The sequence below is a fragment of the Mytilus trossulus genome, chromosome 10 (genome assembly GCF_036588685.1).
Source record: "Mytilus trossulus isolate FHL-02 chromosome 10, PNRI_Mtr1.1.1.hap1, whole genome shotgun sequence".
NCBI classification, from domain to species: domain Eukaryota; kingdom Metazoa; phylum Mollusca; class Bivalvia; order Mytilida; family Mytilidae; genus Mytilus; species Mytilus trossulus.
Genome location: NC_086382.1, coordinates 76851167 through 76922389, shown reverse-complemented (window position 1 = coordinate 76922389; position 71223 = coordinate 76851167). Strand labels below are relative to the sequence as shown.

At 33.8% G+C, this 71223-nt stretch overlaps 1 protein-coding gene across 3 annotated transcripts; it reads left to right on the top strand.

Moving 5' to 3' along the window:
* Nucleotides 1-17381: 17381 nt before the first annotated feature.
* Nucleotides 17382-53203, top strand: LOC134688589 (dual specificity protein kinase TTK-like). Of its 3 annotated transcripts, none has more exons than XR_010101831.1 (19): nucleotides 17382-17517; nucleotides 20423-20502; nucleotides 20844-20995; nucleotides 23902-23975; nucleotides 25063-25172; nucleotides 25904-26041; nucleotides 26968-27037; nucleotides 29164-29322; nucleotides 30128-30267; nucleotides 32081-33158; nucleotides 33543-33621; nucleotides 38170-38253; nucleotides 38572-38726; nucleotides 42638-42807; nucleotides 44156-44352; nucleotides 49489-49665; nucleotides 50991-51075; nucleotides 51516-51695; nucleotides 52647-53203. XR_010101831.1 is itself a non-coding variant. In XM_063549397.1 (19 exons), exons 1-19 carry the CDS (start codon nucleotides 17459-17461, stop codon nucleotides 52695-52697), a joined length of 3165 nt encoding a protein of 1054 aa, XP_063405467.1. In that variant the 5' UTR covers nucleotides 17382-17458; the 3' UTR covers nucleotides 52698-53203. The 3 variants fall into 3 exon arrangements, 2 of the variants coding, with proteins under 2 accessions (XP_063405467.1, XP_063405468.1); XM_063549397.1 differs by having other exon boundaries at nucleotides 51589-51695; XM_063549398.1 differs by having other exon boundaries at nucleotides 17425-17528; nucleotides 51589-51695.
* Nucleotides 53204-71223: the final 18020 nt, after the last annotated feature.

Below are 71223 nucleotides of genomic sequence, written 5' to 3'. Positions count from 1 at the left end.
ATCTTTTACTGTAGAATAAAACCCCTCAATAAGTCAAACATTGCAATAATTTACTATCTTTTACTGTAGAATAAAACCCCTCAATAAGTCAAGCATTGCAATAATTTACTATCTTTTACTGTAGAATAAAACCCCTCAATAAGTCAAGCATTGCAATAATTTACTATCTTTTACTGTAGAATAAAACCCCTCAATAAGTCAAGCATTGCAATAATTTACTATCTTTTACTGAATAAAACCCCTCAATAAGTCAAGCATTGCAATAATTTACTATCTTTTACTGTAGAATAAAACCCCTCAATAAGTCAAGCATTGCAATAATTTACTATCTTTTACTGTAGAATAAAACCCCTCAATAAGTCAAGCATTGCAATAATTTACTATCTTTTACTGTAGAATAAAACCCCTCAATAAGTCAAGCATTGCAATAATTTACTATCTTTTACTGTAGAATAAAACCCCTCAATAAGTCAAGCATTGCAATAATTTACTATCTTTTACTGTAGAATAAAACCCCTCAATAAGTCAAGCATTGCAATAATTTACTATCTTTTACTGAATAAAACCCCTCAATAAGTCAAGCATTGCAATAATTTACTATCTTTTACTGTATAAAACCCCTCAATAAGTCAAGCATTGCAATAATTTACTATCTTTTACTGAATAAAACCCCTCAATAAGTCAAGCATTGCAATAATTTACTATCTTTTACTGTAGAATAAAACCCCTCAATAAGTCAAGCATTGCAATAATTTACTATCTTTTACTGTAGAATAAAACCCCTCAATAAGTCAAGCATTGCAATAATTTACTATCTTTTACTGTAGAATAAAACCCCTCAATAAGTCAAGCATTGCAATAATTTACTATCTTTTACTGTAGAATAAAACCCCTCAATAAGTCAAACATTGCAATAATTTACTATCTTTTACTGTAGAATAAAACCCCTCAATAAGTCAAGCATTGCAATAATTTACTATCTTTTACTGTAGAATAAAACCCCTCAATAAGTCAAGCATTGCAATAATTTACTATCTTTTACTGTAGAATAAAACCCCTCAATAAGTCAAGCATTGCAATAATTTACTATCTTTTACTGTAGAATAAAACCCCTCAATAAGTCAAGCATTGCAATAATTTACTATCTTTTACTGAATAAAACCCCTCAATAAGTCAAGCATTGCAATAATTTACTATCTTTTACTGTAGAATAAAACCCCTCAATAAGTCAAGCATTGCAATAATTTACTATCTTTTACTGTAGAATAAAACCCCTCAATAAGTCAAGCATTGCAATAATTTACTATCTTTTACTGTAGAATAAAACCCCTCAATAAGTCAAGCATTGCAATAATTTACTATCTTTTACTGTAGAATAAAACCCCTCAATAAGTCAAACATTGCAATAATTTACTATCTTTTACTGTAGAATAAAACCCCTCAATAAGTCAAGCATTGCAATAATTTACTATCTTTTACTGTATAATAAAACCCCTCAATAAGTCAAGCATTGCAATAATTTACTATCTTTTACTGAATAAAACCCCTCAATAAGTCAAGCATTGCAATAATTTACTATCTTTTACTGTAGAATAAAACCCCTCAATAAGTCAAGCATTGCAATAATTTACTATCTTTTACTGTAGAATAAAACCCCTCAATAAGTCAAGCATTGCAATAATTTACTATCTTTTACTGTAGAATAAAACCCCTCAATAAGTCAAGCATTGCAATAATTTACTATCTTTTACTGTAGAATAAAACCCCTCAATAAGTCAAGCATTGCAATAATTTACTATCTTTTACTGTAGAATAAAACCCCTCAATAAGTCAAGCATTGCAATAATTTACTATCTTTTACTGTAGAATAAAACCCCTCAATAAGTCAAGCATTGCAATAATTTACTATCTTTTACTGTAGAATAAAACCCCTCAATAAGTCAAGCATTGCAATAATTTACTATCTTTTACTGAATAAAACCCCTCAATAAGTCAAGTATTGCAATAATTTACTATCTTTTACTGTAGAATAAAACCCCTCAATAAGTCAAGCATTGCAATAATTTACTATCTTTTACTGTAGAATAAAACCCCTCAATAAGTCAAGCATTGCAATAATTTACTATCTTTTACTGTAGAATAAAACCCCTCAATAAGTCAAGCATTGCAATAATTTACTATCTTTTACTGTAGAATAAAACCCCTCAATAAGTCAAGCATTGCAATAATTTACTATCTTTTACTGAATAAAACCCCTCAATAAGTCAAGCATTGCAATAATTTACTATCTTTTACTGTAGAATAAAACCCCTCAATAAGTCAAGCATTGCAATAATTTACTATCTTTTACTGTAGAATAAAACCCCTCAATAAGTCAAGCATTGCAATAATTTACTATCTTTTACTGTAGAATAAAACCCCTCAATAAGTCAAGCATTGCAATAATTTACTATCTTTTACTGAATAAAACCCCTCAATAAGTCAAGCATTGCAATAATTTACTATCTTTTACTGTAGAATAAAACCCCTCAATAAGTCAAGCATTGCAATAATTTACTATCTTTTACTGTAGAATAAAACCCCTCAATAAGTCAAGCATTGCAATAATTTACTATCTTTTACTGAATAAAACCCCTCAATAAGTCAAGCATTGCAATAATTTACTATCTTTTACTGTATAATAAAACCCCTCAATAAGTCAAGCATTGCAATAATTTACTATCTTTTACTGAATAAAACCCCTCAATAAGTCAAGCATTGCAATAATTTACTATCTTTTACTGTAGAATAAAACCCCTCAATAAGTCAAGCATTGCAATAATTTACTATCTTTTACTGTAGAATAAAACCCCTCAATAAGTCAAGCATTGCAATAATTTACTATCTTTTACTGTAGAATAAAACCCCTCAATAAGTCAAGCATTGCAATAATTTACTATCTTTTACTGTAGAATAAAACCCCTCAATAAGTCAAGCATTGCAATAATTTACTATCTTTTACTGTAGAATAAAACCCCTCAATAAGTCAAGCATTGCAATAATTTACTATCTTTTACTGTAGAATAAAACCCCTCAATAAGTCAAGCATTGCAATAATTTACTATCTTTTACTGTAGAATAAAACCCCTCAATAAGTCAAACATTGCAATAATTTACTATCTTTTACTGTAGAATAAAACCCCTCAATAAGTCAAGCATTGCAATAATTTACTATCTTTTACTGTAGAATAAAACCCCTCAATAAGTCAAGCATTGCAATAATTTACTATCTTTTACTGAATAAAACCCCTCAATAAGTCAAGCATTGCAATAATTTACTATCTTTTACTGTAGAATAAAACCCCTCAATAAGTCAAGCATTGCAATAATTTACTATCTTTTACTGAATAAAACCCCTCAATAAGTCAAGCATTGCAATAATTTACTATCTTTTACTGAATAAAACCCCTCAATAAGTCAAGCATTGCAATAATTTACTATCTTTTACTGTAGAATAAAACCCCTCAATAAGTCAAACATTGCAATAATTTACTATCTTTTACTGAATAAAACCCCTCAATAAGTCAAGCATTGCAATAATTTACTATCTTTTACTGAATAAAACCCCTCAATAAGTCAAGCATTGCAATAATTTACTATCTTTTACTGAATAAAACCCCTCAATAAGTCAAGCATTGCAATAATTTACTATCTTTTACTGTAGAATAAAACCCCTCAATAAGTCAAGCATTGCAATAATTTACTATCTTTTACTGTAGAATAAAACCCCTCAATAAGTCAAGCATTGCAATAATTTACTATCTTTTACTGAATAAAACCCCTCAATAAGTCAAACATTGCAATAATTTACTATCTTTTACTGTAGAATAAAACCCCTCAATAAGTCAAGCATTGCAATAATTTACTATCTTTTACTGTAGAATAAAACCCCTCAATAAGTCAAGCATTGCAATAATTTACTATCTTTTACTGTAGAATAAAACCCCTCAATAAGTCAAGCATTGCAATAATTTACTATCTTTTACTGTAGAATAAAACCCCTCAATAAGTCAAGCATTGCAATAATTTACTATCTTTTACTGAATAAAACCCCTCAATAAGTCAAGCATTGCAATAATTTACTATCTTTTACTGAATAAAACCCCTCAATAAGTCAAGCATTGCAATAATTTACTATCTTTTACTGTAGAATAAAACCCCTCAATAAGTCAAGCATTGCAATAATTTACTATCTTTTACTGAATAAAACCCCTCAATAAGTCAAGCATTGCAATAATTTACTATCTTTTACTGTAGAATAAAACCCCTCAATAAGTCAAGCATTGCAATAATTTACTATCTTTTACTGAATAAAACCCCTCAATAAGTCAAACATTGCAATAATTTACTATCTTTTACTGTAGAATAAAACCCCTCAATAAGTCAAGCATTGCAATAATTTACTATCTTTTACTGTAGAATAAAACCCCTCAATAAGTCAAGCATTGCAATAATTTACTATCTTTTACTGTAGAATAAAACCCCTCAATAAGTCAAGCATTGCAATAATTTACTATCTTTTACTGTAGAATAAAACCCCTCAATAAGTCAAGCATTGCAATAATTTACTATCTTTTACTGTAGAATAAAACCCCTCAATAAGTCAAGCATTGCAATAATTTACTATCTTTTACTGAATAAAACCCCTCAATAAGTCAAGCATTGCAATAATTTACTATCTTTTACTGAATAAAACCCCTCAATAAGTCAAGCATTGCAATAATTTACTATCTTTTACTGTAGAATAAAACCCCTCAATAAGTCAAGCATTGCAATAATTTACTATCTTTTACTGAATAAAACCCCTCAATAAGTCAAGCATTGCAATAATTTACTATCTTTTACTGTAGAATAAAACCCCTCAATAAGTCAAGCATTGCAATAATTTACTATCTTTTACTGTAGAATAAAACCCCTCAATAAGTCAAGCATTGCAATAATTTACTATCTTTTACTGAATAAAACCCCTCAATAAGTCAAGCATTGCAATAATTTACTATCTTTTACTGTAGAATAAAACCCCTCAATAAGTCAAGCATTGCAATAATTTACTATCTTTTACTGTAGAATAAAACCCCTCAATAAGTCAAGCATTGCAATAATTTACTATCTTTTACTGAATAAAACCCCTCAATAAGTCAAGCATTGCAATAATTTACTATCTTTTACTGTAGAATAAAACCCCTCAATAAGTCAAGCATTGCAATAATTTACTATCTTTTACTGTAGAATAAAACCCCTCAATAAGTCAAGCATTGCAATAATTTACTATCTTTTACTGTAGAATAAAACCCCTCAATAAGTCAAGCATTGCAATAATTTACTATCTTTTACTGTAGAATAAAACCCCTCAATAAGTCAAGCATTGCAATAATTTACTATCTTTTACTGAATAAAACCCCTCAATAAGTCAAGCATTGCAATAATTTACTATCTTTTACTGTAGAATAAAACCCCTCAATAAGTCAAGCATTGCAATAATTTACTATCTTTTACTGTAGAATAAAACCCCTCAATAAGTCAAGCATTGCAATAATTTACTATCTTTTACTGTAGAATAAAACCCCTCAATAAGTCAAGCATTGCAATAATTTACTATCTTTTACTGAATAAAACCCCTCAATAAGTCAAGCATTGCAATAATTTACTATCTTTTACTGTAGAATAAAACCCCTCAATAAGTCAAGCATTGCAATAATTTACTATCTTTTACTGTAGAATAAAACCCCTCAATAAGTCAAGCATTGCAATAATTTACTATCTTTTACTGTAGAATAAAACCCCTCAATAAGTCAAGCATTGCAATAATTTACTATCTTTTACTGTAGAATAAAACCCCTCAATAAGTCAAGCATTGCAATAATTTACTATCTTTTACTGAATAAAACCCCTCAATAAGTCAAGCATTGCAATAATTTACTATCTTTTACTGAATAAAACCCCTCAATAAGTCAAGCATTGCAATAATTTACTATCTTTTACTGTAGAATAAAACCCCTCAATAAGTCAAGCATTGCAATAATTTACTATCTTTTACTGAATAAAACCCCTCAATAAGTCAAGCATTGCAATAATTTACTATCTTTTACTGAATAAAACCCCTCAATAAGTCAAGCATTGCAATAATTTACTATCTTTTACTGTAGAATAAAACCCCTCAATAAGTCAAGCATTGCAATAATTTACTATCTTTTACTGTAGAATAAAACCCCTCAATAAGTCAAGCATTGCAATAATTTACTATCTTTTACTGTAGAATAAAACCCCTCAATAAGTCAAGCATTGCAATAATTTACTATCTTTTACTGAATAAAACCCCTCAATAAGTCAAGCATTGCAATAATTTACTATCTTTTACTGTAGAATAAAACCCCTCAATAAGTCAAGCATTGCAATAATTTACTATCTTTTACTGTAGAATAAAACCCCTCAATAAGTCAAGCATTGCAATAATTTACTATCTTTTACTGTAGAATAAAACCCCTCAATAAGTCAAGCATTGCAATAATTTACTATCTTTTACTGTAGAATAAAACCCCTCAATAAGTCAAGCATTGCAATAATTTACTATCTTTTACTGTAGAATAAAACCCCTCAATAAGTCAAGCATTGCAATAATTTACTATCTTTTACTGAATAAAACCCCTCAATAAGTCAAGCATTGCAATAATTTACTATCTTTTACTGTAGAATAAAACCCCTCAATAAGTCAAACATTGCAATAATTTACTATCTTTTACTGTAGAATAAAACCCCTCAATAAGTCAAGCATTGCAATAATTTACTATCTTTTACTGTAGAATAAAACCCCTCAATAAGTCAAACATTGCAATAATTTACTATCTTTTACTGTAGAATAAAACCCCTCAATAAGTCAAGCATTGCAATAATTTACTATCTTTTACTGAATAAAACCCCTCAATAAGTCAAGCATTGCAATAATTTACTATCTTTTACTGTAGAATAAAACCCCTCAATAAGTCAAGCATTGCAATAATTTACTATCTTTTACTGTAGAATAAAACCCCTCAATAAGTCAAGCATTGCAATAATTTACTATCTTTTACTGTAGAATAAAACCCCTCAATAAGTCAAGCATTGCAATAATTTACTATCTTTTACTGTAGAATAAAACCCCTCAATAAGTCAAGCATTGCAATAATTTACTATCTTTTACTGTAGAATAAAACCCCTCAATAAGTCAAGCATTGCAATAATTTACTATCTTTTACTGTAGAATAAAACCCCTCAATAAGTCAAGCATTGCAATAATTTACTATCTTTTACTGTAGAATAAAACCCCTCAATAAGTCAAGCATTGCAATAATTTACTATCTTTTACTGAATAAAACCCCTCAATAAGTCAAGCATTGCAATAATTTACTATCTTTTACTGTAGAATAAAACCCCTCAATAAGTCAAGCATTGCAATAATTTACTATCTTTTACTGTAGAATAAAACCCCTCAATAAGTCAAGCATTGCAATAATTTACTATCTTTTACTGTAGAATAAAACCCCTCAATAAGTCAAGCATTGCAATAATTTACTATCTTTTACTGTAGAATAAAACCCCTCAATAAGTCAAGCATTGCAATAATTTACTATCTTTTACTGTATAATAAAACCCCTCAATAAGTCAAGCATTGCAATAATTTACTATCTTTTACTGAATAAAACCCCTCAATAAGTCAAGCATTGCAATAATTTACTATCTTTTACTGTAGAATAAAACCCCTCAATAAGTCAAGCATTGCAATAATTTACTATCTTTTACTGTAGAATAAAACCCCTCAATAAGTCAAGCATTGCAATAATTTACTATCTTTTACTGTAGAATAAAACCCCTCAATAAGTCAAGCATTGCAATAATTTACTATCTTTTACTGTAGAATAAAACCCCTCAATAAGTCAAGCATTGCAATAATTTACTATCTTTTACTGTAGAATAAAACCCCTCAATAAGTCAAGCATTGCAATAATTTACTATCTTTTACTGTAGAATAAAACCCCTCAATAAGTCAAGCATTGCAATAATTTACTATCTTTTACTGTATAATAAAACCCCTCAATAAGTCAAGCATTGCAATAATTTACTATCTTTTACTGAATAAAACCCCTCAATAAGTCAAGCATTGCAATAATTTACTATCTTTTACTGTAGAATAAAACCCCTCAATAAGTCAAGCATTGCAATAATTTACTATCTTTTACTGAATAAAACCCCTCAATAAGTCAAGCATTGCAATAATTTACTATCTTTTACTGAATAAAACCCCTCAATAAGTCAAGCATTGCAATAATTTACTATCTTTTACTGTAGAATAAAACCCCTCAATAAGTCAAGCATTGCAATAATTTACTATCTTTTACTGAATAAAACCCCTCAATAAGTCAAGCATTGCAATAATTTACTATCTTTTACTGTAGAATAAAACCCCTCAATAAGTCAAGCATTGCAATAATTTACTATCTTTTACTGAATAAAACCCCTCAATAAGTCAAACATTGCAATAATTTACTATCTTTTACTGTAGAATAAAACCCCTCAATAAGTCAAGCATTGCAATAATTTACTATCTTTTACTGTAGAATAAAACCCCTCAATAAGTCAAGCATTGCAATAATTTACTATCTTTTACTGTAGAATAAAACCCCTCAATAAGTCAAGCATTGCAATAATTTACTATCTTTTACTGTAGAATAAAACCCCTCAATAAGTCAAGCATTGCAATAATTTACTATCTTTTACTGAATAAAACCCCTCAATAAGTCAAGCATTGCAATAATTTACTATCTTTTACTGAATAAAACCCCTCAATAAGTCAAGCATTGCAATAATTTACTATCTTTTACTGTAGAATAAAACCCCTCAATAAGTCAAGCATTGCAATAATTTACTATCTTTTACTGAATAAAACCCCTCAATAAGTCAAGCATTGCAATAATTTACTATCTTTTACTGTAGAATAAAACCCCTCAATAAGTCAAGCATTGCAATAATTTACTATCTTTTACTGAATAAAACCCCTCAATAAGTCAAGCATTGCAATAATTTACTATCTTTTACTGTAGAATAAAACCCCTCAATAAGTCAAGCATTGCAATAATTTACTATCTTTTACTGTAGAATAAAACCCCTCAATAAGTCAAGCATTGCAATAATTTACTATCTTTTACTGTAGAATAAAACCCCTCAATAAGTCAAGCATTGCAATAATTTACTATCTTTTACTGTAGAATAAAACCCCTCAATAAGTCAAGCATTGCAATAATTTACTATCTTTTACTGTAGAATAAAACCCCTCAATAAGTCAAGCATTGCAATAATTTACTATCTTTTACTGAATAAAACCCCTCAATAAGTCAAGCATTGCAATAATTTACTATCTTTTACTGTAGAATAAAACCCCTCAATAAGTCAAGCATTGCAATAATTTACTATCTTTTACTGTAGAATAAAACCCCTCAATAAGTCAAGCATTGCAATAATTTACTATCTTTTACTGTAGAATAAAACCCCTCAATAAGTCAAGCATTGCAATAATTTACTATCTTTTACTGAATAAAACCCCTCAATAAGTCAAGCATTGCAATAATTTACTATCTTTTACTGTAGAATAAAACCCCTCAATAAGTCAAGCATTGCAATAATTTACTATCTTTTACTGTAGAATAAAACCCCTCAATAAGTCAAGCATTGCAATAATTTACTATCTTTTACTGAATAAAACCCCTCAATAAGTCAAGCATTGCAATAATTTACTATCTTTTACTGTAGAATAAAACCCCTCAATAAGTCAAGCATTGCAATAATTTACTATCTTTTACTGTAGAATAAAACCCCTCAATAAGTCAAGCATTGCAATAATTTACTATCTTTTACTGAATAAAACCCCTCAATAAGTCAAGCATTGCAATAATTTACTATCTTTTACTGTAGAATAAAACCCCTCAATAAGTCAAGCATTGCAATAATTTACTATCTTTTACTGTAAAGTATTAGAAACCAGTCAGTCTAGATCCTTAATTAAATATGCAAATTTTGAGAGAAGAAAGTGAACAATCTGTAAGACTTCTCATTCCAAATAAATCCAGTAACCTATATCTTATTCTTATTTTCTGAAAGTACATTAAGAACTACTGTGGATTCATTTTTTTTCGTGGGTATCAATTTTTGTGGATTAAGAAAAACTTGCATATTCATGGATATTTAATTTCGTGGTTTTGCTAAAGTCTGCTTACAAACCTGTAGAAAAATTATCATTCATTTAATTTCGTGGTTTGACTGTGCCCACGAAATGCAAGAAAATTGGTATCCAACGAATAATAATGAATCCACAGTATTTAATCTTAAGATTCTACCATTTAGTTATCTTTTTAACACTTAAAATTGGCTTTTCTATAATCATGATAACAATCCATACAAAATATGTTAATTTTGCTAAAGCTCTAGATCTAGCTTAAAAAAAGAAGCTCTGTGACTTTTTATTATAGTCATCACCATGATTACCAAACTTCTTATTAAATTCAACCTCTTTTTACTTTTTTGTGCTTAGGTTATAAAGCACAAAAGAATTATAAAAAAGATTATTTCACCAATTTTCTAAAAAAATTCAGAGTTCAGATTTACATTGACTATAAAAGTGACAAAAGATGGAAGTCAATAGATTTCTTAATAAGAAAAAACTGTTAAAAGTTATTTCTTCATGATTCTATTCAGTATACATAGACTGTTTTTTGCTAAATTCATTCACACAAAAACACAGAGTTTACAATGTACATCTGATAAATTCCTGACCTTGTAGTATGGAAATATTGATTTGTTGATTTTTATATATGACAACAAACACTCAATGACTCAATGGTGAAATACTGTTACACTTAAAATACATAAATAAGGGATTGATAGAATGTACCATACATGTAATATATAGATAATGAGGATTTAAAATTAAAGCACTTTAAAGTTTTAAAATTTGAAAGTAATAACAAAATCTTTCATGCAAACACATGCAAAATAAAAGCGTATAAACCAGATCCTTATGATCTAACTAAAACCCCATAGATTCTCAGGATCTATGTATAATTCCAAAGATCCTTAAGATCTAACTAAAGTCCAAAATCTTGCACAACATGAGGTTTACCTTCTAATTCTGCTTCTAGATCTAACTCAGCTAATAAATAACAATTGTACATGTATTCATGAAAAAACATACTGGGCAATATATTGCAGAATATGTGTTCACTATTAGTTTTATTTATTCATAAATCAAGTATAATAGAAATATGATGTGTTTTAAATAGAAATTTCCTATCAAATGTATTTTTAAGTACTCTTTATATCTTGAGTTAACATTTTGTTTTCATATAAAATATTAAAATATTGAGATTATGCAATTGCTAAGTAGATAATTGTGTACTGCCTCTCCATACTCAGAGCTTACAAATCTGTCAGAACTCACTTAATGTGTATCTCCAATCTATGTGTATCTCCAATCCCTCCATACTCAGAGCTTACAAATCTGTCAGAACTCACTTAATGTGTATCTCCAATCCCTCCATACTCAGAGCTTACAAATCTGTCAGAACTCACTTAATGTGTATCTCCAATCTCTCTTTACTCAGAGCTTACACATCTGTCAGAACTCACTTAATGTGTATCTCCAACCTCTCCATACTCAGAGCTTACAAATCTGTCAGAACTCACTTAATGTGTATCTCCAACCTCTCCATACTCAGAGCTTACAAATCTGTCAGAACTCACTTAATGTGTATCTCCAATCTCTCCATACTGAGAGCTTACAAATCTGTCAGAACTCACTTAATGTGTATCTCCAATCCCTCCATACTCAGAGCTTACAAATCTGTCAGAACTCACTTAATGTGTATCTCCAATCCCTCCATACTCACAGCTTACAAATCTGTCAGAACTCACTTAATGTGTATCTCCAATCTCTCCATACTGAGAGCTTACAAATCTGTCAGAAATCACTTAATGTGTATCTCCAATCCCTCCATACTCAGAGCTTACAAATCTGTCAGAACTCACTTAATGTGTATCTCCAATCTCTCCATACTCAGAGCTTACAAATCTGTCAGAACTCACTAAATGTGTATCTCCAATCTCTCCATACTCAGAGCTTACAAATCTGTCAGAACTCACTTAATGTGTATCTCCAATCTATGTGTATCTCCAATCCCTCCATACTCAGAGCTTACAAATCTGTCAGAACTCACTTAATGTGTATCTCCAATCCCTCCATACTCAGAGCTTACAAATCTGTCAGAACTCACTTAATGTGTATCTCCAATCTCTCTTTACTCAGAGCTTACACATCTGTCAGAACTCACTTAATGTGTATCTCCAACCTCTCCATACTCAGAGCTTACAAATCTGTCAGAACTCACTTAATGTGTATCTCCAACCTCTCCATACTCAGAGCTTACAAATCTGTCAGAACTCACTTAATGTGTATCTCCAATCTCTCCATACTGAGAGCTTACAAATCTGTCAGAACTCACTTAATGTGTATCTCCAATCCCTCCATACTCAGAGCTTACAAATCTGTCAGAACTCACTTAATGTGTATCTCCAATCCCTCCATACTCACAGCTTACAAATCTGTCAGAACTCACTTAATGTGTATCTCCAATCTCTCCATACTGAGAGCTTACAAATCTGTCAGAAATCACTTAATGTGTATCTCCAATCCCTCCATACTCAGAGCTTACAAATCTGTCAGAACTCACTTAATGTGTATCTCCAATCTCTCCATACTCAGAGCTTACAAATCTGTCAGAACTCACTAAATGTGTATCTCCAATCTCTCCATACTCAGAGCTTACAAATCTGTCAGAACTCACTTAATGTGTATCTCCAATCTCTCCATACTCAGAGCTTACAAATCTGTCAGAACTCACTTAATGTGTATCTCCAATCTCTCCATACTCAGAGCTTACAAATCTGTCAGAACTCAATTAATGTGTATCTCCAATCTCTCCATACTCAGAGCTTACAAGTCTATCAGAACTCACTTAATGTGTATCTCCAATCTCTCCATACTCAGAGCTTACAAATCTGTCAGAACTCACTTAATGTGTATCTCCAATCTCTCCATACTCAGAGCTTACAAATCTGTCAGAACTCACTTAATGTGTATCTCCAATCTCTCCATACTGAGAGCTTACAAATCTGTCAGAACTCATTTAATGTGTATCTCCAATCCCTCCATACTCAGAGCTTACAAATCTGTCAGAACTCACTTAATGTGTATCTCCAATCTCTCCATACTCAGAGCTTACAAATCTGTCAGAACTCACTTAATGTGTATCTCCAATCTCTCCATACTTAGAGCTTACAAATCTGTCAGAACTCACTTAATGTGTATCTCAAATCTCTCCATACTCAGAGCTTACAAATCTGTCAGAACTCACTTAATGTGTATCTTCAATCTCTCCATACTCAGAGCTTACAAATCTGTCAGAACTCACTTAATGTGTATCTCCAATCTCTCCATACTCAGAGCTTACAAACTTGTCAGAACTCACTTAATGTGTATCTCCAATCTCTCCATACTTAGAGCGTACCAATCTGTCAGAACTCACTTAATGTGTATCTCCAATCTCTCCATACTTAGAGCTTACAAATCTGTCAGAACTCACTTAATGTGTATCTCCAATCTCTCCATACTCAGAGCTTAAAAATCTGTCAGAACTCACTTAATGTGTATCTCCAATGAGTTAATGTTTAGCTTCATGTATTGTGAGAAAAAATTAACTGCTTGAACCTTTCAATCAGACATCAAAAGAACTTCTCTGAAAGACATTGTACAGAAGACATTGTACAGAAGACATTGTACAGAACAATCGGTCAGAAATCCATTCACAAGTTAGTAAAGAGCTTCTGTGGAAGACATTGTACAGAACAATCGGTCAGAAATCCATTCACAAGTTAGTAAAGAGCTGTTAATATGATCTTAATTCAATCTTACATAAATACAGTAGATTACAATGCAATTTTTACAAAATAATATAAAATAATGTAAAGAAGTGAACACTACCTTCTTTAGATGCTAGCTGTAAGCCACTTTCATCAAACTCAAACTCTGGATCTTCAGTACTGGCAAATAGTTCATTATCTCTGTTGGCTTCATGAAATTCTGTAATAAACAAAAAGCTGTTTGGTAGATTAAATAATATTGAGATATATGTTTCTAAGTCTTTACTTTTCTAAGTTATGTGTTGTATACTGTTGTTTAGTCTCTTGATCTTTTTTAACATGTTTAATTTCAAAAATGATTGAAACATATACACTTTTTGGTGCGTCAAATTTTATGTTAGCAACAATTATGTCCGTCAAATGTTATGTTAGCAACAAACTAGAGGCTCTAAAGAGCCTGTGTCGCTCACCTTGGTATATGTGAATTAAACAAAGGAAGCAGACAGTTCATGACAAAATTGTGTTTAGGTGATTGTGATGTGTTTGTAAATCTTACTTTACTGAACATTCTTGCTGCTTACAATTATCTCTATCTATAATGAACTTGTCCATGTAGTTTCAGTGGAAAATGTTAGTAAAAATTTAAAAAATTTATGAAAATTGTTAAAAATTGATTATAAAGGACAATAACTTCTTAGGGGGTCAATTGACCAATTTGGTCATCTGACTTATCTTTGAGTCTTAAATTGCTGTACATTATTGCTGTTTACAGTTTATCTCTATCTATAATAATATTCAAGATAATAAACACCCCCCCCCCCCCCCCCCCCCCCCACCCCACCCCACCCCACCCCCGGTAAAACGCCCCACTTTTTCATCAACTCACTCAACTTTCTAAAAGTTGCCCAACTAAGGAATAAATTGTTTCGCTGAGCACAGTGTTAAAATTTTATGATTTCTATTTACTTATACTTATGTTTTAATCCTGAAACCATCTGATGATGGCGACAATGTGATAACAATACAACATTTTTTTTTTAATTTTTTGCCATCGTATAAAGGGAACCATTAAAATAGGTTGGATAACTTGCCCCACTTATGAAAAAGGCTAAAATCCCCCTGAAATAAACTTAAGGTCTGCTCCACTCATGACATCTAGATAAACCACCATGACTTTAGTAATGGCAACTCCCTCCACTTCAGAAAAACAATGCAATCCTGTTGTATATCTATGTCCCTTCCCAACTTATGAATAAATTCAATATATATATGACACATGAAAACCTAAGATAAACATGTTTTTGTAGTTATTTTGAACATATTTATTTATAGTGGATTGGGAAACAAGTTATTGCAAAAGTTGAACTTATATAAATCCCTTTCCACTATGCAAGTGCCTTTTTTTGTAGTTTGTGCCCCGAAATTTAGAAATGATCCTGTTAAACTTATTGCTCCTTTAAATAAACTTATTCTAAAAGGTTACCAATTCAACACTGTAATAAGATCATTGAGTATTGTTTTTATTGGTATAAATATTGATTTTGTTATCGGTAAATTAAAAGCAAACTAAATATTACTACACATGTATTATGGTACATGTGTTATATACATATACACATTCATGGATCTACAATCTGTTGATACCTGTATCTTGGCATTGCACAAGGTCATGTTTTCCTCTGACTGTTTATGAAGTCTTTACAGTAAATCTATTGGATGTTGGATGTGTATGGATTGATAATTTATTCTTAAATGCATGATTTTTTTATTAGTTGTTATAGGCTTTAAAGTAGCTGTCAGTTAATTATAAGTTGAACTTAACTATGTTAACTGTGAGTACTCTCAGATTTGTTCCTAGTGTCTTTTTGTTGTTGGAATGTACAAGTACCCAGACACGTCCACTTGTATTTTTGTCCATCTGATGAGTAAAACCTTTTTCAACTGATTTTTATTGTTTTTAAAATGAATGATCCGGGCAAGTAAATCACGGATCTATAATTAGGGAGGGTTGAGATCATGCTAACATGTTTAACCCTGCCACATTATGTATGTATGTGCCTGTCCCATGTCAGGAGCTTGTAATTCTGTGGTTGTCGTTTGTTTATGTGTCTCACAACATGCACAATTGTTTTTTTTGTTTTATTTTGGGGCCTTTTATAGCTGACTATGCAGTATGGGCATTTCTCATTGTTGAAGGCTGTAAGATGACCTATAGTTGTTAATTTCTGTGTCATTTGGTCTCTTGTGGAGAGTTGCCTCATTGACAATCATACCACATCTTCTTTTTTATGTAATATAATTTTTCTGTATTTTTGTTTGTTTTTCCCTCATTTTTTATCATATTAGATGTGAGATGAAATCTTTTACCTTTTAAAGACAAGTTTTTAGAACTATATAAATAAACATATGAAAATTGCTGTTACATTTACAGTGCGTGCCTAGATCGTAAACGTCGCACAAAGTGCTAATATATACATGATATAGATGCAACGAAATCTTAAAAATCTTGTTTTAGATTTTATGATGTGAAATTGTCTATTTCTATGCATGGAAGTGAAGTTTTTAGGCAATTTGAACGTTTTAATCAATTTTAAGTAAATGAAAAGGAAACACAGTGTTTTTTAACTTTTAGATCCTTAGTCCATATTACGAAAGGCGAACTATTTTACATTTTACTGCTGCAAGTCTATTATTCTTTTTATCAGTGCGAACTTGATTGAAGCAACTTATTTTACAACATTTATCTTTTAAGAATGAACTATTTTACTACGTAAACATATATAATCCCATTGTATATATGTCCGGTAACTAGCCTAACAATTTTAACGCAACTAAGAATACATACAAGATATATGTGTAACTACAAAAGTGATCCTGTATATAGCGGTGGACGATGGAATTATTTAAAATATAGTGTAAATATATTCCTACTTGTATGGTGGTGGGTTTTGTTCTACATGCCTTAACGGTGTGGTTGTCCTACAAAGGATGTGAAGATTTGGAAGAAGAAGAAGGATGACACAACTCTTCTATGACATGCAACATTGTAGTTTGAATATTAAAATCTTTTACCTGCTAACAGCTCTGAAGAGAGTTCCTCTCCACTTGGAGTATCTGTTTTGTTTTGAAGGCCTTGCTCATTTGTTGAACTCATAATTTTCACTTGGATAACCCACTCTCTTTCAGTTTACCGACATTTTCCTATCGGCAGATTTTAATTTATAAAACCATTTATCTATGTTTTCTTTAAGGGTGTACGTTTATCGTTTATGATAGTCTTATGTTCTTACAGGGGAATAAAAGTTTAACGAATGTCAAAATTTTGGTGATGACAGAAAACAACATCCGGTATACTTCGCTTCCTGTGTGTGTTGTCTCCCTTTCTAGATTGGTCTGTCCAATCAATGAGCTTTTTACAAAATTCTTTGTCAAATCAAAACAACCAAGAAGCACTTTAAAAAATGTCAGGGAAATATAAATGGATGTGAAAACCTTGAGTATATTAATCAACAGAAATAAGTTAAATTGTAAAAGAAGGTTACTGAATTGTGAGTATGGTTTATAAGGGGGGTTTATAAGTTTATAAATCTAGTACTACTATTAGTCAAATCGGCACCTGGTTAATTCGGCACCTATAGGCTATAATTTTGGCCACAGACACAGGCATTTGTTTCTATCCATGGGAAGGTCGACTATTAATAATAGAAGCTTCTATATATATATGCGTAGTCTACCTTACCATTGATAGAAACAGTTGCCTGTGTTTAGCTATAGGCAAAGTCAAAACGGCCACTGGTCAATTATGGATATATTAACAGGTTGGGAACAAACCCCCTGGATGGTGATTATACCTGTATAGAGGGATAAAATTATCCCTCTAAGAGGGGTATTTGTGTTTGCACTGGATTTAAAACAAATTAGGGCAGAATGGCATTTTCTAATTATATTGGCTATAATCTCTAGCAGTATGTGGAATCCGGGTCCGTTCGCGCCCATTCACGTTCGCACCCCACATGTTCACACCCAAAGTCCGTTCGCGCCCAATTTTAATTGTTTTTGTGTTTAATAACTTTGTAATCAAGTTTTGGCAAGTAGTATTCTTAAAAGTATAATTGATTTTATTGTCTCAAAATAAAGCGAGACAGCATTTTTTATGTGTTTAATGAATCTTAATCATGTTTTTGAGAGTGTATTTTTAATAAAAAAAAATTCCTTTCTAATTAACAGTCGGGGAAACCCGGATATAACTCTATAGGGTTATTACAGAAAAATAACATACATTTGTTATTGTGGACTAAAAAATCAAAGAAATGTGATAAGCTTTAAATACATTCAGTATTTACATCAAAGCAATTAAAAACAACAATCATGATTTTCCAATTATTCAACTGGAATTTGAATTAAAATTGGGCGCGAACGTGTAGAGTGCGAACGGACCTTAGGTGCGAACGTGTAGGGTGCGAAAGTATATTGGGCGCGAACAGACCTGATACCCAGTATATGCATCAACATATGCACTTTACTAAAAATTGGGATAACCCGTTTTCTGCTAAAGTAACAAAACTTGAAATCTATTGTATACCTATCTGAACACCTGATCAACATCAAAAGGTATAGTTGACCTTTAAAAATCATGTTAAATCTAACAATAGAAATTCTGTTCAGTGAGGCATAAGTGAGTAGAATTTACCTGATCATCACGGCTTTCAATCATGGTGGACAATAGATTTTATAATTAGTCAGATAAGCAGCAAACTTGGCATGTGCATATTAAACTAAGTACATCAATTGGTGCATCAACTGTTACAGGTTACTGCCATAATAAGTAGAGAATGCCATTCTGTCCTGTTTTGATTTAAATCCAGTCTAAACAAAAATACCCCTCTATAGAGGGATAATTTTATCCCTCTATAGAAGGTGTATCCCTCTATACAGGTATAATCACCATAGAGAGGGTTTGTTCCCAACCTGATTAATACTATAGAAAACGTCAAATCATCACCTACATAATATGCACATTAATGCTATTCCAGGTTAACACGAGAATCTATCCTGCTTGAACTATTGACGTAATTTTTTCATTGTGGCGTCAGATATTTTGTTTTATGATATCAATATTACTGGAACACGAGTGATGTCCAGTAATGGCGGATAAATACGGATAAGGTGTATTTAAAATCCTTTGGATATTTGGTAATTCAACTGGCACCTAATACTGTCTTACTAAAAAATCTGCCTAGTTGTTCATTAACAACTACTAACAAACCAGCAGTGTAACATCAATGCTTTAATAAAACTCTTCAGTGGCAACCCCTAGCAGAGCGAATGGCCAGATCATACAAAACAAAAGTCTTATTTGTTGACTGACATTATTAAGTTATATGTGAAAGATGAGGAGCCCCATGAGTTATGGTGTATAGAAAGATATTTAACACTTAGTAGCAGCACAGATTTAATGTTAGCACTTGCCTATCATCATGATCATGGGTGTGACTCATTTACTCTCTGGAGTTATTACATTCCAAACATAAATACTTTGCAAAAAATAAATACTAATTCAATCACCCACTCACCTGATTCCCTGCGGCTGTAGAAAAAAAACCAGTACGTGTTCAAACAGAAAGATTTTGAAAGCATTGAAAATTGTGCACCGTATTATCCAACTATCAGATGACAATATGATCATGACTATTACAAAAAAATCCAGGCTAAAGTAGGCTGTGGACTATTTACTCTCACTCAATCGCAGACCTGTGTGTTTCTACATGTAGTACATGTATACAATTAATGTATACATACTTTTAGTATTTATATATCTGGCGAAACATCTGTTGACTCTGAGGTGGTTCAAAGCACTGTCTTTGGACCAATCTTGTGTCTTATTAAATAATATTATAAGGTTTTTAACTGTTAAGTTGCACTCACCTATATCAGTTTTTATTTTTAATAAGTATGATACAACTCTATGTATTTTAATGCATTTAGAAATTTCATTAGGACATTCCATGTTTAGGGGTCAGTAGAAGACATGGCTTATTTCATGACGGGTAGATTGAGGTATATAAATCAAAACTGACCAAGGCCACCACAAAACTGCAATCAGATTTGGAACTGTATACATAAGATTTAGTATTTTCTGACATGAAATTATGGCAAAAATTTTTTCACAGTACATTGTTGCCTCAGACATAATGTTATGAAATATTGTCTTTACGATATTTACCTATAGATGAAATATATATAAGTTATTACTTGAGTCAATCACATACACATGATACAGAATATGGCATGTACATTGTATGGTAGAGTTTACCAAGTCATTTCAAACAGATTTACAGTTTGCTCTTATTTAGTATATTGTTTCATCACTGTTCCAGATTAGAATAGTAGGGTTGAGATCACAAACATACTTAATCATGTTAATTCCTTTTTTATTTTCCAGATCTGGAACCATGACATCCATGAGCTCTCTAAAGAGTAAGCTACACAAACTAAAGAAGGAGGATACCAGTGAGGTGACAGGTTGGTATTGCCTACATGTAGCTTATCTGGCTTTGTTTTAATACATGTATGAAATTATCTGTCACTTAATCAGCATGCAATGCCAGATTTATAGCTTAACCTAGCCATTTCATAAATGAGAAAAGATAAGAATGTCCACTCTAAATGGCTTTAGATGTAGAATTGTCCTTTTAATTAAATAATCAAAAGCATTAAAAATCTTTAAAAATTACTATGTTCCAAAATACTACTTTCATGACTTTATCTATCATGATCTATTCATTTTAAAAAAGAGTGAAGAAGCTTGCAACTTATATCTCTTACCATTCCTTCTCTTTACTTAACTCCTATGAATTTTTCAGATTATAAAACATGGATGAAAAAGATAGATGACTGTGGGAACCGTGCTGAAGATTGGTTAGAATATACAACTTACATGAGACAAAATCTGAACTTCAATGATAGGTTCCAGGCACACAACTTCCTCTCAGATTTGTACGAGAAAGCTTTCAGGGTAAGAGCTCCATAAAAAATTTAATGTTAGGTTCCAGGCTCACACCTTTCTCTCTGATCTGTTTGAGAAAGCTTTCAGAGTGAGTGTTCCATAAAAACTTTAATGATAGGTTCCAGGCTCATAACTTCCTCTGAATCCTCTCTGATCTGTATGAGAAAGCTTTCCGGGTGAGTGTTCCATACAAACTTTAATGTTAGGTTCCAGGGTCACAACTTCCTCTTAGATCTGTATGAGAAAGCTTTCAGGGTAAATCCTCCATACAAACTTTAATGTTAGGTTCCAGGCTCACAACTTTCTCTCAGATCTGTATGAGAAAGCTTTCAGGGTAAGTCCTCCATACAAACTTTAATGTTATGTTCCAGGCTCACAACTTTCTCTCTGATCTGTATGAGAAAGCTTTCACAGTGAGTGCTATATACTGTGTATACAAACTTTAATGTTAGGTTCCAGGGTCACAACTTCCTCTCAGATCTGTATGAGAAAGCTTTCAGGGTAAATCCTCCATACAAACTTTAATGTTAGGTTCCAGGCTCACAACTTTCTCTCTGATCTGTATGAGAAAGCTTTCAGGGTAAGTCCTCCATACAAACTTTAATGTTATGTTCCAGGCTCACAACTTTCTCTCTGATCTGTATGAGAAAGCTTTCACAGTGAGTCCTCTATACTGTGTATACAAACTTTAATGTTAGGTTCCAGGGTCACAACTTCCTCTCAGATCTGTATGAGAAAGCTTTCAGGGTAAATCCTCCATACAAACTTTAATGTTAGGTTCCAGGCTCACAACTTTCTCTCTGATCTGTATGAGAAAGCTTTCACGGTGAGTCCTCTATACTGTGTATACAAACTTTAATGTTAGGTTCCAGACTCAAAACTTTCTCTCAGATCTGTATGAGAAAGCTTTCAGGGTGAGTGGCAGACAGATCTATGCAATTTTTATGTGTACATAGCGGACCTACACATACTGTCAGGGTTAGTAGCTGTCAGATCTACACATACTGTCAGGGTTAGTAGCTGTCAGATCTATACACATACTGTCAGGGTTAGTAGCTGTCAGATCTATACACATACTGTCAGGGTTAGTAGCTGTCAGATCAGGGTTAGAAGCTGTCAGATCTATACACTTACTGTCAGGGTTAGTAGCTGTCAGATCTATACACTTACTGTCAGGGTTAGTAGCTGTCAGATCTATACACTTACTGTCAGGGTTAGTAGCTGTCAGATCTATACACTTACTGTCAGGGTTAGTAGCTGTCAGATCTATACACTTTTTCAGGGTTAGTAGCTGTCAGATCTATACACATACTGTCAGGGTTAGTGGCTGTCAGATCTATACACATACTGTCAGGGTTAGTAGCTGTCAGATCTATACACTTTTTCAGGGTTAGGGCCTGTCAGATCTATACACATACTGTCAGGGTTAGTAGCTGTCAGATCTATACACTTTTTCCGGGTTAGGGCCTGTCAGTTCTCTACACATACTGTCAGGGTTAGTGGCTGTCAGATCTATACACATACTGTCAGGGTTAGTAGCTGTCAGATCTATACACTTTTTCAGGGTTAGGGCCTGTCAGATCTATACACATACTGTCAGGGTTAGTAGCTGTCAGATCTATACACTTTTTCCGGGTTAGGGCCTGTCAGTTCTCTACACATACTGTCAGGGTTAGTGGCTGTCAGATCTATACACATACTGTCAGGGTTAGTAGCTGTCAGATCTATACACTTTTTCAGGGTTAGGGCCTGTCAGATCTATACACATACTGTCAGGGTTAGTAGCTGTCAGATCTATACACTTTTTCAGGGTTAGTAGCTGTCAGATCTATACACTTTTTCAGGGTTAGTAGCTGTCAGATCTATACACTTTTTCCGGGTTAGGGCCTGTCAGCTGTCAGGGTTAGTGGCTGTCAGATCTATACACATACTGTCAGGGTTAGTAGCTGTCAGATCTATACACTTTTTCAGGGTTAGGGCCTGTCAGATCTATACACATACTGTCAGGGTTAGTAGCTGTCAGATCTATACACTTTTTCCGGGTTAGGGCCTGTCAGTTCTCTACACATACTGTCAGGGTTAGTGGCTGTCAGATCTACACACATACTGTCAGGGTTAGTAGCTGTCAGATCTATACACTTTTTCAGGGTTAGGGCCTGTCAGATCTATACACATACTGTCAGGGTTAGTAGCTGTCAGATCTATACACTTTTTCAGGGTTAGTAGCTGTCAGATCTATACACTTTTTCAGGGTTAGGGCCTGTCAGTTCTCTACAAGAAAGCTTTCAGGGTATTAAAGTGCCTGTCTATTTTCAACCAGAACACTCACAGGGTATTAAAAAGCTTTGAGATAATGCTAGAGCTATATGTATATATCTGAGATCACACTTTCTTTTTTTATATCTCAGAGATCACACCATAGTTATGTATATCTGAAATAACACTATCAGTATTTATATATTAGAAACACACTATACATGTAGCCATGTATATTTGAGATCATACTATTTTTATTTATGTCTAATATGTTACACAATCTTAATTTAGATCTGAGAGCACACTATCTTTAAATTCAGAGGTCACACTATATCATTTAGATGTCACACCAAATTTATTTATATCTTAGAGATCACACAATCTTTATCATGTTTATATATAAATCAGAGAGCACACAATCTTTAAATCTGGGAATTCACACTATATCTCTCAGAAGTCACACCATATTTATTTAGATCTGAGAGCACACAATCTTTAAATCTCAGAAATCACACTACAGTATAGCACTCAGATGTCAGACCATAATTATTTATATCTCATAGGTCACACTATCTTTATTGATATATTAGATATCACACTACATTTATCTCTTAAAAATCACACCATCATTATTGATATCTCTCCATCTTTATTTACAGGCTATTGATGGAAAAGAAAACAAAGACAATGAAGCATTTGCTCATCTATTTATAGACTTTGCTGAGGTCAAAAGGTAATATTACACATAGATCATTGTTATAATTTTGTAAGATTGTGGAGATACAAATGTAGCACAAAGATACCATACAGTACTTATGTGAGATTGGTTAATGCAAATGCAGCTTTGAACAAATTTGTTTTGTCCTTAAAATCATGATCAACATTAATTTCTCCATTTCTTGTAGGGGTTTGGGCACATCAAAACTATAGTCACAACATGTACTTATAGTAAAATATTAACTTAAGGTGGCTCTTGGGTACAAAAATTTCAACAAAAAATTAAACCTTTATTTTTTCATTACAAATTTTATTTATTACACTATAATTATTACTTTATGATATGGTACAAAAATTAACCAAAATAATCGATTCAGTTTGACCCCAGATTACTTTTTAAAAAATGTTTGTATCATTGAAAAAGCTCTAAATTATCTCCCTTTGGTGCAAAAATGCCATTTTTTGTCATTAAATTTGAAATATCTTTTTTCACTCATCGGTGACCTATATTTTTTTTATTATTGTTTTCAAATAAGCTGTTCATAAACTAAATTATTGTAAAATTAAGCGATTTCTTATATAAGGTTATTTTTTTATTTTGAAATTACCTCAATTTCGCCTATTAGTTCAACAGAAAAAAAGGACAATAACAAAATTGTATGCTTCTTCTGGAGGCAGATTGTGAGCTTAAATGAACGGTGACCCCATTTTTTTTATTTCATTTTTCTATTAAGTATATGATAAAGTTTATTTATAAAAAGATATAGCCAAATCCTATATAAGAAAAAAAAATGATTTATGCCCAGGAGCCCCCTTAAAGCTTTTATTTTGTATTCTCTGATATTCTGTTTGAGAGGTGTTGTCTTTTCCTTGACCTGACTTTAATTTTTCTTAGAATTCAAATTTATGTGGGGAATGGTTTTCTTCAAAGATGAAATTATGGAAAATAACAATAGCTGTTTTGTTTGAGAGTTTTTAAAACAGCAATTTCTTACCGTGGTATAGCTAAATAAAGTGAATGTTAACTGCCATAGTACTTTGTTTAGTCAAGAAAACTTATTTCCAGAAACAAAAGCCTATTTTGATACTTGATTTATTTCCAGTGAACAGTTACTATTGGAAGATGCCATTCAGCTGCTAACAGAAGCCAGAAACATCGTCAAAAGATATGCCATAGTTCATATTGCTGCAGCAGAGCTAGAGGTCAAAGAGGGTAAACATTGCAATGTTTTGTTTAAAGAATATTATAAAATAGGCATTTAAATTTGACTGGCCCATAGAGCTTGTGCAATCATTTTGTGTCCATTGTAAAAACCTTTTCAATTTTCAAGTAGAAAAATATTTGAGTTTTGAAGTTATTTCCCCTGAAATATACATATTACACAACTTTCCCTGTTATAAACTACAGTAGCTACAGTAAAAGTGTAAACTGCAAAAATGATGAGCATGATAAATTATTTGTTCTCTAAAAGTTGATTTGTTTAACTGTTTTATGCAATTTTGACTGTAACCTAAATACCAAAATGTGCTAGCTTTAACATGTATATTGCAAAAATGTTAAGCAACATAAAGAGTTACTGTATTATGTGCATATTAAAGTCATAATTAGTTTTAAAAAAATCACTTGTTGAGCAGGTGCATCAGTGCCTGTTTTTATGGATGCATATATGGTTAAAAGGGGATAGGTTTGTTGAACAACAACTCAACAGAGCAATGGTCTGTATATAACATTGAATGTATACATGGCAAATATTCTAAGTCATTTTATTTTGAATATTTGATGAAAGTTTTTTTCATATTTTGTTCAGGTAGGTGTCTCTTGACAATTTATTTAAATGAATTTAAGCAAATAAAGGAAAATTTTCAATTTTCAGTTAGATTTTTAAAATGCAATGCCATCAACCATTTATTTTTTGTAAATTTATATTTTTCTTTGTTTTGTAGGAAACATTAGTAAAGCCAGAAATATTCTGAACAAAGCTAGATTGTTTAAATTTGAACCTACAGAACTTTTGGTTGAGGCTCTAAAGAAACTAGATGCTGGAGAAACTGTTTTACTCTCACCAAGGCATAGAAGATACAGTATGTATAGTCACCAACATGTTAAGTAGAGGCTCAAGTTGCATTGTCTGCAAAACCTCAAATTTATTCTAAAATTATTGAAATTAACAAAGGTGTGGCTGCAAATTATTGACAACTGGCCAATGGACACTCTTAAACAGAACAATAATTCCATAGTTAACAAACTTATACTGACAAGGTTGCCATTATTTATATTACTGAGGTTCTATACTGACAAGGTTGCAGGTTGTCATTATTTATATTACTGAGGTTCTATACTGACAAGGTTGCCATTATTTATATTACTGAGGTTCTATACTGACAAGGTTGCCATTATTTATATTACTGAGGTTCTATACTGACAAGGTTGCTGTTATTTATATTATTTATATGGACTGTAAATTATATATATATATATATTTATATGGTTTCACACTTACAAGTTGTTTCTTTTATTAGTTTCTAAATAATCACCATTCATGTCTATGCAAAAATAGATAATTTATCACAGAGTAAAATTTGTTAAAACTAACATTTAAGATATAGGGTATACTTTTTTAAGATATAGGGTATACTTTTATAGGGAAATCTTTCAGTAAATTCTATAATGCAGGTCCTACTAAATACCAATAATTATGGTTAGCTATATCTGATGAAGTCCATGTGTTTGGGTTTGATCAATGCTGCAATATAAATAAACTACTCCTACAAAAACTTGATCGGTTGATACAATTTTCTGTATCTGTGAAATATTTTTTTACGAAACTTAACAACTTTTTATGTCATAGATTCTGAATTTAAGTAAGCAATGTGCTGAGTGAACTAACATCCAATAGGTTGTCTGTAAGCAGAATACTATATGTCATTATCTCTACACTACATTATCATTAAGTCGTCACATCTTACCTTACAACAAACTGATGATCAACAATTTTATATTTTTGTAGGTTCTAGCCAAAGTAAAGTCAACCTGTCTGATGATAGTCAAAACATCTTCCATGGTGGTGCTCCTGAAGGGTAGGAATTAATGTTAATATTATTGATATGTGATAGTCGTGTTTTACAGGGTTTCCATAAACAACAAGTCTAGGGTTCTTTGACATCACTTTATTAAGTAAAAACATAGGGAATAAAAAACCCTGCAATAACAATAGCATATAGTTATTACATTTTTCAATATCACAGTCTTATTAAAGTCTTATACTATAAACATATAAATATTATACTGGCAAAATAACAATGTTACAAGATCGTATATAATATTCTATTCCATTTGCAATAAACTATACTGATTATCAAGAATGCGGTGACATTCACAATATGCAATACACTTGCAATTATATCTTTCTAAATGCATACTTTTGATAAGTCGTATCAAATAGTATATCATTATAATCAACCAAGCGTATTATAAACAAGTCGAATGTATCGTACTTCATAAACGAGTGTCATTCATAAAACCTTTAACATCCAAACGTTATAATCAGTTCACTATAGTATTCTATTAAGTTCATATGCACTACTGTAATGCGTAATATCTATGTAGGTAAAATATAGTATAATATGACCCTTACCAATCTGTGGAACCAGGTTATAAATCTAACATCTACAGTACAACCAGTATGTTACAGGGACATCATAATCTATGTGTCCTGAAAATAATACACAGTAGTAAATACTAGGATCTAGAAAAAAGTGATCTTTTATATAAAATACAACATATTAAAGACTGATATAATAAAATCAAGCTATTACACAGAATAACCATATATGACAATATGAATGCAATTGTCAATGTGACGTCATAGATCCATAACTGAAAGGTCAAGGTCACTTTCAAAATCATTCGTAAATCTCCCTTTCTACATTCAAACTACAGATTCAAATCATATATTCTCAGATTAATACATCAACTATCTTACTCCTATCATATCTAAGGTCTATGGGCAAACTTGCCTATAAACAGGCAGAATTGTATAGCATGCACTGCATACGCCTTTCATACACCACAAAGAATATACAATCTACTTACCAGATATAAAGAATATAATTTCCTATAACTACAGTTGTTCCAAAGTTTGGAAACTTCAGTGAGTAATCACGAGCACTAAATATAATGTCTCTATATAAGTTTTATCACTATATACGGTTTAAATATGAAGTATATATTAGATATGTATGTCTCAAATTTTCAAGAGTTAACCACCATTACTTCTTTTCCAAAATCTGAGGTGTGTCCAGAATGACCAATTAGAACTGACCATAAAGGTAAACAAGGTGTGACAATTAATTGACTAATGAGTTGGACAGGTAGATACAACTATGCTCAATGAAGTATGACTGACTAGAACTTTCATACATTTAAAGTGTGAAAAGATAATAGACTATAAACCAAAAGATCAAATAATCAGAGTGAAGTACTGTAAACCAACTTATTTTCGCGAGCGATTTATTTTCGAGACTTTCGCGAGCAGAAAAATAACGCGAATATAAATCGTCGCGAATATGTAAACCTTGGATCTTTCCTTATTAAACTTCATCAAGTAGATCAGAAAATCTCAAAATTAAATAGCCGCGAAGTGGTCAAGAAAGTGTAAAACGCAAAATAAAGTATCCGCGAAAATAAGTTGGTTTACAGTAATCGAGTCTAATATCTGTCATATAATAAAATGTAAAATACTAATAAATCATATACGTAAAAATGACCTTGACTTACTTCTCTGTCACAGATACATGACCTTGACTTACTTCTCTGTCACAGATACATGACCTTGACTTACTTCTCTGTCACAGATACATGACCTTGACTTACTTCTCTGTCACAGATACATGACCTTGACTTACTTCTGGAAAACAGATATCTGCTAGTTTAAGATTCTTATTTGTTTACCTTTAATATGTATTGTAACATTTTCCTTTAAAAAAAAAGATAAACTTGTGATACTACAAAACACAATGATATAGTATAGCTTAGTAGCTTGATATGATATTTCTGAGTTTTATTTATAAATGTTAAGCTACAAAGTCTGATTGTGATGTGAGATCTGTACAGTGACCTATAATTGTTAATATCAATGTCATTTGGGGTCATGTGGAGAGTTGTCTCATTGGCATTTATACCACATCTTCTTTTTTATATTTAGAAATTTACAAGAACATATTGGACCAGATGAAATGGAGACTGCACCAGTTATGATGGAATCTCATAAAGAGAAATATGTAACAGTTCGGGCCAATTCCTGTAGACCTGCCATGAGAAGCTATAGTAGTACACCAGAAATGAGAAATCTCCAGTGGAAAAGGTAGGGTCTACCACTATATGTCCTTTGGACACGTTCTTTTATTTAAGTATAGTTAATCTTGAGAACACAACTCCTCTTAGACCTTTTTATACAAAACTCTCATACTTGGTATGATGATTGTATGCCATTAATTTTGTACCTCCTTTTTTAATTAGACTATTTTTATGCCCCACCTACGATAGTAGAGGGGCATTATGTTTTCTGGTCTGTGCGTCTGTTCGTCCGTCCGTCCGTCTGTTCCTTCATCCATCTGTCCCGCTTCAGGCTAAAGTTTTTGGTCAAGGTAGTTTTTGATAAAGTAGAAGTCCAATCAACTTGAAACTTATTATACATGTTCCCTTTGATAAGATCATTCTAATTTTAATGCCAAATTAGAGAATTTATTCCAATTTCACAGTTCACTAAACATAGAAAATGATAGTGCGAGTGGGGCATCCGTGTACTGTGGACACATTCTTGTTTTAGAAGTCATGGGACTATGACTTGTTTTGCATGTATAAATGTATTTCGAGAATTAAAAAAAAACTTCTCTGAAAAGATATGACAGAAAGCTTTCATGCTTAATATAATTGTTTGCTATAATATGTAGTTAAAGCTTTGCAGATGTCCGTCTGTGTTTTTTTTGTTGCAAATGAAATTGAGAATGGAAATGGGGAATGTGTCAAAGAGACAACATCTATTTTATATTTGTCTCAGCTACATGTCACCAGGTAAACACAATTTGTGACAGTAAAACTCTTAATGGACGTCATCAAATCTTCAGATACAATACAGTTATCTCTTAATTCTATTATTGTTGTCACAGGAAAGACATAGGTGTACCACAGAGAGTACGGAAACTTAATTTACCCTTCACAACAACAGCTGAGGAAGAAGAGGATGAAGAGGGGGTAGAAGATATGGATACTATGGCTGGTTTTACTCCACTAGAACCTCAGGCTAGTTGTAAGTAAAAAACCTCATAAGAAACTCAGGCTAGTTGTAAGTAAAAAACCTCATAAGAAACTCAGGCTAGTTGTAAGTAAAACCTCATAAGAAACTCAGGCTAGTTGTAAGTAAAAAACCTCATAAGAAACTCAGGCTAGTTGTAAGTAAAAAACCTCATAAGAAACTCAGGCTAGTTGTAAGTAGAAAACCTCATAAGAAACTCAGGCTAGTTGTAAGTAAAAAACCTCATAAGAAACTCAGGCTAGTTGTAATAAGAAAACCTCATAAGAAACTCAGGCTAGTTGTAAGTAAAAAACCTCATAAGAAACTCGGGCTAGTTGTAAGTAAAAAACCTCATAAGAAACTCAGGCTAGTTATAAGTAAAAAACCTCATAAGAAACTCGGGCTAGTTGTAAGTAAAATACCTTGCTAAAGGCTCTGGCTAGTTGTAAGTAAATACCTTGCTAAAGGCTCTGGCTAGTTGTAAATAAAATACCTTGCTAAAGCCTCAGGCTAGTTGTAAGTAAAATACCTTGGGAAAGCCTCAGGCTAGTTGTAAATAAAATACCTTGCTAAAGGATTAGGCTAAGTTCTTAAAAATTAAAAAAAAAAAAGAGCCGCCGGCTAGTTGTAAGTTAAATACCTTGCCAAAGGCTCAGGCTAATTGTAACTAAATTACCTCATTAGAACCTCAGGCTAGTTGTAAGTAAATGACCCCTTTAGAGCCTCAGGCTATCTGTAAATAAATTACCCCATTAGAGCCTCAGATTAACTGTAAATAAATTAACTCATTAGAACCTCAGGTTAGTTGTTAGTAAAATACCCACTAGAACCGCAGGCTAGTTGTAAGTCAAATACCCCTACTGAAGCCTCAGGCTAGTTGCAAGTCAAATGCCCCAACTAAAGCCTCAGGCTAGTTGCAAGTCAAATACCCCAACTAGAGCCTCAGGCTAGTTGCAAGTCAAATGCCCCCACTAGAGCCTCAGGCTAGTTGCAAGTCAAATACCCCCACTAAAGCCTCAGGCTAGTTGCAAGTCAAATGCCCCCACTAGAGCCTCAGGCTAGTTGCAAGTCAAATGCCCCCACTAGAGCCTCAGGCTAGTTGAAAGTCAAATACCCCCACTAGAGCCTCAGGCTAGTTGCAAGTCAAATGCCCCCACTAGAGCCTCAGGCTAGTTGCAAGTCAAATACCCCTACTAAAGCCTCAGACTAGTTGCAAGTCAAATACCCCTACTTAAGCCTCAGGCTAGTTGCAAGTCAAATACCCCCACTAGAGCCTCAGGCTAGTTGCAAGTCAAATACCCCTTCTAAAGCCTCAGGCTAGTTGTAAGCAAAATACCATACTAGATTTACAGGTAATATAAATTAAGGAGATGTGGTATGAATGCCAATGAGAAAACTATTCACCAAAAACATGATTTTTTTTTACTTTTCTATGAACAAGAATTTCCCCACAAGCTATGAGTAGTAAGATATTTGATATAAAGGATTCCTGCAAGAAATCCATGCCTTTCAGAAAAGATGCAGCTGACTTCGTCCTTATTTTGTGGTTCAGCGATAAAAGGTCCAGATTTTTTTATCAAGTTCTTATCTCAGATAATAAAAGCAATAGGTCAACTATATTAGGTGTAACTATTGATTGTTATGTGAATATGTCTATCTGGCAGGTTTTATCTGATCTTGACCTTATTTTCATGATTCATTGATCAATGTTAAGTTATTAAAGTTAATATGCTTGTATTAAACGTGTATCTTAACGACTCAATATAGAATCATCATAATCATTACATCTGCCTAGAAATTTCAACTAGTACACTCTTTTTTATTTCAGCAACCTTTGTTTCAATGACCACTGCACAAAGTAGTGGTTACCAGTCCATGATGGAGACAACCATTCCACTGGAAACAGGCAACCAGTTTGAAAATAAACTTTTTCATTCTGGAAAACAAGAATTTGACTTGTCAGGAATTCATCCTCAAAAACAAGCATTTGACTTGTCAGGAATTTATCCTCAGAAACAAGCGTTTGACTTGTCAGGAATTCATCCTCAAAAACAAGCATTTGACTTGTCAGGAATTTATCCTCAGAAACAAGCATTTGACTTGTCAGAAATTCATCCTCAAAAACAGATTTTAGACATGTCTGGAATTCATCCCCAACGGCAACAATGTGACTTGTCAGGAATTCTTTCTCAACGACAGATTTGTGACTTGTCAGGAAAGCAATCCAAGAACCACACAAATAATCTGTTAGGAAAACAGAAAGACACCCCATCATGTGATATATCTGGAATTGAGTCAATGAAAGATAGACAAACTTGTGACTTGTCAGATAAAAAGTCTAATGGTATAGGTATTCAGTCAGTCAAACAAAACGATCGTCTGACCTGTAATCTATACAACATCCAATCAGATGTAGTTATGGAAGAATCAATAAAAGATGTATCATGCTTTCAGTCTGACAAATCATTGAAGGAACCCACAAAGTCTGACAATGTTTCATTGTTACAACCAAATGGACGACCACAGATTATGAAAAGTCAAGTGTTACCTAACACTAAATCTAATTTGGTGTCATCTAACCAAGTTTGTGCCAATCCAACACCCAGCAGGGGTGCCTCTAGAGTTGTTACACCAAACCAAATGTCAGACTTTCCTACACTCAGCAGAGGTGGTCCTATAGTGGTTTCACCAGACCAAGAATCAGGCAATCCTACAACCAGTGGAGGTGCTCCTAGAGTGGTCACTCCAAACCAAGTGTCCTCTAATCCTACACCCAACAGGGGTGCTCTTAAAGTGGTTACACCAATCCAGGTGTCAGCCAAAGTCAATCCTAACAGAAGAGTTCCTGAATTACCTACACCTACATGTAATAGATCTATTGAACCTACACCTAGTAAACATGTTATGTAAGTACTGATATGATACATCATTAAAGTATTTTCAACGACATGCATAAATATTTAAAACTGGGGAAAAAGCATAAAAAAATAATTTTTATTTTTTAACTGTTGCATATCATAGACCAAGATCTGCACTGTAAACTGGTAGAATTGTACAAAAATCTTCTCTGAAACCACTGACAAGTTTATCTTACTTATTTAATCACATAACCATACTCATCCAGATTTATTTTAACCTTACAAAGCTTAGCAAGAATAAAATGGTAATAACTTCAGATGTATGTTTTGACTCTCTAATTTAAACTAGTTAAATCAGTCTTTTTTTTTACATGAGTACATATCTTATTGAATTATCTAAACACAGTCAAACTTTATACACGCATTTTTCAGGTCTGATAGGCTGTCTAATGTACCAGTTTGTGCCACACCAAGTGCTGTGCAGCAGACATCAATACCCTGTACACCAAGTGTAAGTATTAAGGTCCTCTAATCTACAAGTCTGTGCCACTCCAAGTGCTGTGCAGCAGACATCAATACCCTGTACACCAAGTGTAAGTATTAAGGTCCTCTTATCTACAAGTCTTTTTCACTCCAAGTGCTGTGCAGCAGACATCAATACCCTGTACACCAAGTGTAAGTATTAAGGTCCTCTTATCTACAAGTCTGTTTCACTCCAAGTGCTGTGCAGCAGACATCAATACCCTGTACACCAAGTGTAAGTATTAAGGTCCTCTAATCTACAAGTCTGTGCCACTCCAAGTGCTGTGCAGCAGACATCAATACCCTGTACACCAAGTGTAAGTATTAAGGTCCTCTTATCTACAAGTCTGTTTCACTCCAAGTGCCGTGCAGCAGACATCAATACCCTGTACACCAAGTGTAAGTATTAAGGTCCTCTAATCTACAAGTCTGTTTCACTCCAAGTGCCGTGCAGCAGACATCAATACCCTGTACACCAAGTGTAAGTATTAAGGTCCTCTTATCTACAAGTCTGTTTCACTCCAAGTGCTGTGCAGCAGACATCAATACCCTGTACACCAAGTGTAAGTATTAAGGTCCTCTTATCTACAAGTCTGTTTCACTCCAAGTGCCGTGCAGCAGACATCAATACCCTGTACACCAAGTGTAAGTATTAAGGTCCTCTAGTCTACAAGTCTGTTTCACTCCGAGTGCTGTGCAGCAGACATCAATACCCTGTACACCAAGTGTAAGTATTAAGGTCCTCTAGTCTACAAGTCTGTTTCACTCCAAGTGCCGTACAGCAGACATCAATAACCTGTACACCAAGTGTAAGTATTAAGGTCCTCTAGTCTACAAGTCTGTGCCACTGCAAGTGCCATGCAGCAGACATCAATACCCTGTACACCAAGTGTAAGTATTAAGGTCCTCTAATCTACAAGTCTGTGCCACTCCAAGTGCCGTACAGCAGACATCAATAACCTGTACACCAAGTGTAAGTATTAAGGTCCTCTAATCTACAAGTCTGTGCCACTTCATGTGCCGTGCAGCAGACATCAATACCCTGTACACTAAGTGTAAGTATTAAGGTCCTCTAATCTACAAGTCTGTGCCACTCCAAGTGCCGTGCAGCAGACATCAATACCCTGTACACCAAGTATAAGTATTAAGGTCCTCTAATCTACAAGTTTGAGCCACTCCAAGTGCCGTGCAGCAGACATCAATACCCTGTACACCAAGTGTAAGTATTAAGGTCCTCTAATCTACAAGTCTGTGCCACTCCAAGTGCCGTGTAGCAGACATCAATACCCTGTACACCAAGTGTAAGTATTAAGGTCCTCTAATCTACAAGTCTGTGCCACTTCATGTGCCGTGCAGCAGACATCAATACCCTGTACACTAAGTGTAAGTATTAAGGTTCTCTAATCTACAAGTTTGAGCCACTCCAAGTGCCGTGCAGCAAACATCAATACCCTGTACACTAAGTGTAAGTATTAAGGTCCTCTAATCTACAAGTCTGTGCCACTTCATGTGCCGTGCAGCAGACATCAATACCCTGTACACCAAGTGTAAGTATTAAGGTCCTCTAGTCTACAAGTCTGTGCAACTCCAAGTGCCGTGCAGCAAACATCAATACCCTGTACACCAAGTGTAAGTATTAAGGTCCTCTAATCTACAAGTCTGTGCTACTCCAAGTGCTGTGCAGCAGACATCAATACCCTGTACACCAAGTGTAAGTATTAAGGTCCTCTAATCTACAAGTCTGTTTCACTCCAAGTGCTGTGCAGCAGACATCAATACCCTGTACACCAAGTGTAAGTATTAAGGTCCTCTAATCTACAAGTCTGTTTCACTCCAAGTGCTGTGCAGCAGACATCAATACCCTGTACACCAAGTGTAAGTATTAAGGTCCTCTAATCTACAAGTCTGTTTCACTCCAAGTGCTGTGCAGCAGACATCAATACCCTGTACACCAAGTATAAGTATTAAGGTCCTCTAATCTACAAGTTTGAGCCACTCCAAGTGCCGTGCAGCAGACATCAATACCCTGTACACCAAGTGTAAGTATTAAGGTCCTCTAATCTACAAGTCTGTGCCACTCCAAGTGCCGTGTAGCAGACATCAATACCCTGTACACCAAGTGTAAGTATTAAAGTCCTCTAATCTACAAGTCTGTGCCACTTCATGTGCCGTGCAGCAGACATCAATACCCTGTACACTAAGTGTAAGTATTAAGGTTCTCTAATCTACAAGTTTGAGCCACTCCAAGTGCCGTGCAGCAAACATCAATACCCTGTACACTAAGTGTAAGTATTAAGGTCCTCTAATCTACAAGTCTGTGCCACTTCATGTGCCGTGCAGCAGACATCAATACCCTGTACACCAAGTGTAAGTATTAAGGTCCTCTAGTCTACAAGTCTGTGCAACTCCAAGTGCCGTGCAGCAAACATCAATACCCTGTACACCAAGTGTAAGTATTAAGGTCCTCTAATCTACAAGTCTGTGCTACTCCAAGTGCTGTGCAGCAGACATCAATACCCTGTACACCAAGTATAAGTATTAAGGTCCTCTAATCTACAAGTTTGAGCCACTCCAAGTGCCGTGCAGCAGACATCAATACCCTGTACACCAAGTGTAAGTATTAAGGTCCTCTAATCTACAAGTCTGTGCCACTCCAAGTGCCGTGTAGCAGACATCAATACCCTGTACACCAAGTGTAAGTATTAAAGTCCTCTAATCTACAAGTCTGTGCCACTTCATGTGCCGTGCAGCAGACATCAATACCCTGTACACTAAGTGTAAGTATTAAGGTTCTCTAATCTACAAGTTTGAGCCACTCCAAGTGCCGTGCAGCAAACATCAATACCCTGTACACTAAGTGTAAGTATTAAGGTCCTCTAATCTACAAGTCTGTGCCACTTCATGTGCCGTGCAGCAGACATCAATACCCTGTACACCAAGTGTAAGTATTAAGGTCCTCTAGTCTACAAGTCTGTGCAACTCCAAGTGCCGTGCAGCAAACATCAATACCCTGTACACCAAGTGTAAGTATTAAGGTCCTCTAATCTACAAGTCTGTGCTACTCCAAGTGCTGTGCAGCAGACATCAATACCATGTACACCAAGTGTAAGTATTAAGGTCCTCTAATCTACAAGTCTGTGCCACTCCAAGTGCCGTGCAGCAGACATCAATACCCTGTACACCAAGTGTAAGTATTAAGGTCCTCTAATCTACAAGTCTGTGCCACCCAAGTGCTGTGCAGCAGACATCAATACCCTGTACACCAAGTGTAAGTATTAAGGTCCTCTAATCTACAAGTCTGTGCCACTCCAAGTGCTGTGCAGCAGACATCAATACCCTGTACACAAAGTGTAAGTATTAAGGTCCTCTAATCTACAAGTCTGTGCCACTCCAAGTGCTGTGCAGCAGACATCAATACCCTGTACACCAAGTGTAAGTATTAAGGTCCTCTAATCTACAAGTCTGTGCCACTCCAAGTGCTGTGCAGCAGACATCAATACCCTGTACACCAAGTGTAAGTATTAAGGTCCCCTAATCTACAAGTCTGTGCCACTCCAAGTGCTGTGCAGCAGACATCAATACCCTGTACACCAAGTGCAAGTATTAAGGTCCCCTAATCTACAAGTCTGTGCCACTCCAAGTGCTGTGCAGCAGACATCAATACCCTGTACACCAAGTGTAAGTATTAAGGTCCTCTAATCTACAAGTCTGTGCCACTCCAAGTGCTGTGCAGCAGACATCAATACCCTGTACACCAAGTGTAAGCATTAAGGTCCTCTAATCTACAAGTCTGTGCCACTCCAAGTGCCGTGCAGCAGACATCAATACCCTGTACACCAAGTGTAAGTATTAAGGTCCTCTTCTCTACAAGTCTGTTTCACTCCAAGTGCTGTGCAGCAGACATCAATACCCTGTACACCAAGTGTAAGTATTAAGGTCCTCTAATCTACAAGTCTGTGCCACTCCAAGTGCTGTGCAGCAGACATCAATACCCTGTACACCAAGTGTAAGTATTAAGGTCCCCTAATCTTCAAGTCTGTGCCACTCCAAGTGCTGTGCAGCAGACATCAATACCCTGTACACCAAGTGTAAGTATTAAGGTCCCCTAATATTCAAGTCTGTAACCATAAAATACAGGTCAAGTTCAATTTAGTAGCAAGACCTTGGAATCAGAATATATCCAAAATCTAATTAGATTTATTTGAAGAAATAGGTTGAGCATATGTTTAAGTTGAATGTAAGATGTACCAAGTCAAGTATTGCCAGACAACTGTTGAACCGTCACATAAATGTTTTAGTATTAAATCGTCCAAAAATCATCTGCTGAATTGAAATGGTTACATGCTGATTATTTTATAATGTTTAAACAATATTATAAAAGAAAGAATATTTATTAAATGAAAGGAGGATAAATTTATATGAAGATTTGAAGCTACTGATATACAGTACTTCAACCAGAAGTCCACCAATTAACACGTTAGTAGATTGTCAAATCAAGACTGACTTAACAACATGATCTATTATTTTTAATTTTCAGGTTATGCAGGATGTAGAAACTTTCACAGTAAACAACGTAGTCTACATGATACTGGATTTACTTGGGAAAGGTGGCTCTAGTAAGGTAAAAATATTTAAAATAGGTTTGAGAAAGCTTGTTGAAGGAATGCTATCATATGTTTGTTTTTTCATGCTGTGAAAAGTCAGTTAAAGTAAGGTTCATAGAATGTACCTGTCCATATGACCTTTACCTAATTGTCCTTCCTTAAAGTTTTCATTATATGGTCATTTATTCAGTTGCTATAAGGAATACTTAAAAGTATTTTTTGTATGATTTATGGTGTACACTTAAGAGAACTGCAAACAGTAGTGTACAGAGTGTCACTGGTCCTTACAATAGTAAAGATTGACTTTTTATAAATTGTTTATCATACTTTTGCAGGTGTACCATGTACATGATTCCAAGCCTCCATCTAAAGCACTCAAAGTAGTCAACCTAAATGATGCCAATGAAGAAATAGTCAATGGTTACAAAAATGAAGTCAAATTACTGCTACAGTTACAGTATTGTCCAAAAGTAATCAAACTCTATGATTAGTAAGTAAAATGTTGAGACTTACAATACATGTGTCTTCCCTATAATCAAATTCACTGTCTCAAGCAATTCAAACAATATACATGAGACCTCTCTGAAAACAAATCCATGTAAATAGCAAATCAAACAATACACATGTCATACACCAGGCCTGGGGCCATTACATTGCAATGTAATGCATTACATTACAATTACTTTGTGATTCTTCCATTACAATTACAATTACAATTACATTTTTTCTTACATGTAATCCATTACATTACAATTACTTTGCCTGTGTAATGCATTACATTACACATTACTTTTTCAATATAAAAACAAAAACCATTTCAAAAACAGAGGTATATGTACATTGTATACAGTGTTAGGGACATAGACTTCAAATACTGGTTAATTAATATGTCCATTGCACTTTATCATCATAAGTGGTTTAAATGTGATGCCATTAAGAGAACAGCGATCAGTTCTGTACACCTTTCCAGCAATACTTAAAAGCCTTTCTACAGGAGCTTGTGTGTGGGGAATGGCTAAATACTTGATAGCTGTATTAACCAAAGAAGAAAGGCACACTGAATTTGACCTCCATTATTCCAGTGCATTGATTGAAATTTTTTCACATGGCTTAGACAAGTAGATGTTAACATCATGTACTGCACCTTACCTGTGTCTATACCCTTTGATTGAGTAGTAGGAGGCATGAAACTGAAAAAGTCACTTTTAAGTTTCTTAGGTGGTAAAAAATAAATAAATTATCATATAATTTTGTTTCTAACATTGATCACTTAATCATTAAGACATCATTAAGGATTTCAAAGGGATATAATAAATGTGTCATTAAAGGATTATCTTGTGAAATGCCTAAGGGTTCTGTGAGGACAAACATAAGTTGAGAAGATTTGATTGCAATTAAAACATTGTGATATTAATTAGGTGAAATAACAACACAGACAGGACCTCAAAAAATGTTGTTTGATATATTCAATATTTCATTGAAATACATGGAAGGTGTGTATCGATATAGAATAATGAAATTTTCATCTTCATATTTTTTTCATTGATCTATATAGTTTTGTTTGATAATTTTTTTTTAAAGATTTTTTAAAGACTGACCTAACACCAAAATATTCCCATATCATATTAAACATATATCAGAAACCAAGATCAAAGACACCATTTTATATTTCTTACCTTAATGTGTGTTTTAAAGATTGATGTAATTTATTTAATACAGTAATTAACTGTGACAAAAAAATTATTTCATACTTTCTTTTGTTTTTGTTAATATTCTATTTTTATTATACAATATTCTTCAATTTTAACTATTTTACCTATTTGTAATGAAAAGTAATGTACTGTAATGGAGGCATTACATCAATTTTTAACTAAAGTAATCATTACATTACATGTAATTGTAATGCAGAAAATGTGCATTACAAATTACTTTGCATTACATCCAAAAAAAGTAATATTACAATGCATTACAATTACAAATTACCATTACCCCAGGCCTGTCATACACTAAAGCAAGTCATTTATTAGGGCCCCGCCGACTAAGGCGGGTCGCCCTATAGTGATCAGTCTGTCCGTCCGTCCGTCCGTCCGTCTGTCCGTCCGTCTGTCCGTCCGTCCGTCTGTCCGTCCGTTTGCCGTAACACTTTAACTTTGTGTCCGCTCTATATCTTGAGAACCGTTATGATTTCAAAGTTTATACTTGACATCCATTTTAACCAACACCAGAGGGTGTGTCATGATGTATGTAAAACTTCTTAGGTCAAAGGCCAAGGTCAAAAACTTTGGTTTCAGTTGACAACCCTGTGTTCTGTGGTGAAGATCGTGTCCGCTCTATATCTTGAGAACCGTTATGATTTCAAAGTTTATACTTGACATCCATTTTTACCAACACCAGAGGGTGTGTCATGATGTATGTAAAACTTCCTAGGTCAAAGGTCAAGGTCAAAAACTTTGGTTTCAGTTGACAACCCCGTGTCCTGTGATGAAGATCGTGTCCGCTCCATATCTAGATAACAGTTATGATTTCAAAGTTTATACTTGTCATCCATTTTAACCACCACCAGAGGGCGTGTCATGATGTATGTACAACTTCCTAGGTCAAAGGTCAACGTCAAAAAAACTTTGGTTTCAGTTGACAACCCTGTGTTCTGTTGTGAAGATTGTGTCCGCTCTATATCTTGAGAACCGTTATGATTTCAATTATTATACTTGACATCCATTTTAACCAACACCAGAGGGTGTGTCATGATGTATGTACCACTTCCTAGGTCAAAGGTCTGTCTGTCTGTTGGTCTGTCCATCGCTAACAAATTTGATCCACACTATATTTTGAGAGGACAGCTGTTATTATTTCATACTTTATACCTGACAAGCATTTTCAACGTAACATATATATTAACCAACACCAGAGAATGTGTCATAATGTATGCATCCTAGGTCAAAGGGTAGCCCGTCGGTCTGTCCATCCGTTTGTTGTTCTTAACAAATTGTGTCTGCTCTACCTCTTGAGAACCGTTAATATTTCATACTTTATACTTGGTGGGTCATAATATATTGAAGGCATAATTCTAAAAATATGTGACAAATATCAATTGGGCAGCACCTTTAAACATATTGTTCAAACATCAATCCATATATCCAGAAGTCACCTTAGAGTAGTCAACAATGAGTTCACATCATGCAGTCATATCACTATTATACTATGAAAGTAAGTTGAGAATATTTATCAGTTTTAACTTAAAATCTTAGATTAAAATCACACGTGAGACTATGTTATAACTTCAAATAATGCTTCATATCAGATTATCCATACAACTTATTTACCCCACGTTATTGACAGCGGGGCCCACAGAGATGGCTCCCATCTCAATGATATCTAGTTACACATGTGTCATCTGTGTAATTGAATCTATGCTAAGAGCAAATCAAACACACACATGTGTCCTCTCTGTTATACTCACAGGCAAGTCAATTATTACACATGTGTCCTCTCTGTTATACTCACAGGAAAGTCAATTACTACACATGTGTCCTCTCTGTTATACTCACAGGCAAGTCAATTATTACACATGTGTCCTCTCTGTTATACTCACAGGCAAGTCAATTATTACACATGTGTCCTCTCTGTTATACTCACAGGCAAGTCAATTATTACACATGTGTCCTCTCTGTTATACTCACAGGCAAGTCAATTATTACACATGTGTCCTCTCTGTTATACTCACAGGCAAGTCAATTATTACACATGTGTCCTCTCTGTTATACTCACAGGCGAGTCAATTATTACACATGTGTCCTCTCTGTTATACTCACAGGCGAGTCAATTATTACACATGTGTCCTCTCTGTTATACTCACAGGCGAGTCAATTATTACACATGTGTCCTCTCTGTTATACTCACAGGCGAGTCAATTATTACACATGTGTCCTCTCTGTTATACTCACAGGCAAGTCAATTATTACACATGTGTCCTCTCTTTTATACTCACAGGCAAGTCAATTATTACACATGTGTCCTCTCTGTTATACTCACAGGCAAGTCAATTATTACACATGTGTCCTCTCTGTAAATAAATCTGTCTTCATCAAGTCAAAGAGTAGTGTCATCTGTATCAAATTCAATGTCTCAAGCAAGTCAAATAATACACATGTTTCATCTTTTATAATTTGAGTCTCCCCCTAAAGTCTTTTTAACCTCAATTGTGTCATAACTGAAGAAGTTTAGTTTGATAAAACAGCTGTAGAAATTTATTCACATGTTTCTTGTCTGACTTAACTAATCTTTTGTTCCTGTTGGTTTCTAAGCATGATAAGAGATATTTTAAGCTTTGTACCTATATAAAGTTCTTTTATTCTCAGTTATGTGTATTTCTTACCTTATTATGCAGTATTTATTTTTTAGTGAATACAGACCAGAGGAAAACAAGTTATATATAGTAATGGAGTATGGCAACTGTGACTTTGCTCAGTTTCTGAAAGATAAAATAAAAGAAGATTGTAAGCTGTCAGACCATTTGATCAAGTATTACTGGGAGTCTATGTTAATGGCTGTCCACGCTTTACATAAAGAAGGTAGGGGTCAAGGGTCATGGTCAGATCATTTGATCAAGTATTACTCAGAGTCTATGTTAATGGCTGTCCATGCTTTACATAAAGAAGGTAGGGGTCAAGGGTCATGGTCAGACCATTTGATCAAGTATTACTGGGAGGCTATGTTAATAGCAGTCCACGCTTTGCATAAAGAAGGTAGGGGTCAAGGGTCATGGTCAGACCATTTGATCAAGTATTACTGGGAGTCTATGTTAATGGCTGTCCACGCTTTGCATAAAGAAGGTAGGGGTCAAGGGTCATGGTCAGACCATTTGATCAAGTATTACTGGGAGTCTATGTTAATGGCTGTCCACGCTTTACATAAAGAAGGTAGGGGTCAAGGGTCATGGTCAGATCATTTGATCAAGTATTACTGGGAGTCTATGTTAATGGCTGTCCACGCTTTGCATAAAGAAGGTAGGGGTCAAGGGTCATGGTCAGACCATTTGATCAAGTATTACTGGGAGTCTATGTTAATGGCTGTCCACGCTTTACATAAAGAAGGTAGGGGTCAAGGGTCATGGTCAGATCATTTGATCAAGTATTACTGGGAGTCTATGCTAATGGCTGTCTATGCTTTACATAAAGAAGGTAGGGGTCAAGGGTCATGGTCAGACCATTTGATCAAGTATTACTGGGAGTCTATGTTAATGGCTGTCCATGCTTTACATCAAGAAGGTAGGGGTCAAGGGTCATGGTCAGATCATTTTATCAAGTATTACTGGGAGTCTATGTTAATGGCTGTCCATGCTTTACATAAAGTAGGTAGAGGTCAAGGGTCGTGGTCAGACCATTTGATCAAGTATTACTGGGAGTCTATGTTAATGACTGTCAACACTTTACATAAAGAAGGTAGGGGTCAAGAGTCATGGTCAGATCATTTGATCAAGTATTACTGGGAGTCTATGTTAATGGCTGTCCATGCTTTACATAAAGAAGGTATGGGTCAAGGGTCATGGTCAGATCATTTGATCAAGTATTACTTATCCTCTATGTAGATGGCTGTACATGCTTTACATAAAGAAGGTAGGGGTCAAGGGTCATGGTCAGATCATTTGATCAAGTATTACTGGGAGTCTATCTTAATGGCTGTCCATGCTTTACATAAAGAAGGTAGGGGTCAAGGGTCATGGTCATATCATTTGATCAAGTAATACTTGGAGTCTATGTAAATGGCTATACAATGGCCAGATCACTTAAGATCAAGTCCTTATCAATAACCTAGATAAACATGCATGTGTAAAAGATATAGACCATATCTATTTTCAAGATAAGGCTATATTGTGCTCAGTCTGAATATATGTAAAATATTTATTTCTATATTTTACAGGAATCATTCATTCAGACTTAAAGCCATCAAACTTCATCATAATAGGAGGTGCCTTAAAACTGATAGACTTTGGTATAGCTAAATCAGTGCAACCAGATAAAACAAGTGTTCTGACTGAAATGCAGGTTGGCACATTAAACTACATGAGTCCAGAGTCTATAGCAGATTATGGTTTAGATGAGAAACCAATGTATAAGGTATGATCATGTTGTAACTATCTCCCTTGTATAAGATATTATAATGCTGTAATTATCTCCCTTGAATAAGATATTAAAATGCTGTTATTATCTCACTCGAATAAGATATTATAATGCTGTAATTATCTCTGTTGAATAAGATATTATAATGCTGTTATTATCTCACTCGAATTAGATATTACAATGCTGTAATCATCTCTGTTGAATAAGATATTATAATGCTGTTATTATCTCCGTTGAATAAGATATTATCATAATTATAATTATCTCCCTTGTATAAGATATTATGCTGTTTTCTCAAATTTTTGTGCTATTTTAACATTCCCTGACCGATGTGAGAAAAATATTTCTCCTCTCTGGTTAAAAATCTTCTCTGCAAATGATTGGTTCAAATTCATTTGTGACATTAAATTTTCTTGTTTTCTTCTGAATTTTCTTATTGTGACATCATGAAAAAAGGCAACCATGCATGATGATGTCACATCAAAAGTAAGCAACTTTCTTCAAATCTTTGAAAAGGAAAGATAAAAATCATATAAAGAGAAACAGATTCCACGACTGTAACTTGTGTATTACGATATTTCTCCACTCAGATTTAGCTGTTGAGAGTCACTCTCATAGTGGAAGATATTAGCAGGCAAAATCGAGGGAATTGTGCAAATGATGATACAAGCATGAAAATTACCACAAAGCATCATTATAATATACTTTTAAAGAAACAACTGCTGGCCATTTAAAAAAATCATATTTTCAAGATGGCCACCGCCGTTTTCTAAAATGGCTGTTTTTTCAGTTTGAAAGTACTGATTTTTTCGGGAAAACTGTTCGTTTACCTTCTTTTAGTCAAAAACATTGGTAGCTACCTTCTTTACATGTGAATAATTCACTAGACATGAGTTTTTGACACAAACCGGGTTTGCACATGCGCGAAAATGTAACAAAATTCATTAAAAAATATTTTAACTATTTACTATAAAATTAGTGATTTGGAATTTTCAATGATATTATGATTTGGTTTGATAACATTTCTCAAGGTTATAACACACATGATTTAACAATTTTGCGCATGCGCAAACTATTTATAGACATAATGAGTGATTTGTATGCACTACCAGAGCAAACTGGTATAAATCGTAGTTCATCTCATTACTCTAAAAAGCAAGTAAGTGTAAAATCTATGATGCCACTGTTTAAAAACAAGCCAATTCAGTTGCAATGATCAGGTATTTGATGTGTAAGACGGAAAATGTGGTTAAAACGAGAAAAAACATCAATAGTAACGGCAGATCAACAACTTTTGGTAATGGATATTCAGTGGGAATTGCCCGATTTGTATAGAGAAGATAAGTTTATCGACATGTTAGGTGGATTTCACATTGAAAAGACTTGTTATAAAATTCTGGGTGATATATTTCGTGAAGGTAGATGGACACATGTGTCATGTGTCCTCACTAAAACCATTATTGCAACACCTAGAACGGCATATTCTTTTATGTATGTTCAAATGTACCTGGGACTAGACACGCGCATCAGATAACTCTATGTTTTAGCTTGAAAGGTATATATCGGCCTAAGAAAGCTAAACACAGAAATTATAATCATGTCATGACTCTGTGACGTTCAATGATTTGATATAATGGCATAAGAAAATATAGTCATCTCTACCACAGTTCAATTCCTGGCGTTCAATTATAAAATAAGAACTTCTTGTGAATTTGGTAGTATGCTTATTTCATTAGTCAGATTTTGTACAAACAGTCCATATAAAGCATGATACTGTATTCATTTAGGTCTCGATCGCGACCGACCTTCTCCGAGTTATGGCTTCCCTTCTCTTAAGTCACCCACAGGTGGCAATTGATTTTGAAAATGATAATTTTACTGTACGTAAATATTTTTCTTATAACACAATTGATCAGACAAAAACAGAATAATGCAATTGTAAAGGGCAATGTGTTGTCATAGGTTAAACCGAAGACCTATTTAGACGTATTGACGGTAGCTAGACCAGAAGTCAGTAGACTATCAAATGAATTTGTAAGATCTAGTGGTTTGAGGCATTCTATAATAGATGAACGACTTAATGAACACACAAGGGTTTCTTAAAAAAGATTAAAGGCAAATAATTTGAAGATCCTTTGAAGCAAATACAAAACGAAGGAGAACCGGTTTCGTATAACCAGATTAAAAAGAACAACTCCTATTATGCCGGTAAAATAAAACTGTAAACGTTTTTGTAAAAAACAAAGCTAGAACTCTTAGATATCTTTTCTAGACTTTATCTTTTTGTCGCAGTAGATAAATTGATTTGGAATATTTCTTAATCTATAAAAACAAACTGCTCCTCCGTTTTTGTCTTCGGATGTCAGTTTAAACAGTGGTATTAAAGTGGTGCAGATGTATAAACTTGAAACATTTTGTAATTTGCAGATCCAAATTCTGACGCATTTATCGTTGATAGAGCAGCAATGGTTAATTCCAGGCCACCTTGTAGGGAATCAATGTTGGATGATTTTGCAATTGTGTTATACGGCCTTAAATAAAATCTTGCATCGATAAGTATTCAAGCGTAGATATTGTTTTAGATTTACTAAATGAATTATTGAAAGGCTAGATGTGAGAAGACAACAGTTGGGTTCTGGAGGAGTTTTCTCTATGAAGATGACAACGAAACGAAATTTTTCAAGTGTCTTGCCGACAGAAATGCTAGAGACTAATAAGGATACTTTCCAGCTACCCCTTGTAAGCATGGCGAAGCAGATATACGAATCTTTGTCCATGTTCGGCCTGATTATGAAAATTGTTGTAGGACGGTAATTTAAGGTAGCACCGACACAGATGTAGTAGTATTGAGAATTGCAGCACTTCAAAAATATGGTGGAACAAACTGTGGATAGGTTTTGACAGGAATGAAGACTTTTGATGGCTTCCTGTACATGATATATCAAATGCGTTTGGTCCTCGTGTAGCTACATATGTACTATTGCTTTCATTCATACATTCAGTGCATGTGACACTAAGGGAATAGATTAGTTTGGATGACATAGGAAGTATTTCAACATGTAAGGGACGTACTTATTTCTTTGCTGAAATATAAAGACACATACATGGACATACAAGAAGCATTTGTTTGCATCATGTATGACAGAACAACATCACTATTTGCTGTTAACGAGGCATGATGTAAATTTTTACCCAGGAAGCAGCGGCGTTGTGATGTAGTTCCGCCTACAAGAGTTTTTTTCGGAGCACATCAAAAAAGCGTATCGAGGAGGATAAGTTTGGGGTCAGCCTGATTTATGTACCAATTCATGAACACTAGGGTTGGATTAAAGAAAAAAATCGAGGACTTCTTCGGCTACCGTTAAAGTTGCATCCTCCTGTCGGGAACTTTTGAAATGAGTAGGCGAAAAATCCAGTTGTGTTGGTGACTGTAAATGCTACCGTTCTGTCCTTCCTTGTACGAGTTTTGTTATTGGCTACTGTTCGATAATTTTAAGATAACGAACCTGTCTTTCTAACAAAACTAGACATTTAATCTTAACAAAGAATGTGATATCACTTGTTAAGTTGATGAACATTATAAAAAATTACATTTTCAAAAAGTTTGCCGCCATTTTGAAACCGGAAATCACTTTTTTTTTGGTCATTTATGTGTTGTTTTTCCGTACTTTAGGAACTGTTATTTACGCTTAATAAAACATTACATTAGATTATTCCTATAAGACAACTTTCAAAGATTTATAACTGGATATGACGCCATTTGCAAAATGATCGGTGGCCATCTTGAAAAAATGGTTTTTTTTTATGGCCAGCACCTGATTTCTTTTAAATATCGTTTAGTCCACCTGTACACCAAATTCCATGCTTGTATTTCATGCTTGTGTTATTACTTGTTAAGTTGATGAAAATGATTAAAATATATTTTATGTATTTGCATCTAATTTGGAACCGGAAACCACTATTTTTCTTAAGTTATGTGCTGTTTTGTCGTACTAAGGAGCTGTTTTTAACGTTTAATCATATTTTACATTGAATTATACATCACACGTCTTTCAAGGATTAAAATCCCTTGTGAAATTGCTTGAAAGTAAAAAAAAAAAATCGAAATTTTTGACTCGTTATTCGACATTTTGAAACCGGAAGTCACCTTAAGTTTCATTAATGTATTGTCTAGTCGTCTTTTTATCAAATCTAACAATTGGTTTTACATATAACACACCTTTCAAAGGATTAACAAATATTGGCTAACTTGTTATGACGCCATTTTCATAATGTGTGGTGGCCATCTTGAAAAAATGATTATTTTTTCTGGCCAGCAGCGGATTTTTTATAAGTATCATTTAGTTAACCCATCTTGAAAAAATGATTATTTTTTTCTGGCCAGCAGCGGATTTTTTATAAGTATCATTTAGTTAACCTTTATACCAAATTTCATGCTTGTATCACGATTTGCACAATTATGTCCATAATATCTCCCACTATCAACAGATAAATTTTAATTATTTAAAAAGCTCGCTAAGCCTCATGCTTTAAATATTAAAATTGAATTGTCTCAAGTGGAGTTATATCGTAATACACTTGTTGCAGTTCTGGAATCTATATATTATCACTTGTTATGGAATAGGACACCAGTTACATTATACCAGTCCAGTACCCACCAATGAAATCTTTTAAATGGAATATTTTTCTTTTAAATGCCAGTCATGACGCCCAGAACCAGGAAGGGGTCTACTAGTATGAAAAAAGTAACTAACAGTTTGTAGCATTATAAAGGGAATAAAAAAATCTGCCTTTCAACTTGGATAAAATTGCATTGTAGTAATAGGGGAATAACTTGGTCCCCATTCCATATGATCCCGTTGAAATTATCTCCCTTGTATATAAAAGAGGGGCGAAAGATACCAGACACCAAACTCTTGGATTGAAAAATAAAAAAGGCAAACAGACAAATAATAGTACACAAGATATAACATAGAAAACTAAAGCCTAAGCAACACGAGCCCCACCAAAAACTTAGGATGATTTCAGGTGCTCTGGATAAGATATTATGTTTCCAAATACATAAATAATATTTCCCTTACAGACAGAACAATGTATCAAAGATGGACACTGCATACAATTCTTTTGTTACAGATTGGTGTGAAGAGTGACGTCTGGTCCCTTGGATGTATTTTATACAATATGGTGTATGGTTTTACTCCATTCCAAAGAATCAACAGACAGTTTGCCAAACTTCAGGCTATCACTAACTCCAGTTATGTCATTCATTTCCCAGAAATTGAGGACAAACGTCTGCTGGATGTCATGAAGGTTAGTAGTAGGTTATCTCTCCAGAAATAGAGGACAAACGTCTGCTGGATGTCATGAAGGTTAGTAGTAGGTTATCTCTCCAGAAATAGAGGACAAACGTCTGCTGGATGTCATGAAGGTTAGTAGTAGGTTATCTCTCCAGAAATAGAGGACAAACGTCTGCTGGATGTCATGGAGGTTAGTAGTAGGTTATCTCTCCAGAAATAGAGGACAAACGTCTGCTGGATGTCATAAAGGTTAGTAGTAGGTTCTCTCCCCAGAAATAGAGGACAAACGTCTGCTAGATGTCATAAAGATAAGTAGGTTCTCCCTCCCTGAATTAGAGGACAAATGTCTGCTGGATGTCATAAAGGTTAGTAGTAGGTTCTCTCCCCAGAAATAGAGGACAAACGTCTGCTGGATGTCATAAAGATAAGTAGGTTCTCCCTCCCTGAATTAGAGGACAAACGTCTGCTGGATGTCATGAAGGTCGGAACAAGGTATAAATGAGTGAATAGAAATTATCTAGAAAATTCAATAAAAGAGATTTCATACCTATGTATCAGAAAGCATATGTATAAAGAAGTTTAAAACAACAACAAAAATAAATTAGGGGATAACTGTATTTTAATTTTAATTTTGGCCATCGTAAAACATAGATTTTGCTGTTGCAAACTGAGTTTACTTAGAGATATGAATGGAGCTAGGTAAACGGTTAGTTGTGAAAGCAAAATTAAGATTTTCAAAGGCTAAGCTTAAAATACAATACATTTATGTCCAATCTAATGCCACATGTTTAAAATAAATTCCATTTGATAAATACTTAATCATAAAATGCCAATAATGAAAAAGTCTAAGAAACTGTTGCATATTCTTTTAATAGTATACAGCAATGTGAGATCATATGTATACTCTAGATGGCAATATCTGTATGCATCTTTGATTATTTTTTTTAGAAATTACATACCAAAAAAAATCAGAATTCAAAATGGTGGCTTTCTTTTTTACTGACTGGTAGAACATGGAATCTTATCCTTCTAAATATTTGTCAATGTCCAATGAAAATTATTGTTACAAACAAATTGCATTAAAATTTATCATTGTTTCTATACTTTTATGATTATTTTGCAGTCCCATTTACTGATTTCACAAGTCAGGGTATTTATTTTAAATGACAAAGTAGATATGATTTTCTTTTTTCAATAAGAAATGGTTGCATAGTTTATTAGTTGCACTCCCCTACACTTAAAAATATTTAACATGCAATTGTACAATATGAAAACAAAACAAATATAATCCATCAGATTTCAATTATATAAAAGATATGTTATTCTTACTATTTACAGAAATGTTTGATCAGAGATCCTAAAGTTCGACCAAGCATTGAAGATTTACTTCACCATCCATATCTGAAGAGAGAGAAAAAAGAAGGTTAGACACTGATTACAGCTATTGCTGATAAGTTTATCAACATTTCTGAAAAAAAAGAAAAATAATCACAACATGGCTATTGATTACTGAAATTAACTGTGTTTTACAGAACTTAAGAAAAAATCAATCAAAATAGAATGGACTACTGTGGATTCATTTATTTTCGTTGGTACCAATTTTCGTGGATTGAGGAAAACTCACATGTTCGTGGATATTAGATTTCGTGGTTTCGATCAAAGTCGACATACAGGCCTACGGAAAGTTTGTCATTCGTGGAACATTTGATTTCGTGGTTAACCAGTACCCACGAAATACACGAAGATTGGTATCCAACGAAAAATTATGAATCCACAGTATATGATCCAATTGGTTTTATTTTTTTACCCTATAAAGTAATTGTTATGTTCAAATTTTCAGCTTGCATTTCGTTTTACTTTCAGAACCATCAGTAGTGGACAAAAGAAGTAATTGTTTTGATCAATATTTTGAGCTTGCATTTTGTTTTACTTTCAGAACCATCAGTAGTAGACAAAAGAATAGAGAGACTTGTAGAGAGATTAGCAGATAAAGTATCTTCCCCTAATACTCTACGCAGTCTACTAAGAAGGGAAATATTAAAGGTATTAATTACAGGCAATTTGTACTTTTATCCTTTGATCTTACTGATTATTATTAATTTGTATCATGTAAAGACATGATTTTTGTGCTCTAAGCAAAGTTTTATGCCTTCAAGGCCAGGGGTTGAAGTCATTAAACTTTGCTCAGTGCTCGGAGCACAAAAATCATGCTCAAAAACATGAAATCCAGTATTTTGATTGGTTGATTCTGGAGTCTGTGTACAAAAATCATGCTTGAAAGTTTTATGATCGTGAGACCTGATACTTGAAAATATTAGGCATTTTTATGCCTCACTTAGGAGCATTATTTTTCCATTCTGTGCAGCCATTTGTCCGTCTGTCCTGCTTCAGGATAAAGTTTTCGGTCAAGGAAGTTTTTGAAGAAGTTGAGGTCCATTTAAATTGAAACATAGTACACATGTTCCCTGTGGTATGATCTTTCTAATTTTAATGCCAAAATAGAGTTTTGACCCAAATTTAACCGTCAGCTTAACATAGAAAATAATTATGGACATTTTGATATGGTGTTGTAGCTACATAATTGATTACTGTTGATTTATCGTTGGATACCAATTTTCATGGAATTCGTGGGTATAGGTATATTGTTATTAAATGTTCAACGAATTACAAATTTCCAATATGTAGACTTTGGCAAACAACAAAATTAAATATCCATTAACATGTAGGTTTTCTCTAATCCTTGAAAATTGGTATTTACAATTCCAATGAATCCACAGTATTACTGTTAATTCAGAAATGATTGTGATGTTTTAATTATCGCAACAATTTAAACTAGCATTTTGACATTTATTATATGAATTGTACAGGATTTTTCTCAATATTGCAAAAATTAAAATTGCATTTTAGTAAAAAATGTGAAAATTACAATAATTTCTGATTTACAGTAATTTGATGAATTAAGATAATTGTAACAAACTTATTCTAAAATTTCAGGGAATGTCAGCTGAAAGAGAATGTCCAGAAAACAAAGAAAATGTTCATTAACTGAATATTAGCAGTGTCAGTGGAGGAAGACATGCTATTGACATCATGGAGGTGTCAATGCTTTTAATGAGAAAATAAGACTAGGTCTACCACCTGTGGCTGAAATAGATAATGAGGAGGAAGTGCATTTTAATCAAAATCAGTTTGAAGAAAAATGGGTTTTTACATTCTTTCTTGCTTTAAAAGCTTTGTTGAATTTTTATATAACTTATGTAATATATGTTAATCCTATTATTTTACATTTATAGATTATTTAAGATTACAAGATGAAGAGAAATTTGTTATTTTTTTTAATCCAGGTTCAAAAGATAAGACTATATTTGTTATTTCTTTAAATTAATGGATGGATCAATAGTCTATGTGCTTCTGTCATACAAGTGAGAGGTTAGGCTAGCTTAAGGGCATACGATACAGTTACAGGGGAGGTAATGACGTTGCCAACGTAAAATGTTATTTTCGCGACGTCAAACTGTAACATATCAGAAACAGATGCATTTTTCGACTGATTTTTAAAGGCAGTGCTTTAAGGCCTGACTTTTAAGTCATGAGGTTCATCTTTTCATACGCAATCTTTGCAGGGGGTCTTTTGGCCAGAAATAGATCCGGAAATGTTCGAATTTCTCCTCTTCTTTTTATGGTATAATATGGTTTTTGTTTCTTTCATTTACATTGGGGACTAAAGAAACGATCAGTGTGTATTGTTCGTTTTATAGAACTTGTTATTAGTGTGTATTTTGCATTATAAGCAGTCAACCTGACTACAAACTATCATTATGTGTATTCCGTGTGGAAAGAGGTCGGGTCAATTTCGAGTGTTATCTGACATCTAAAGATTCTTTAATTAGTTCAGACGTTGATATAACAATGAAAAGTCGACTGGACATGATTAATATTGTATCTTCTATAATTCAAAGCGGAATTCGGTTTATGAACGAGAAACCGTAAAAGCGTTTCTAGTTATGTATGTTGTCTACGTATTATCATGATTCCCGGTACTACGTTCCGGGTATTAGCTATTTGATATATGTGATGTGTAACATTACGATCGGGTACCAGCCAATCTACGTGTGTATGTGTACATGATTTCCCGCCAAAATGGCCGATTTACAGCTAAAAAAATAGTCCATAAACGTTCCGTATAATGATATGCAAATTCATGATTAATCGTAACTTTTTTTTTATCTTTGTATAATAAATATAACAAAATGGATTCCACAAAATTGAAAATAGCATTATTTTACGAGGATTTCTCATATTTTTCTCACTTCCGGCGCAGTAATACGTATGTTTTGAAGAAGCTCGAAGGATTTGACAAAGTGAATTGAGAAGGAAACGGATAGATATACGTCCTTGCTATCAGGTAAAACAATTTAAATGTACAGAACAAAACATTTACTTCACGCAAATAGTACAGGCTTAAGCTTTTTACTGTCTTACACGACTGTAACCGAGTGTTTAAATGACGGCGGTGGCCTACAAGGTACGGGTCATACTGGGTCAAGTCTAAATATGTAAACATATCCACGTGCTATTAGGTAGAAAGCATCGTAATGCAATGTCTACAATTTTTCCTCCTTTATACATCGTTTAACCAGATATATTTCTCTTTCAAATACTCTTTAACACGGATTGAATGTACGTATCTTTTCTAGTGTTTTCTTGTCCTTATTAAAGTTCATTTGTTGATGTTTAAATATTTTTGAACGACTGAACACAGGAGTGAATGAATGCAACAATTATATATACTGAAGACTTGGGCTGTAAAATGATAGTGTACGTATATCATACTGATAATTATTCTAGCAGTAATTATGTTAATTTAGGATGTAATGACAGGAATTCACGAGTTATGCCTCAGGCTTTCTGAAAAAATATCAATGACAATGTAAACAGGAACAAAACATTGACACGAATGATGCTCTCTTCTATTTTATAGTTATTTAGGTATGTGTGTTGCACAAGTTTCAAAAAAACTTAAGTTATAAAACTTTTTTTCAGGGCACAAACCCACTTTAAAGAGACTTGTCTACTGCCATACCCATCCTATTTTCATGCTCCATTTGCAAACAAGAGACTGAATATTTTGCAAAATTAAAAATCAGGACGGTGTCCAATTAAAACAAAAGAACTAAACTGGATGAATATTGTAGGAGAAATCTAAAGGAAAGTTTTGATTTGTGAAATTGGTTTTCCTGATAAGTCATTCATCCTAGCCTGCAGAAAGGAACTATAACTGTCCACCACCAACTGACGAGCTAATGTTGAGCTTCACATATGGAATTACTCAAATACCATCAATGTCTATGTTTTCAGCACAGATTTCACAAGTTATGACAAAGCTGTGCTTTTTTTTATACCTGTTAAAGAGTTGTATACTAAATTTAATTTTTTTATCAATAAATATATATTGTGTCATTTAAGAACTTGTATTTTGCCAAAAAACGCATACTAGTGAATGAAAGTGGTGCAGTTCATTTTGCTTTGGTATATAGAATTGAATTACAATTGTTCATGTTATTGGAATGCTTATAAAAATAAGGAGATGTGGTACAATGTATATGATATTTAGTGAGTTTATCAAGCAAAAGTGAATAAGAAATAGGTATAAGCAGTTACAGGTACTACTGTACAATCTCAAACTCTTGAGAAAAACTCATACCGTAAAGAGAATTTCATATTTACAAGTAAGTTTTGTTTTTGCGTTGAATAATTTTCTTCTATTGTTTTAATTGTAAATATGGGAAGTGGTTAAATGCTAATGAGACAGCTGTTATGGCCACAGAGCTTTAATTGAAAACTTCTTTCTCATTCATACCGGTAGATTTTGCCTGGAGTTAGAAACATATCTGCTAACTTTTCAAAATGCACATGGGGGTTTTATGTGAAAGATGGTCAATATAGTCATACAAAACCTTCAAGGGGGCCTTCAAATGGAAGCAGGAAAAGTTGCCCCACTGGCTAATCGCCCCACTTTTTAAAAACTGCCACAAACTGATTTATCAAATCACCCCACATGTGAAATTGGTTAAATCATGTTTAATATTACTCCTGTCAACTCGCCCTACTTATAAAAAAAAACGGTAATATTTAGATTAATATATACAATTAAAAATAAAAACTCGCACCACTTTTATAACGAAAACTAATCTACACAGAATACAAACAAACCGAAAATTAATTTAATTACTATTATTGATATATACTGAAACTATAATTCTAAAAATAAAACTGATTGTTGAAGAATAACTGTAAGTTTTGAAGCTTAGTTATTTGCATAACAGTTGAAAAGAAACCAGTTAAATGTATCAAAATGCAATATAAGGAATTTAACTTATATTTAATGGAATAACATCTTTTTCCATAAGTGGGGCGAGTTGGCATTACTAAAAAAAAATGTAAATTCATCCTGGTTAATAATATATTTATCTAGATTTCACCCATTTCCATTAGGTGGGACCAGTTGGCAGGAGAAATATTAACGGGATTTATCACAGTTCACAAGTGGGGCGATTTGGTAATCAGGTTGGGGCAGTTTTTTTGTCGAGCCTGCGACTTTTGTTGCAGAAAGCTCAACATACATTGTAGGGATAGTGATACGGCGGCGGCGATGTTAGCTCAGTTCTAAATAGGTTTATATTTTAGAAGGTCGGAGACCTGGATGCTTCATACTTTGTATATGGTTGCCTCATGTTATGAAGATTCCGTCGGTCACATGTCCAATGTCCTTGATCTCATTTTCATGGTTCAGTTACTACTTGAAAAAAAAGTTAAAAATTTTTGTAATGTTAATTTCTCTCTTATTATAAGTAATAGGATAACTATATTTGGTATGTGCGTACCTTGCAAGGTCCTCTTGCCCGTCAGACAGTTTTCACTTGACCTCGACCTCATTTCATGGATCAGCGAACAAGGTTAAGCTTTGGTGGTCAAGTCCATATCTGAGATACTATAAGCAATAGGTCTAGTATATTCGGTGTATGGAAGTACTGTAAGCTGTACATGTCCAACTGGCAGGTGTCATCTGATCTTGACCTCATTTTCATGGTTTAGTGGTTATAGTTAAGTTTTGTGTTTTGGTCTGTTTTTCTTATACTGATTGCAATAGGTCTTCTATATTTTGTGTATGGAATGGTTGTAAGGTGTACAGGTCTACCTGGCCGGTGTCATATGACCTTGACCTCATTTTCATGGTAACATCAGTGGTCAAAGTTAAGTTTTTGAGATTTGGCCTTTTTTGCTAATACTATATGCAATAGGTCAAATATATTTGGTGTATGGAAATATTTCATGATCTATTTTAGTATATGTCAGTCGCACAGGTTTTATTTGACCTTGATCTCATTTTTTACGGTTCATTGCTCAGTGTTAAGCTTTTGTGTTTTGGTCTGTTTTTCTTAAACTATAAGCAATAAGTCAATTTTATTTGTTGTATGGAAGAATTGTAAGCTGTACATGCCTACCTGGCATGGTTTATCTGACCTCGACCTCATTTTCATGGTTCAAAGGTCAATGTTTAGTTATCTTGGTTTATGTTAAGATTATGTGACAGTTGTAATAACGCTTTATTATTAGGACTATCAACATAATATCAATGATTAGTAAAGAAGGCGAGACATTTCAGTGTGTGCACCCTTGTTTTTAAAGTTGGGCGAGTTAGTGAAAAGTGGGGCGATTTGCCATGGATTCCCTTCAATATATTCTAATGTGGATTTTGGCTTCTTCGTGCATTAGCAAGTTCATAGCCATTGTTAAATTAATTGTTTTCTTTAAAATAGTCGACAAAATTGCTCTTACAAAATTTCCATTTGGGAGCCTTGAGCTCGATTGGGGAAATACTCTGCAAAAACTGACAGTTGACAGGTATGGTCATCAAAAAAGTTGACATGTTACTATGTACATTTACCATTATGTTACTTGATGTCCTTGCTATACACACAGTACAGAGACTAGTCAATCTTTGTGAACTTTTTTTTATGGGAGTCATAGAATATGTGTATACAATCAATAATTAAAAATAGTCTATTTATATTGAAAAGGAAAAGTTCTTATATGTCTATAGAAAAGGGACGAAAGACACCAAAGGGACAATCAAACTCATAAATTTAAAGCAAACTGACAAGGCCATGGCTAAAAATGCATTTCATGGGAGGCACAGAAAATATACTGTAAACAGTAGACTAGATATAGGTGAACTAGGTACAAAAGAACTCTAAATCTTAAATTCTACAAACCACCTCTGTTCTATCCATGGAAGATAATGATATAACTGGACTAGAAATACACACAACCTGTAATTAACTGCCTTTACAGCGCTTTCGCGCTTTGATTATCAATCAAACTGATTTAATTTAGTTCATGGACCCCTATTTTTCAAAACGGCAATTTGTTTCATTTTGCAGGGAGATTATGTGACTCAAATTTTATAAAACTGTAAATAGAGGATTTTTTTTGATTTTGATTAACATGCAGCAAAAAATGACGTTTTTTCCTCTATTCATGAACATATGATAAACATGAGTTATTTCTGGATAAAAATTGCAAAATTTTTAATGATACTTATAAAATACAGAAATTACCGATTATTTAACAAAAAACAATTTGCGTTTATCTTTTATAACAAAAAAGTTATGTCTTTCTTTCGAAAAAGATATTACGGCCACAAATCTGAATTTTGAGCAAATATACAAAATTTCGCCCTCATTTTACTCAAAAAGTAGCACATGAAGGTATATTTTTTATTACAGGATCAAAACTGTATTGTATGCCCTTAAACAACCAGTTAATTCCACCATTCTTACATAAGAAAGTTCTTGTACCAAGTCAGGAATATGACACTTTCTGGCCATACGGTTGATGTCTTTGAAATTTTTTGCCATTTGATAAGGGACTTTCCGTTTTTGAACATTCCTCAGAGTTCAGTATTTTTTGGAAATCACTTTTTTTTTTTTTAAGCAAATCAATTTATTAGGGGGTTTCCTTATCACTTAAAGAGCAGAATGTTTAAATGATTTCATTAGTTTTGATAAGTAGAAACAATAATGGTACTTTGATATCACCAAGTTCCTATCCATTTAAGAAGTATTAATATGTGTAGTTTACTGTTTTGTTCATTGTTGATGGTGATATGGTGATCTATACATGCTTACATTCATGTATTATGGACTCTAGTGGAGAGCTGTCAAGGGCAATCAAACCAGAACTTTCTTCTATTATAAAATAGTTAATGATAAATAATAAATTAAGGCAAAGTTATATGGTACATTTTGTACTCACATTTGTTTCATTTGGACAGTTTTATAGACTTTTTCTTTATGAATTTACCTTGGGGTTCAGTATTTCTGTTTTACTTTTTTGCATGATTAACCATAAACAGTAACCAGACTAGGAAGGAGAGTTGTCTCATTGACACTCATATCACATCTTATATTTAAAGATAGTGATTTATAAATACTTCAGTTCATAGAATAGGGTTTAGTGAAGGGTGATTTACTACACTGCTGTATTAATTGTACATTGTTTCAGCCACTTACCATTCGGTTAATTTATTAAAGATAAATGTTATAATTTATTTTGAAGATTCATATTTATGCAGTTGAAACACTCTTTAAAAACCTTTTAAATGTCTTTTCTTGATGTATTTGAATAATTTTTATCCTGTGATATGTTGTATACTGTTTGTACTATTATTTTAGACTGTCTGTAGTTCTGCTTGAAGACTTGCTTAATTTCATCTAACTTTATTATGTTAATATGTCTGTATATCTGTTCTTCTGAGACTTCTTTACTTCTTATGTTAAATGTCTGTATTTCTGCTTTAAGATTTGCTTGCTTCTCTTTTATGTCTATTTGTTATTGTATAGAAATAAATATACATCATTGTCTTAAGTTTTTTATTTAAAAATACTTAATAAATAACTAGAGAATACTGGAATGCCATTGGGTTGTCTAACAATAATGGAATAGCATAGTCATGGAGTTGTCTAAATATAATCAAATAGCATAGTCATTGAGTTGACTAAAAATAATTGAATAGCATAGTCATTGAGTTGACTAAAGATACAGGAATGGCATAGTCATTGATTTGACTAAATATAATGGGATAGCAAAGTCATTGAGTTGACTAAAGATAATTGAAAAGCAAAGTCATTGAGTTGAATAAAGATAAAAGAATAGCATAGTCATTGAGTTGACTAAAAATAATCAAATAGCAAAGTAATTGAGTTGAATAAAGATAAAGGAATAGCAAAGTCATTGATTTGACTAAAGATAATCAAATAGCAAAGTCATTGATTTGAATAAAAATAATCAAATAGCATAGTCATTGAGTTGAATAAAGATAATCAAATAGCATAGTCATTGAGTTGAATAAAGATAAAGGAATAGCAAAGTCATTGAGTTGACTAAAGATAATCAAATAGCATAGTAATTGAGTTGACTTAAGATAACAGAATATCAAAGTCACTGAGTTGACTAAAGATAACGGAAAAGCATAGTAATTTAGTTGACTAAAGATAATGGAATAGCAAAGTCATTGAGTTGACTTAAGATAATGGAATATCAAAGTCATTGAGTGGACTAATGATAAAGGAATAGCATAGTAAATGAGTTGACTAAAGATAACGGAATAGCATAGTCATTAAGTTGACTAATGATAAAGGAATAGCATAGTTATTGAGTTGACTAGAGATAATGGAATAGCAAAGTCATTGAGTTGACTAAAGATAAAGGAATAGCATAGTCATTTAGTTGACTAAAGATAATGGAATAGCATAGTAATTGATTTGTCGAAAGGTAATGGAATAGCAAAGTCATTGAGTTGACTAAAAATAATGGAATAGCAAAGTCATTGAGTTGATTTAAGATAATGAAATAGCAAAGTCATTGAGTTGACTAAAGATAATGGAATAGCATAGTCATTGTGTTGTCTAAAGATAATGGAATAGCATAGTCATTGAGTTGTCTAAAGATAATGGAATAGCATAGTTATTGAGTTGACTAAAGATAATGGAATAGCATAGTCATTGAGTTGTCTAAAGATAATGGAATAGCAAAGTCATTGAGTTGACTAAAGATAATGGAATAGCATAGTCATTGAGTTGATTTAAGATAATGAAATAGCAAAGTCATTGAGTTGACTAAAGATAATGGAATAGCATAGTCATTGTGTTGTCTAAAGATAATGGAATAGCATAGTCATTGAGTTGTCTAAAGATAATGGAATAGCATAGTCATTGAGTTGATTTAAGATAATGAAATAGCAAAGTCATTGAGTTGACTAAAGATAATGGAATAGCATAGTCATTGTGTTGTCTAAAGATAATGGAATAGCATAGTCATTGAGTTGTCTAAAGATAATGGAATAGCATAGTCATTGAGTTGTCTAAAGATAATGGAATAGCAAAGTCATTGAGTTCACTAAAGATAATGGAATAGCATAGTCATTGAGTTGTCTAAAGATAATGGAATAGCAAAGTCATTGAGTTGACTAAAGATAATGGAATAGCATAGTCATTGAGTTGATTTAAGATAATGAAATAGCAAAGTCATTGAGTTGATTTAAGATAATGAAATAGCAAAGTCATTGAGTTGACTAAAAATAATGGAATAGCAAAGTCATTGAGTTGATTTAAGATAATGAAATAGCAAAGTCATTGAGTTGATTTAAGATAATGAAATAGCAAAGTCATTGAGTTGACTAAAAATAATGGAATAGCAAAGTCATTGAGTTGATTTAAGATAATGAAATAGCAAAGTCATTGAGTTGACTAAAAATAATGGAATAGCAAAGTCATTGAGTTGATTTAAGATAATGAAATAGCAAAGTCATTGAGTTGATTTAAGATAATGAAATAGCAAAGTCATTGAGTTGACTAAAGATAATGGAATAGCATAGTCATTGTGTTGTCTAAAGATAATGGAATAGCATAGTCATTGAGTTGTCTAAAGATAATGGAATAGCATAGTCATTGAGTTGTCTAAAGATAATGGAATAGCATAGTCATTGAGTTGTCTAAAGATAATGGGATAGCATAGTCATTGGGTTGATTAAGGATAATGAAGCAGCATAGTCATTGAGTAGACTTAATATAAAAGAATGCCATAGTCACGGATTTGTCTAAAGATAGTGGAATAGCATAGTCATTGAGTTGATTAAAGATAATGTAATAGAATTATCATTGAGTTGTCTAAAGATATTCGAATAGCAGAGTCGACTATAGATTATCTATACGATAAACAAGCTTACTAATGGTTATGACGAGGAGAGTCTTTGAGATAATCATTATGATAATCATTGATTTAAGTTAAGTTAATGATGGGGGCATGCAGTTGGATTCAATGGTACCAGTGAATGAATAGCAATTTTAACACTAGTGACTTGTAAGTCATTTTTAGTCAAATATGAAGCATGTTGTGAGTCTCTTCAAATTCTGTTGTACGTCAATCTGTGATGTTGTTTATATCCACTACATAAGGACTTTCTGGTAAATGTTCATTCTAACGTATATCACCATGGTGAATTCAGGATCAGTGATCCTTGTTGGTTTGTAAGAGTCATCAAGATCATTATTCAAGGCATGTTTTACGGTTTCGGCCCCGATCAAGCTTCTTCAACTTCTTGATTAATAAAGAGAGCATTTCTCTTTTCATCAAATGTAGCTTCATCGTGCAAAATTTCTGCTCCCTTTTATGGTCTCCAGTTTCATAGGTTGTTTATGAATCTCTGGATTTGATTGAGCATCAAGTGACATATTTTAAGTTTAAGCTCCCTGACGGGGACTGTGACTGTTATATGAGTCTTTTCCCTCTCTCTCTCTTGTTTCTTTCTCCTTGACAGCAATTCACTTGAAGGTTGTGTGGCGACAGATCTTGTAGCATTTAAACTCTTGTACACAGCACTACAAGATAACTCAGAAAAAAACCTTGGAAATACAAAATGAATATTTCAGAAAAAGATTGCAAAACTATGTCTACAAAGTCGAGAGAATTATTTGTTGCATCTGAGCATGTAGTGACTGAATTTTTCATAAAATCTGCAATAAGAGTAAGAAAGAACCATGAGACGGTCCGGTGTTGTATTAGTATACAATTCGGATGTAAACCTGATCTACACCTATACATCTTAAAAACAAATCCTGTGTATTAGTATACAATTCGAATGTAGACCTGATCTACACCTATACATCTTAAAAACAAATCCTGTGTATTAGTATACAATTCGACTGTAAACCTGATCTACACCTATACATCTTAAAAACAAATCCTGTGTATTAGTATACAATTCGAATGTAAACCTGATCTACACCTATACATCTTAAAAACAAATTCTGTGTATTAGTATACAATTCGAATGTAAACCTGATCTACACCTATACATCTTAAAATAAATCATGTGTATTAGTATACACTTCGAATGTAAACCTGATCTACACCTATACATCTTAAAAACAAATCCTGTGTATTAGTATACACTTCGAATGTAAACCTGATCTACACCTATACATCTTAAAAACAAATCCTGTGTTTAAGTATACAATTCGAATGTAAACCTGATCTACACCTATACATCTTAAAAACGAATCCTGTGTATTAGTATACAATTCGACTGTAAACCTGATCTACACCTATACGTCTTAAAAACAAATCCTGTGTATTAGTATATAATTCGACTGTAAACCTGATCTACACCTATACGTACATATACGTCTTAAAAATACAAATCCTGTGTATTAGTAAACAATTCGACTGTAAACCTGATCTACACCTATACATCTTAAAAACAAATCCTGTGATGTGGGATTGACAAATGGAAAAAAAGAAAAAAATATTCTAATGTTTGACAATAGTTGGAGGAACGATATGAATGACTGGTGATTGAAATAACCAGAAATTAGGACGACATGAGCAAATCTGCCTTAAGAACAAAACAATACAGATATTAATGAGTATAGTCATAAAATTCATTAAATTTAATGTTGAGTATAGTGATTGGGTTGACTCAACGTAATTTGGGACGATGATCTTTGAGTTTGCTTAAGATATAAAAGGGCTTCTAATAATTATTGAGTTGACTTTATGTTAATAATGAGGATAGTCATATGATAGAGGCGAAAGAAACCAAAGGAACATTCAAAGTCGAAAACAAACGGAAAACGCCATGGCCGAAAAAAAAGAGGAGGAAAATACCTATAAGACAAACAATATTTGTTTAATCTAAGGGAAAGGATAGTCATGTGTTTATTTAATCTAATGGAAAGGAAAGTCATGTGTCTGTTTAATCTAATGGAAAGGAAAGTAATTGGTCTGTTTAATCTAATGGAAAGGATAGTCATTGGTTTGTTTAATCTAATGGAAAGGATATCGTTATGTGTTTGTTTAATCTAATGGAAAGGATAGTCAGTGGTTAATTTTAGTTCATGGAAAGGATAGTCATTGGTTTATTTAATCTAATGGAAAGGGAAGCCATGTGTCTGTTTAATCTAATGGAAAGGAAAGTCATTGGTCTGTTTAATCTAATGGAAAGGATAGTCATTGGTTTGTTTAATCTAATGGAAAGGATATCGTCATGTGTTTGTTTAATCTAATGGAAAGGATAGTCATGTGTTTGTTTAATCTAATGGAAAGGATAGTCATGTGTTTGTTTAATCTAATGGAAAGGATAGGGGTTGGTGTGTTTGATCTAATGGCAATGGTAGTCATTGGTGTATTTAATCTAATAAAAGGATAGTCATTGGTGTGTTTAATCTAATTGAAAGGATATACAGTCAACACTCAAAAGATTCTCACTCAAAAAATTTCTATCATTTCAACTAAAATCGATATTTTTCAAAAAAATATTGCCAAGTAACTGTATGAGTGATTTTTATAAAATAGATACCAAAAGATGTAAAAATGTCGGAAGTTTTATTGTTTATTTAGTCATAATTTTCTTGTGTTTCGTTTTCATCATCTGTTGAGTTAAACACAAATGCAAATTTTTACGATTTAAATTTGGTTACAATAATAGCAAACTTTTCCAAGAAATATTATTCTTTGTGTTCATCTCGTCAGAAAATTAAAATGATCGTGAATAATATAATAAACTGTAGCGATTTTAGTTTGACTGTATAATTTATTATTATTTAAGATATCTTTTTATTAATACGTTTGGGTTAAATTACATTTCTACAGGGCAATGCCCATTTTTTTTATTTATTTGAACGGTTTCATATCATATCATTTAAATTCACCGCCCGGTATCTATAGAACCGCCCGGTACCCCATCTTTGGAACCGTCGGGGTACCGTCCGGTAACCTCATCTTTAAAACTGTCAGGGTACCGCCCGGTAGCCAATCTTTAGAACCGTTGAGGTACCGGCCGGTATCCTTAGAACCGCCCGGTACCCCATCTTTGGAACCGTCGGAGTACCGCCTGTAAATATGTATATAAGGGGATGCGAGAGAGATCAGAGTGGAATAGTAGTAATAGAAAGAGTTAGAATTGAGATTGTTAGCTAGAAGTGTTGAGAGTAATATTGTGTTAGTGAATTAGGATTATTGTTCAACTGTTTTATTGTGTCAAACTGATATACATTAAATTTTAACAGATAATATAGTGATTTGATTTGAAACTTTGTGTTGTGGTTTGTTTTCTTTGTGCCATTTGAGTATGGATTTTACGTAATTTACGCTACCAAAATAACACATCGACAAACACGAATCCATACAAAAACGACAACGCTACAAATGGTGGCAGCGGTGGGATAGCCATACACGAAGTTTTAGATTCATAATGAGAATAATTGTTGGAATATCAGTGAGACTTAAACTATTTGGATACATGTTACAATTTCAGTTCAAGTTGTGTTTTTTTATTAACGGAGATGGATCGAAATAGAACTGACTATAATACTTATCCAATGGATTTTACGAACATTGGAGAAGAGCAAACTGTTTCTGGAGAACACAACTTTAGGAACAGAAGTCAGTATTCACCAGGATTATTTTCACCATCTCAAGAATTCCAAGGGGTACCCGATTCCATTCCAAGGACACCCGGAGATGCCAGAACCGCACACCGGACGGTCCCTGGAACCCCATTTTCGACGGTGCCGACAGCTAACAGGTGGGGTGGTTTCGACGGTAGCAGTAATTGGAAGGATGAATCTTTTATTTCGAGCAAACCAATGTCTGATATGAACCAGAGACAACAAAATGCTAATACAGCCGGAATTGATCATAAATGGAAGAAATTTGTTCTAAGATGGATTTGGTTTATCTTAAGTTTGATACTTGAGATCGGATTCTTTTCCGTAACATTTCCATTTCATGACATTGTTTGTTGGCTGAAGCAAAATGTTATATTATTGGTGGTTACTCTACTGATAACATTTCTAGTTTCGGTAATTGTAAAGTTATTCATAAATGAAACCACAAAACGTCTGGAACACTTTGATAACCAAAATGAGTACAGTAGAAGACCAACAGATTCCGTGCGTAAGCAATTGAACTTTGACCAGAACATTCCACATAGTCGAGACAATGCAAGGAATGTACCGATGAACTCATCATCATCTCTGCAAGTTAACCGATCCGAAGTTCAGGTAAAGCGGACATTAAGTGGCAGTAACGATGATGTGTTAGCAGACTTTCTACGAAAACATTGCGACACTAAATGCGTGGAATGAAGAGAGGAAAAGGTTAGTGTTCGTTACAACCTTGCGAGGACAGGCAGAAACATTTGTGCACGGATTGCCTTTAGATATCCAAATGAGATGGGAGAGTTTGTTAGATAAGATGGGGTTACGATTCGGACATTCAAACATGAAAGAAAGCTACCTTGCAGAGGCAAAACTAAGGAGAAGGAAACCTGGGGAATCGTTTAGAGATTTGGGGCAATCTATTGAAGATTTGTACAGGCGTGCATACCCATCTTATCCAGAACTTGTCCAAGAAAATAGTATCAGATCGTTTCTTGACGCTTGCGGTGAGTCGGAGGAGTTCCGCATGTTTATAAGGCGAAGTAAGCCTAGGACTCTCCAGGAAGCTGTTGCAAGTGCCATGCAAGAAGAATGTATTCGAATGAATGAAGGAAATGTGAACAAGGTTAACAAGAGAAATAATGTTTATACAGTGGAAAAAGAAAGGGATGTTTATGAACCGAGTTCAAAGAAGAACAATTATTCAGAAAGTCCGATAAACAACCGAAGATTTCAAAATAAGATATATAAACAGTGTACCAATTGTGGAAAAAGAGGACACAGAAGAGAGTACTGTTGGAGTAAGACACATTCAAACAATCAGAACATTTCAAATCAGACGGTACCAGAGGAAGACACCGCCCAGATTAGCGGTGGTACCGTCCAGCAGTTAAACAAAAACCGGTCGGAGCAATAGGCCCTGCTCCGACCGACGGTACCTGGTGGCCTAGCAGAAGTTTGAAGGAGTGTTCCTTGGATAAACATAGGACGACACGTTCCACTCAAACTGAAAGGGGTGATATGGAGATTGACTTGGATCACTTATTAGACCAAGATTTAACTCCAGAGTATCACATAACACCTAAGCGGTTGAGTGGTGGTGCGTTTGTTTATCTACGAGGGAAACACATAGACAATGAATTATTGTCAGATAATATTGGGCAAAACAACGAAGCTATGTTAACGAAAATACCTGGAAAAGTTGGTATGATGGTGGATGGTCAAATAGAAGGATCATCAATTAGTTGGAAGATTGATACCGGTGCAAGATGTACTTTCATAACAGAAGAATGCTACAGAAATATTTTGCCTGATAGTAGACCTATGCTAAGACCAGTAGATACCAGATTCATCACAGCTAGTGGTGGTGATTTAAAAGTTTTAGGAACTGCTGTGATGACATTATCATTTGATGAGTTTTGTGTTCAATTTCCAATTATTGTTGGAGGAGTCAGAAATAATTTACTTGGTGAAAATTTTCTCCAAACCTTTCGATGTGAATGGGATTGGGATTCCTTATCTCTGGAAATAAGTGGTAGAAATATTCCGTTTCACGAACAAAATGAATGCGTTCGTTCTAGTAGAGTTGTATCACTAGAAACAATGACAGTACCAGCTAAACATGAAATAGTTGTAAGATCGGGATTAACGAGGAAAGTTAGTACAAGTTTTGCAAATATAAATGGTGTCTTATCTCCTGATAGAAATTTCATGACGAAATATGGACTAGCGCTAGCAAGAGTACTAGTTCACAAGGCATGGTGTATGCAAGATTGCTTAACCCAACCAGTACAGACATTATATTGTACAAAGGAACACATATTGCTGTGTTTGTACCAGTTGTGAATATCGGCAATTCTGTTGAGGTGGAAGATGAAAATGAAGATGTTTGTGAGATTGTTGAGTATCGTAATTCGTCTAATAGTTTGTTGCCTCAATATATGGAAAAGATGTACCAAAGCGGTATACAGCATCTTTCAATTAAAGAAGCCGATGAATTTAAAAGGGTATTGCTGCAAAATTGTTGTGTGTTTGCTGACCCTGATGGAGAAACTGGACATACATTATTGGGAAAGCATGAGATTAAACTGGAGAAAGAGATACCGATCAAGGAACCCCCAAGAAGAGTCCCGTTATTTAAGAGGAATATATTAGAAGAAGAGATTGAAAAGCTAGAAAAGAAAGGAATTATTGAAAAATCGTGCAGTCCTTGGTCAGCACCAATTGTTTTAGTACAGAAAAAGGATTCATCATGGAGACTATGTGTTGACTATCGAAAGTTGAATGATAGAACAATTAAAGATGCATATCCGATTCCGAGAATAGAGGACAATTTAGATGCACTGAACGGCTCGAAGTGGTTTTCGTCTTTAGACTTAGACATGGCGTACCATCAAATTCCAATAAAACTGTGTGATAAAGAAAAGACTGCGTTTGCCACACCAATGGGAGGATTGTACCAATATACTGCCATGCCCTTCGGATTGTGCAATGCTGCTTCAACGTTTCAAAGGATAATAGAATCTGGGGTTACAATGGCATATAGCAGTATTGTACCTGGACGATATAATTGTGATAGGGAAAACATTTAAAGAACATTTGGATAATATATGTAAAATTATAGACAGACTTAAACTGGCTGGGTTGAAGTTGAAACCAAAGAAATGTACGTTCTTTAGGCATGAAGGCATTTATTGGAACGTAAATTAACAATCAGGACGGACCATGGATCCTTAACATGGCTTTACCGATTTCGAGAACCAGACGGTCAGATCAGTCGCTGGATACAACAAATAAGCGCATATGACTTTAAGATAGTGCACAGACCGGCTGGCAAGAAACATAGTAACGCTGACGCTCTATCAAGAATCAAGATAAATGAGCAGGACTTTTGTACTCAGTGTAAATTGCCATGGGACTATGAGTTTGAGGCACTGCCTAAACAAGATGAAACTGAAGAACCAGTTGTTATTGCACCAGTAAATAGAATGAATACAGAAGTTGACAATTCATTTAATGTGCCAATAAAGAGGGGTCGTAAGCCAAATGCTCCTAAACGTGCACAAGCTAAGAAGCAACCAGATATTACTTTGACGCCATCCTTGATACACGAAATGCAACGCCAAGATACAGAACTAGGTGATGTACTGAAATTAAAGTTGGATAATGCAGAGAAACCTACATTCGATAATTTTACAAGTAAAAGTACGTTATTTAAAAACTGGATTCAAAAATGGGAATTCTTATCTGTTCAGGATGATATATTATGTTACTATTGGGAAGACCAAACTGGAGCTAAAAGATGGAAAATCTGTACACCTTAAGCTTTACAGGGATATGTGCTTTGGCATCTACATGATTCCCCAACTGGTGGGCACCAAGGTATCGACAGAACTAAAAAGCGAGCTGCCATATGCTCATTTTTCTGGCCACATATGAATCGAAATATTCAAGATTACGTTACAACCTGTGATATCTGTGAAGAAAGAAAACAACCTGCACGATCAAAAAGACATAAAATGAAAAGTTATGTTATGGGTACAAGATTTCAGAGACTCGCAAGCGATATTGCAGGCCCACTTCCCACTACTGAACAAGGGAATCGATACATATTGGTTATTCAAGACTATTTTACAAAGTTTACGGAAGTTTATCCGTTGTGTGACATAAATGCAGAAACCGTAGCTAATGTGTTTCTAAAAGGATGGATTAAAAGATACGGATGTCCAGTGGAAATCCATTCAGATCAGGGTACTCAATATGAGAGTCAGTTGTTTCAAGGTATTTGCAAACTTTTCCATATTTCAAAGACGCGGACTACAGCTATGCATCCAAGATCTGATGGTATGGTGGAGAGAGGAAATAGAACAATAAAAGAAATGTTATCTAAGTACATTGACCGAAATCAGTCCGATTGGGATAAATACATCGACTATATGGTGATGGCATATAACTCAACACCCCATGACAGTACTGGACGTGGTATTACGCCGTATAGAATGATGTTTGGTGACGTAATGAAAATGCCGTTAGATTTGATTGCTGTATCACCGTCAGATGATGACGAGGAGACTCATTTTAAGAATGAGCATAGTTTTGTAGCTAAAATCAGAGAGGAGTTAGAAAAAGCTCACGAGATAGCCCGTGAAAAATTGAAAAGGACTGCAATCCGCCAAAAGGATTATTATGACAGAAATGTGAAAGAAATGAATTATGCTAATGGCGATTTGGTGAGAAGATGGCAGCCTCAAGTAGTGAAAGGAGGAAAGAAAAAGTTGTACAGAAACTGGACTGGCCCATGGGTAATTATCGAAAAATTAACGGATGTCCTGTTTAAAATTAAACATTCAAAGAATTCGCCTAATGTGGTTGTGCATGCAGACAATTTGAAAAAGTATACAGGAGGGAAGTCTGTTTCGTGGTTTAAACCAGAGAAGACAATCTTACACGCCCAACCACCATTAATAAATTATTTCGACAGTGACCATGAACTACGGAGTAATGGTGCATCGGAAAATACGCAAGACACCGAGCCGACCCTCATACAATCCGATGAATATCAAACAGATGAAACATTGGAACCCCAGGAAGATTGTGTGTATAAAACATTGGAACCGTCGGACAGTTACCCAAATACAATATTGGAACCCCCAAACGGTTCTTTAAATAAAACATTGGAACCCCCGGAACCCCTCATACACCCGGAACCCCCGGTACCCCCGGACGGTACCGGGAACCGTTCAAAACCAGTGACACCATCTATAATAACGACAAAGCGCGGGAGAATGGTCAGAATACCTTTGCGCTATCGATAAGACAATTCTTCAAAATAAAACATTGGAAAGTCTTGGAAATTATTTTAATAAAACATTGAATACATGGTTCGTCACAGCTAATGTTGGTGATTTGAAAGTGAAGTTAGGAACTGCTATCATAACTAGGTTAATATGCATGTTGAAGTGAATATATAACATTGACTTGAGTTGAACTTATTGGTTGTGTTTTTGGATATATATGTAATTCTACAGTGAGTAGACTACTTTTGTTTAATACGACATTGGAATGGGAAT

Bases quoted from the DNA above. Each gene is read 5' to 3' on its own strand.
- LOC134688589 (XM_063549397.1), top strand. From the start codon at position 17,459: ATGGATGTGAAAACCTTGAGTATATTAATCAACAGAAATAAGTTAAAT. The intron at 17,518-20,422 runs GTTACTGAATTG...TTTATTTTCCAG, and splicing joins AAGTTAAATTGTAAAAGAAG to ATCTGGAACCATGACATCCA. The intron at 33,622-38,169 runs GTAAGTATTAAG...TTTAATTTTCAG, and splicing joins CAATACCCTGTACACCAAGT to GTTATGCAGGATGTAGAAAC.